We start from the raw sequence: 70,875 nt of genomic DNA, 5'->3' as shown, positions 1-70,875 counted from the left end.
AACGGCTCAGGGTGACGAGAACCTCCTTGGCTGCGTCTAACCTTTGGTGACAAAGCATATGACCTGGGATATCCCTGAAATGGCCAGGAAGGACTTTTCAGTCTAAACCCTGATGTTTTCTTAGGTAAATGTGAGAAAACTGGCTGAGGCCATTCCAGTATAAGGAAAGCCTAACCATATAAAAATCTTATTTTTATCCTTTTTTTTTCCTTTCCTTTTTTTTTTTTTTTTTTTTCCAGAATGATACTCTGATGCACATTGAGGTAAGCTCTGATTCACCCCAGTTCCAGGAACTACTCTCCCTGCACTGTTAATTATTGCAAGGTAGTACTATGAAGTTTAATAGTGACCCTGCGTGAGAGGCTATCAGACCATCAAAGATAAAAGACTGAAGAAAAACGTCACTGTCATTATTATCATTAAGCATTTAACGATGATGAGTTCTGAAAAGGGCACCCTGAAAGTTTCTTCCTATACAACACTCAGTGGCAGTAACACTGTGGGCTTTTAATTGTGTTTTTGTTAGATGCTTCACTATGCATTTCCCATTAACTAAGTCTTTCTTCTCAGTGTTTCTTCTTTCCCAGTTCCTCTCTGAGAAACTATTGCCCATCCCAGGCTGCTTGTGTCATTTCAAGTCTGCGCTTACAGAGAGAAAGGGGCTTTACACAACATTTGGACCTTGGAGAAAAAGAGTCTTTTATATTTCTTTAGTGTCTCAAGACTGAAGCAAGAACCTAGCAGAAAAACAAAAGCAAAATGAAGCAAAAATGATAATGCCAGGAAACAGACCGAGTTCAAGGCAGATTAATTTGCAAGGGGGTTTCTGCTTGTCTTTCCATTGAAGTACAGAGGAAATAAAAAACAATTAACCTACTTAATTTATTCATGACCCGAAACCAGTAATAAATCATTTTGGAAGCGAATTGAAAGTGTTTGCATAACCTCTCCTTAGTTCTCACAACCATGCCTGTCCCTGGAAAACACGCCGGTGGTGTCCCACCTCTGCTCTGGGTGGGACAGACACTCGCAGCGTGGCTGTAGCAATGCAGCACAGTCACTGTGCCGAGTCCTCCCCGAAATCACAGGCGTGCTTTATTCAAGGTATTAATCTATCGCCTACAATGAATCTGGTACGGATTGCAAACGATTTTAAATATATAATGTCCTTATTTCAAGGAATTAGTGACCTCAGTTGGCTCCAGCATTCATAACTCATAACGCTTTTGCTAGTAACAGAGAGAAGGAAATGTGATTTTAAAAGATTTTGGGTCAAGTTCTTCTGTGGCTAATGCACCAGGGAATTATCTGTCCCATTTTGTGCATCTCAATTTGTCTGACTGTTTAAACAGCAACTGTGCCCGTATCTGAGCTAAGAACAAGGCCTACGCAGGCAAACTTATAATTCATGGATTTTACTACACTAATGAAAATGCAGTGCCTTTGTGGCAGTGACACGATGCAAAATGAAGTCTTTACTGTGAATGGCTGCAGGTCACCTCAGGCGTTACAATGAAGGGAGTGAGAGTGGGAATGTCAGCATGGCTGGGACACTGATGAGACTGGATGTTTGTACGCTTCCTCTTGACAGTGCCTTTGTGCGATTTCCTCTTTCCAGCCCCAGACCTTGTCCTTTCACCTCATTGCTCGTCCTCTGCTCTCTTTTGTTTTACCCACTGGCACTCTGCCTTTCCACTCTCCTCCCACTGAGCTTTGCCATGCTCTCCTGCTACATCCTTTAGCTGCAGCACCTTTTCTCTCCCTCTCCAGCCACCCTCCCACTTCCCATCCCATCCTTCTTCAAATCCGGGGTTTTGACACCGATTTCCCTTCTGACCCCTTCCTACCCTCATTTATTTGTTTTGTGTACTTATCACCAAAATGTTGGTCCCACCTTGCTCTTTTCCTGTGTTTGACTGCCTGGAGAAGGGAGCCTGCCTGGGTATGTGCAAGGAGCACAGGTCACATCGTGAGCCAGCGGCATGGGAAAAAGGGCAGGTAAGGTCTCAGCAGCAGCTGAAGGATGAGATTCAGTAAAATGTTTTTGATAAAAGTATAGCACAGCTAACACAACAGTGCAAGCATGTATTTCACACTCAGAACAGACTGAAATCAAGGGGTGAAAGAAAGCCTGGTTAATTTAGTCAGTGTTTGATTCAGCTGGATCCCCAGGCCGATCCACCAGATCTGCTTCATCCCCTTGCAGTCTCTTCAGGCCAATGCTTCATCTACGGATCTTCATAGAAAAAAAAATCAGAGTTAATCTCTATGTGTTTTGTTCTGTGCTGTGTCTTCCTGAAGGACACAGAGCTCCAGGAAAATCTGGTGTGCTGCAGGTTCTGCCTGACCAGCAGGGACCAGGAAGAACAAGGTGCAAATATTCAGGTGAAATCTTCATTACTGTTTGGCAGAATGATTAGCACTTTCCGAAGTCAGAGATATGCTGGTGCTGTGACCACATCACAGATTATGCTAAATATCAGATTGAATCTAATACATATCTGATATATATCAACAAAATATTTTAAGTAGATGCTGTAAAACATAAGTTAAATTTCCTAATTCCCCTCCCATTTTATCCTACAAAGGGATTTTAAGTTTATAAAGATACCACAACGTACCCAAGACCCACTGCATCCCCAGTGACAGCTAACACGGATGAAACACAGAAAGCCTTTAAGAATGCACATAAGAGCAATTGCTCACTTAGGATCTCAGAGCCAGAATAGCATCCATTTGAAACAAGACGACAAATTTAGGTCAGGAGAACATAATTACCCATGCTGGAGTGTGTCCAGGTTACCTGGATTACTACTGCTAAAAAAAGCAGAATGGGACCACCAGTGAGCACAAGTGATTAGGAGCTGTGTTTAGCAAAAGCTTTTAAAGATACTAATACGAATTAAGCATCCCCATTCCAACCAACTTTTGGTATGAGCTGGGCATCTGGTTCATTAAAATCCCTGGGTTATGCTGTAGCATTCAGCTGCTGCTTTCTGGTTAGTCACAGCAGTAAATGTAATTTATTTTTCCCTAAGCTTTAAATGCAAAAAAAAATTACATAACATAGAGGTCTTCCACTTCAAAAAAAAATAATAATAAATGGTACCAAGTGTGAAACAACTGGCAGCTAGACATCTCTTTTCGCCTTTTGGTTTTGGGCCCTCTCTGGTCTCAGTCCTGCAAGGAACTTCCAGATTGAACAGGATTAAGGGCTCTCATTCCTACGAGCCATATATTGGTATCTCCAGCTCTAAACTTATTAGAAAGCCATCAGTTCTCCCAAATCTACTGCAATATGCATCTGTAAACCACGATATATTTCCAAATGTAGGTTAAGAGAGTAAACTGTGTAGCAGTCTTTGCACAACAGGCGTTTTGGTAGAACATCCTTGTGCACGGTTCCTCTCTGCATTCATGCCAACTTGGTCAGGCTGACCTGCTTTTTTATAATCTGTCAAAAACCAACACTTCTCCTTGCCTTCTATGCACTCAGCTTTCAAAGAAATTAAAACTGGCAGACCTGTCATTCCCAGAACAATGGTTAGTGCTAACAGACACAGAAACATGGGCATGGTCAGCGTTGAATAATCCCTGACAATTTTCCTTTCTGTGCTGGCCTGTCCCTTGCAGACCTCTTTACTGTGTTTGCTGACTCACAAATCCTTCCATGCAGCAGACTTAAAAGACTTTATTATAATTACATTAATAACCTGAGCTGTTGCTACTGCTAGCTGCTAAGCTCCTGCTCGGGGCACTGGTAATGAGTTCTTACATTCTTTTATTTTCCATGAGGGAGAGCTTAACTGAATGGATTTTTTTTTTTTTTTAAATCGGACATCTGCCCTGTAGGATTCTACAGCTACTTATTCCCACTTCCACTTTCTTGGGAAGGGACAGATTGCCTCGGTTATTTTGCTTACGGGCAGAAAAAAGCCCCTCCTTTGTCTGTGTGAATTGCGTTATTCAGCAAGAAATGCTGCAGTTACTTATTCTGAAGGGCCGCTGTACTTAACACAAGGGCCCAGGGAACATGGGTCTGGGATTCTGTGGTGTTTCAGAAGCAGAGCAGCCTTCTCTCCGTACCTTTTAACATGAGCAACATGAACAGGACACAGAGCTGCCTTGCATCCTGGCAAGAGACCATGACCAGTTCAGGAAGGAGGCTAGGACTGGAGCTGAGCACAAGCAGGGAGGAGGAAGTCATGTGAAGGCCCTCGCCAGCAGAAGGTCATCATTGCTTCCCCATTCATACTTTCATTCTGCGATGCTAATCGAGAAAGCTAATTATATATAAGCCAGGGCTCACATTGGCAGGAATCACAAAATTAGAACTGCCTCCCACTCCCTCACGCTTCTCTGCTCAGCCCCAGAGTATTATTAATCTCCTAACACCCTTTCAGTTTAATTCAGTCCTTATAGCCATGGCAAACACATATACAAATTAGATTTTTGCTCCCTAATTTGTACATGCTCCTGGGTCTTGAATCTGAGTCTTTACAGATCATTTTAAGAAAATTGGTCAAAATTCAATAACAAATTGCACTGCCACAACAAAAGGCAGTTGCTGCAAAACCTCTGCTCTCCTTGGGAACATGTTGATTTTCACGTGTTAGCATGTGAAAGAGCCCTCAAAACATGAAATTCTTAAAATATTAAATTAAGTATTAAAAATTAAAATATTAAATGGATTCATAATAAATTTACAAGTTTAAATATTCTACTTTGGCTTTATGCACAGGTAATATATATATTTGTACATAAACTTGTGCATTTTAATTCAGAAGTAATAGGATTGATACCCTAATTACTGCTAGACTGCTGTGTCCTGTGCTGTGTTTCATGCCTGACGTGCGGAAGGGGAAATCACTTCTGAACGATTTCCCTGGGAAGATCTGCATGCACTCTCTCATTTTGTATGCACTGCAACTTGTTCGTTATCAGAACTACAATCTGAGAGACTACAGATGCTTAAACCCAGCATGACAAAAAAAAAAGAAAATCTTCCCACAGTAAGCACGAAGGCACTACTGAACCGACCTCCTTATTTAACAAATGTATTCATTGAACACCATTGTGTAAGAGCAGGATTAAATACTGTACACTCTGTTCTTTAAAGCTCAATCAGACAATAACAATATAAGCCCTCATGCCACCATAATTTTCTTTTAGTATCAGCAATTCCTCAGATTGTTCCTATTCGCTTTGGCCTGGCTGCTCTGCTACTTCTGTTTAAAAGTAAAATAAAAAATTGAAATCTCTCTTTCCAATATATCAAACAAGTAAGAGATAATCAAAGCCAGATACGTCTGGAAGCTCACCAAGGAATGAGCTTGCTAGAGAATTGAAAAAATCTTTTTGGCTGAATTTTCCCCATTTCCTGTTGCAGCTGCTGTGATCCAGGAAATCCCCCCACCCATACAGCTGGTTCCCCTTTCAGCCAAAGGATGCAAGTGCCAATGTGTTGTTCCATACGTTGTGCACACCACACCCATTCATGTAAAATCTTAGACAGGCTTAGAGGGAATTAACAAATGGACAAAATCAGTTGAGATAAATCAGGAAATATTTGGGATCATACCTATAAAGAAACCTCCCGTTTCTGCCAATTGATAATCTTGCAATAAATTCTAGGCAGGTAGCAGAAAGGTGAATTGTGTAACCATGGAGCCACTGATAACATCCAGTGTGACTCAGAGCAAATAAAGGAGAAGTTTTTCCTCAGAAGCAGAGAAAATATTAGCTGTGTAGGAATCTGTCGTGTCGACCAGGGACACGGACACAAAGGTCAGTGTGCTGAACAGAATCGCCTTTCATATCCTAGTCTGGATGAGGAAAATGGTTGTGAAGTGCATTCAGCATATGGGAAATAAAACACGATGGAAGATCCCCCAGAGCTATTCTCCCAGACTGTGGGCAAGCAAAGGAATTCCCCAAATCTCCTGCTCATCACAAAGCTCATCTGATGGACAGAGCTTTGTGTAAACATGTTATTTGCATAAGTAGGATATGGATAGAAAAATTAAAGGTCTAATTATGCCACCATAAAAAAAAGATATCCACAATGGGACCAAGCAAAGAGCTAGACAGCCCAAACCATAACAGTCCAAAGAGAAGCCAAATAAATTTCCATCCACAAAAACTCACATCATGCTTCCAGCCTGCGGCTAGAAGTGTGCACGGAGCTAGTGAGTAGCTGCTTCTGCGATCAAGTTAGTAACCTTTGGGAGCAGGGTGTAAGGAGTAGGTGAGCAATAATCTCTTAAATCACTCATGCGAGACTTAACAGAGCTTATTTCCCAGGACTCTAAAAGTTTTGGCACAGAGAAAATGCACCAAAGCTCTCCTTGCTGTAGTGAGCGCCTTTCCAAGCAGAGCAATGCACAACCAGCAGTTACAGGCCTCACCCCACCAAGATATTCTGGAACTAAACTGGGTGATTTCATTGCTGATGTGAGTAACTGGGAAACAACAACCTGATACGGCCCCTGACCCCAAGAGCAGCTGCATTTGCTCAGCCTCGTGAAGCCGAGGAACAAAGGGCTCCCCACACACAAAGGGGCCATGATGAAGCCGCTACAGGCCCATCTGCTCAGACGGCATTTCTGCAATGGAGAAAACAGGAGAGGAAGAGAGAAAACCCTTAAACTGCGAACCTTTTGGGGTTTTAGTCAGAATTCTTCACACTGTGTGATTGGGGTTGCCATAGTAATCCTCAGCCTTTTGAAATAAAGGTAGAACTGGAGCAATGTGGAAGGCGGCAGGCCCGACCCTCTCTGGTGGCAGCACGTGCCCAGGGCAGGCCTCCCACAGCTGCCTGGGCCCTGTGACCACCTGCAGCATCAACAAACAGGCACATACATCACATCAGGATTGCTTGGGGATTAAAAGGATTGCTACAAGTACTTTGTACAACTAAAGAGTACCTTCTAGGCGCAGATTATTATTTTGAAGCCTCTTCTCCCAAGGCCTGCCAAGCCTTACATTGGAGAGGGGCAGGAACAGAGGCTGCTCGCTCAGCACAGGCAGTCAGCAAAGCTGGGCCTTTTGAGCAGTTCTGGGCCTCACAGCAACCATGCTGGGGAGCTTCAGAGTGGAAAATTACAAACCTGGGATCTAGTCCCATACACGGTGAAATCGATGAAGTTTGATGCTACCTTCAGGTAGCAGGGCTGAATCCTGGATGATGGAAAAAAAAAACACCACCACCAGTACTTACAAAACTGCCTTTCCCCCTTCAAAACACCAAGGTTATTTCTGCAAGGCATCCATTTGATTTTCAGGGCACACTTAGCACCTCAGAGGGGTTATTTAACTCCCAGGATATATGGAGGGTGATCCCCTAATCCTGCGGGAGCTTTTTCTGGAGTCATACACAAAAGGAAGGCTGTAGCTCCACTCTGTTACAAAGATGAAAAGATACCACTGCAACTCATATTCTGCAACTTTCTAATCAAAACTTTTAGTGGGGAGAAGGAGGGCATGGGAGGCAGGTATAAAACCCCAGCCGTGACACATCTCTCTCCAGGGTGTTTGTGTTTTGCTCACATTTCTCGGCTCCTGGCTTGTTACTTGCACAGGAGCTGAAGCCAATGCTTCTGCAAGTCTTTGTGATCACTCAAGAAGGCACCAGCATCTCCAGCTCAGCACCAAAGGGAAGCTGTATGTTAAACCAAACAAAGAAAAGGTCAGAGCACTCACCTCCACAGAGGCCCACTGGGAGTAAGACGGCTTGCAAGGGATCTGGAAAAGACCTACTCTTTTCAAGCAGGTTCTTTACTAGTCTGAGACTTGGCATCTGCTGACACAGCCTTGTATGTCCCTGGGGTTAGCCACTGTCAGAGAAGAGCTGAAGGCTGAGACAGGGATGTAGGAGGCAAGCAGGTATGTCCTGCAGGTATGCTAGCCTTTAGGGATCTTTGCAATCCAGGTGCTTCTGGTACGTAAATTACTTTGGGGTAATGGGCCAGGGCAAAGGCATTGACTTGCTTCTTCTCAAGCAAGCTTTTCACATCTGATTCAGTGTGTGTTAAGTGGAAGTTCTCAACTTATTACTATTTAGAGAGGTTTTCCAGAGAATACATTTCTGAGAAACTCCTGGGAGTTTAGTGACATTGGAGTAACAGTAAGATACAATTAACATGGCTGTAGGAATCAACTAGGCACGATCTAGAACAACCTCTTGTTGTGCCAGAAGCAGAAGCCGCCTGGCTGTTTGGTTAACTCAAGCATTGGAGTAAACCAGGCTATTCTGAGAAGAAAAGAAAAAAGAACAGCATTTAAAAAAAATAATAATTTTCACCGTAACCAGTTCCCCAGTTCAGGTCACTGACTGGTCAACCAGAGAGCTGCATAAGCTGGCATTGCTGTTAAGACAAAAACACACACTGGACTTCCTCCCTGGCCTCTGGCTAGTTACCAAACCTTTGATGGGTCAAACAACGACAGGCCTTATGAAAGGTGAAATCCACCGGCTTTGGTACTGAATTTGTATAAAAACAACAGGTTCTACCCCAGGGATATGCGTTAAAGAGGCAAATTATGATTCTTGTAAAAACTTAGTGTAAGTTGGACTGGATTTTGTCTGCTTGGGAAGTAACATTCTCATTAAAAATGGCAGAACTTATAATGATCCCAGGAAGGGGAAAATAGATCATATTTGTTAGCCAAAAATTCTAGATCTACCTCACTTGAGAAATCAGCACAGCATGGCCTTTCAGGAGAAATCTCACAGGAGTGAGGCTGGGTACTCCTCTTAACACTTAAGACAATATCATCCCTTTACACAGCAGATTTTTTTTTTCCTTACTGATTCATGTGCATTTTCATTCTATCACCATTAATTTTATCCAATTTTGACTCCAAAGCCAAATAGCCTGTGTTGCTAAACCTCCAGTGAAAAAAAGCACTGCTCTTTTAGCCAAGCTCCCATTAACCCTGGTACAGTGGCTTTTTAATAACCCCCTGAATTAGGCATGCTTTGTGTTGCTGCATGGCCTGAACGGGCAGTTATTGCACACATTATAGTGGATACTGCATTAAGCATCTGTTCTGCAAAATAAGCAAACTCTCCAGCTGCACAAATTGCTAGGTGTTGTTGGGACTGTTTGGTGCTGTGGTCATTCACTCGTCTTAAAAAAATAAAAATAAAAAAAAATCTACCACTCATACAAGCCTTAACAAGAGACTCCGATGCACGCCAGCTGTCAGGATGGGAAAAGCACCGTAACTGGAGTGATTAAAAGCTCACAGCGGCAGCAGACATAATACTGTCTTTTAATAGTGTCATGGCTGCTCTGTGTAGCCTGCCAAATTACCTCTGTCATCTTTGCCTTGGTGTTTTTAATTCTAAGGAACTAACCCCAGCAACTTGGCATCTCTTCAAATTATTGTATTACAATTATTATTATATAAGCAGGAGCAATAAAGGGATCAGATAAACTCCAAGTTATACTACAGCTCTGTGCCTTAAAACTTACACTTTGACATATTACTAAAGTAGTGGCAATTTTTGTACCTCATCACTAAGGTGACCATGGAGGGCCCTCATTTAACACTACAGATAGTGCAGGAGCAGTGGTCTGGGAAGGAAAGATTTCCACATGCTTGGAAGAACTCAGATCTCAGACTACACCAGTGAACTTTTGCAAACGAATTAACCTCTTTGTCCCTCAAAGAGTTGCCTCAAGCAGTGTGGATGTGCAGGATACCTGAAGTTTCTCTAGGTTTTCTATAAAATACCACTTCAGCTCTCTGCAGCATAAAGGAGACCCTGAGGAAAAACAAACAACGCCGTCCTCCATCTCCGAATGACGTTTCTCTACACACATTTCATGTGGGATAAAAATAGCTTTAAACCCTGGGTTAAGTAAGCTTCTTAGAATCAGAAAACCTGCTTCAAGTGGACAATGGAGGCACAACTGAGACACCACAAGAAGGCCTTAGTTTCAGTGAATATTGAGATCTCCTGGTATCATTTTGTGTGTCCAAGAGGGAACTTACTAACATTGAAATGCTGAGAGCAAAGAGCAGAGTAAGCACGAACAGGGAGCTGTTTGGAAAGAGTGCGTGGGTGTCTACTTCTCCTTTCCACAATTCTCTCTCAAGATCAGACTAAGTTCCTTTTCAAGGCTCAATTCAAGCTTTACAAATAAAAATATACCCACAAGAAAAGATTAAAACCTATTCTGCATGTCAGCAGTACATCAGGAAAGGATAGTAAACCCACAAGGTGGTCAAGATCTTGGCTACAGACAACATTTGGAACATCTGAACAAATACACATAAAATCCCTTAACTCTTTTACATTCCAGCCTGATGTACAAGATGACTTTTAGCTCTGAAAATTGTCAGGTAGGGGTTTCAGAGAGTTCCTTTTTTTTTTTTTTTTTTTTTCTTTAAAAAAAAAAAATATATATATTTGTTATTATTAATTTATTTTAAATTTATTTTATTTTATTTTTATTATTTCTTCTCCTCCACTTTCTCTTAAAGATCTTAATCAGGAAAGATCCTTGTAATCCTGGAAAAAGACAGGTCTCCTGTGCCTGCTCAGCGATGAACCATGAGCCAAGTTTGTCAGTTTGTTGTTACATGGTCAGGGATTGCTGCTGCTGCCATGCAGTCTGAGAGCAGATAAACAATTCTGGCTAATTTAACAACAATAATTACTGCAAACAATTACCGCATAAGCCAGAAGTAGGCAATGCAAAACTGCAGATCTTATTTGAAATTTCTGTAGAATTCTCCATGGAAGATTTTGCTAGGAATCCTTTGAAGAAAAGCAAGAAATTTGTGACTTAAAATTTGTCACTTAAAAATCTCTCCCTTTAGACAAAGAGCTGACTCACCCACTCTAGTGGGCACAGGTATTATGCAGAAAACTCAACCTGTGCTTCTGTTGGTGTCTTTGGAAGGCGATTTACTTCTGGTGGCCAGGAAGCTGTCTGTGCAGTGCTTTACAAGGCCTGAAACCAGAAGTGAGGCAAGTACCACCCTGCAAAAGAGGGAGAATTGAAGGGGAAAAGAAAATTTATAGTCTTCATTTATTTCAGAATAGACAGATATTCAGCAGGATTGTAATCCAGGATTATGGCAACTATATGAAATAGATGGAACATGCCTCTCCCCTACAAGAGTCAGCCACCAAAGCCAGCTGAAGCTTGTTAAGGCTCTCAGCACGATGTCACATCACCAGGACCTTTTATTTGAGCTAGCAGCAGCCCAGATGCTGCATGCTGATAAAGGGATGCTGGCCTGACTGGAACCGATTGAATGATGTATGAACTCTGTACCACACAGCCATGACTACAACCACTAAAACACACCATCTTTTGGGAAGACCAAGAAGTTTAAGAGCACCAGTGTTAAGGGGGAAAAGAGGGAATTCACAATGAGGGAGTGATTTTTAGGTTCAATGCAAGAAGCACTGGGCAAAACCTTGTGGCCTGTCATGTAGAAGGCAGCTTAGAGCATTGTAATCATCTCACTCACTTCAAAAAATCAATGTGCTGTGGCACACACAAGGAAATAGACTTCCTAAGAAAAAGGAACACTAAGCAGAAGCATCAGAACTATGATGTTCAAGGTAAAGCAAATAGATGATGCAGGTTGGTTTTCCACACGTGAGCTACACCGATGGTCTAACAGCAGGACCACGAGTCCTCCGGCTCAGACTAAACAGCACATGGAAACAGATTTGTAGTTGAAAGATTAAGCTGCGTGCACTTTATACCACTTTCAACCCCTCTTCTTATGGCTCATCTAATTTCTTTGGCAGTTTCTTCTCAAGCATATTAACAGATCTTTCACAGAAACTTCTAAGCATTGCTTTCCCTGAAAATTTCACCTCCAAAAGCACACAGGACTGGGTGTTTAAGAACTGTTAGGACAGCGTATGTAAGACAGCACTGAAAAGGCAGCCAAACAAAAAGGGCAGTAAGCAGGAAAATCAGCACGGGAAAATGTAAACTGAACAACAAGAAGTTCACAGAAAAAGTATTTGATATATCACCATTTAATATTTAAATCATCAGCTTCCTTAATGCATATCATAATAGGGCAGATGTTTGTCATTTCCTCCCCCACTAACAGTTGCAGGGAGTGGCTATCAGTATTTTAACATTTTATCCCCAAATTTGTCACATCTGTGCTCTCTTCTATAACCATTCTACACTCAGAGAAAGCTAATTTCAAACCTTATTTCCCCTTTTTGCATTTCAGTGCACGACTAAGAACATGCCCACATATTAGTTAGATCTGGAAACTACCCAATCAAGAAATCTAAAGACCGTGTTATCAAGAAACTGACAGACTGTCACTTTATATGTCTGTTATTTTCTAAGCACCCAGCCTACCAGCAAGCGAGGACTTATTTATTCCAAAAAATTTATGAATAATTTCTAAAAACAAATCCCTCTGAGAATTTTGCAATTTGTCAGCAAACAAAGCAAGTAGCAGAACTTCTCAGATAAATTAGTTTTAATGAATTATTCACCAAAGCTTGCCGTATAATGAAGCAGGGAACAATTCTGCATTGACAGACAGAACTAGGAGAGTGATCTAACAGGTATTTTTCATGTTTTGTTTCTATGAAGTGAAGAGGACTGAAAACATCCATGTGTCTGCCCTTCCTCACTATCTTTAACACTAGGACCTAAAGAAGATTTAACATGCAGCATATGAAAATGTATACACTAACATAATATTACATCACACATTTTTGCTTTTTCTAATACAACAACAAAAGGAATCCTTAAAATTTCTAAGGAAAATTGCACAAAAATATCTAGAAAGCCTTTAAAAGACATTGTCAAGAACCAGTGTGCCTTCAGAGCAGCCCTTCTAGCAGTTTTACCCCCAGGGCCTATTCAAAGCCACTCAATCACTCCACTCACATCTTCATCATTTCCTTTTAAGCAATAGCTGGAAATAGCCCCATCTGCTTTAAAAATCACAGAGCAGCAGCTGGCGATCAGTCCTCTTTATAGAAGTCTGTGAGACTTAGGGATATTGTCCTGAGCAACTCAGTCAAAATTAATTATAATCTAGATGGAATTAATTAGAGGCTATCTTTATTTCATCTCCATTGTTGTGCAGACAATTGTTTAGCTATCCCTCACATGACTCGGTAATTACAGTAAGATGAAACCACTTGAAATGAAACATCCTGAATGGGCTTTGATTTAAATTTACAAGAGTGTGGTTGTGGAGAAAAAATACTGATTGTTAAACGTATGGTGGATCTACACACAGAGAACGAGATTTGTCAGTTCCTGTTATCACTCACTTGTGGCATCCAAACAGAAAAGTTACTTCTCAACAATACACGGCAGGAGGAGTACAAATGGGTGGCTATGCAGTTGGAAGAACACAGACACATAACTTGGGTTAGATAAATGACCAGGACTTTGGTAAGACTTCACGTGGCTGAGGGCTGGGTCTGTTTGTTCTGAAATGAATCCATCTGCACAGCAAAGAAAAAAAGAATGCTCTGTAAATGTCCTCTGTATAAACATATACACATTTAATGGTGTGCACGTGTGTATAGCTGTGTAACGTGTGTATTTATGTATACAGACACTCACATACATCTGCTAACTTGACAGCATATGGTTCTCTTGTTTCTGCCAGTAGGCACTCAGGGGTTGCTTATTAGGTATTCTTGCAGCATGATGATCAGATGTTAAATTACTTTGCAGGTGGACATGAGAAAGGTGCTGCTAATTTGCCATGCTTAGTGAGATGATGTCTTCTGGTTAGAGGAAAATCCCTTCTATTCAGAAGGGGCTTTTTGTAAAGAAAACAAGAAGAAGAAAAAAAAAAAAAAGGAAAGGAAGAAAAAAAAAAAAAAAGAAAAATTAAGGGGGGGATCTTTGCTGAACTCTTGTTATACTACTCAGAAGACTTCAGATTTAGGAAGTCTTCCCCTTGTAGCTGAAGGTCAAAGAAATCTCCTGCAGTCAGTGATGTATGAGGAACCAATATTTTTGTCTTGCACCGTAGGAGTGAGTTCCTCAAGGCACTTGAATAGAGTGCCAGATCAAATGGCTCCAATCAGCATTTCCACACCCTGCTCTGGAGGCAGGCAGGCATGTGTCTACAAGCGATGCCCAGCTTCCCAGGCTGGCTGCAAGGAAAGACTCTCTTCAGGACTGAGAGGAGACTGTTGGAGTTTTCTGTGTGGTCTCTCATTACTAATATCCTTGATTGTATTGTAGGAATCAAATTGTCCAATTTGATAGTATAAAAATAGTTTGAGAACAGAAAAAACAGCCAAACAAAACTCACCCATCTTGTAATCTATTGTAATGACTTCTCCCTATAAACATAGAAGAGCTAAATTCAGCTGAAATAATCATCTCTCTTGCACAAGGGCTTGTGGCAGGCTAAATCCACGATGACTCCACCAACAGACACAAGTGCTCCATGCTTCCAGGGGTAATAAATAACGCAGCCATTCTTGCAACTGGCAAACGTGGGTTTGGCCCTCCTGGGAGTTCAGCTAAGCTGAGCCAGTAGCACACAACTGGAGGTGGAGCTGGATGCTTAATTTATGTGGTGCCTGCTGCTAGGAAGATCCAGAGGCCCTAGGTCATGAAGAGACTATTTTTAGAGAATGAAGCCCTATGAAATTATCATGAGCTTCAGATGTATAATACATGAGGGGGCAGGGAGGCCTGGGCTCAATCTGGCTTTTCTTAGAGCGAGTGGCTTACGACAGAATTTTTGCCTCATCAGTCTGGTGGCAACCTCAAGCAAAGGAAGGGAGCAGCAAAGGAAACTGGTTTCACTGTGAGCCCCCCAGAGCCTTCTGAATTGATCCCAAACTTTTCTGAGAGCAACTCAAGGTAAAATCGTCTCTCTGCACCAGTGCAGCTCCCTTTGGTACTACGCTACTGATTTTGCCATGGATGTATAGAGTTATACCTTATATGATGAATTCATACACGGAAATGTCCCCAATCACACAAGACAAACACAAAATAATAATAAAAAAAATAAGTTTAAAAAATTACGCAACTCTCTTATGGATGTGAATGGTGTGAGAGAACAACTAACTACCTGCAGCAGTAAATAGAAGTAAAATCCTGTGACAGAACTGACGTGGAAGTAAAATTGTGAAGTAAAATCCTACCAATCCTGTGACACCGCTTTTAATATAAGACATAAAGATTTTTAAACACTACAATCAAATATGAAAACTATAGCATGCAGGAAAAGGTCATCAATTATATTTGTTCGGTAGAGCAGGGAAAAACCTCATTAATTCAAAAAATCCCCAAACATACGTGTTTTAAAGAATGACATCTTCCCAATCGGTAACTGGTTTAATGAACAGAAAAATTAGTCTAAATCCAAACTAGCCACAAAAGGCAGTCCATAAGTTAGCAAAAAATCTGTGGTTTATATATGTGTGCAAAATCCTAAATATTTCACACACCGCTGTTCAAAGGTATATTTCTGCAATACAGAAAGACTCATTTTAATCTTAACAGGGCAAGACAGAATATTTACAGTTTCTCTGGTGCTAGAAGAGGATTTAATAACTATGTATCCCAACCAGCCACACTATAAAAATTATTTCCCATGTTTAATTAGAAAATAGATGAGATCAGTTTATTTAAAATGGTACTCAAGGTAAGCATTTAAGTGCTTCACTAAAGAGGGGTACGTGCTGTAAATCTGGCCTTTCATTACACATACAATTCCTAGCACAAAAGGTTTCCAGTACCAGACAGGAGCTTGCAGGCATTGCTTTAATAAAAATATGCTATTTAAGAATATTGTGATGTATTTCCACTGCCTCTGGGGGACTTAGGCTAATACAGCCTATTATCTGGCCTTATTACATAGAACTAAGTGTGCAATTAATTGGCAATCTGTAGTGGATTATGGCAATATTCCAGATGGATGGGGATTTATCACAGTATTTTTCAGCAGCGGCTACTGCAGTTTCCTACATTTGGGACACTGAATTACAAGAACACATTTCTTTCTCAGGTAGGTCTTCTGAGCAAGAATTTCCATTTCCTTTTGACATCAGAGGCAACAGCTCAAGATGTATCACAAAGCACCTGCGAGATAACACAATATTGCTACAGCAGACGTTTCTTTGTGATCAGACGCACAATAGGGTGTGTGGGCTGAATGCTCCCCCAAGAAATGAAAATGCAATCAATTGCCTTAGTTAATATTTTGCTCTGTGGGAAAAACTCCATCAGACAGTCTGGAGCTTCATTAATCCGTGGCACTGCAGGAGCTGCCTCAGCCTAGTTGCAGGAAAGCTGCTTTGTGTTTTATTCTCCCCTGTGCCAGCCCTGCTGAGCAGGCTGAGGGTGTTGTTAACCTTCGCAGCCCTCCCAAACAGCACTGCTGGAGAACAGAAATGGGATGGATGGCACGTTTGGTGCTGTGGCGCGGCCAGCTCTGCTGCTGGGGCTGGTGGCCACCAGGAGGGAAAGCTCTCCGGGGGACCAATTCCAGCCTACATCTAGAGGAGGCCCTGGCAATACACCACCAACCTGGGTGGGGGTTTTGAACCACTCTCTGGGGAACTGTTCTTTAAGATGTTCAGATCTGATGTTGTTGTTGTGCCAATGTAGGCTTTTTCTTTAGGGAAACAGAGAGAAAATGTATAGAGAGCTCCTTCTGGTCTTGCTTATTGCAGCCATTTGGGATCTACCAGCACATGGACTCCTGCTCGGGTGCACAGTGTCTATACAGCAAACAGAGCAGGAGGCACAGGCATGACCCCTCCGACTGCATCACATTTTTGGACAAATTCACATTGTTCCCTTCCTATCGCAGCAGTAAGTGTTGTTGGTCCTCGGACTGCCTAGGCTGGTGTAGAGAAAAGGTCACCTTCAGACAGCACACATCATACAGCTACTCTTATTCTGGGGTCTCAAGACTTCTGTTTTCTCCCCTCATCATAAATACACAAATAGGCTACTAGAGCACACAGAAGAGAGTTATATTCTTCTTGTTTGCCTAGATATGCAGCTCCCCAGCAGCAAATAGCTTACTGCTTTTTCTACACGCTCAGCAAGTATCTGAATTCTCGCAAAGGTTTATAAAGGCATATTTGCACTGGCCCCAGTTCAGCTCAGTAACCTAATACTCATGTGAACTGCACGCCCTGCTCTAAGCATTTTCACTTTAATGTAACTTAAGATACGCGTTAACTGAAAAGTAAAATATCATTTTATTCTTACAGCTATACCAAAGCCTGCTCTACAGATCCCCCTCCTCTTTGGCACTTACCACTCTCAATTATTTTCAGATGAATAATCACGCCCCGCTCCCTCCCCCCTACACTTCCATCAGCAGACCCACATGTATGCAGTGATCTCCAAATTGCTTTTGCCATGTGTTTGCATTAATAATTAATGAAACCAGCTGATTGTTCCCAGTGACCTATTATCATGTCAGGGCAGAGATGAACCAGAGAGAAGGTAGGCTTCATTTCTGAACCTCCAGTTTCAGTATCAAAGTTCAAAATTGAAACACCATCAGCAATGGAAATCTATTCCTCTCAAGAGATCCATTTCTTCTGAGAGGTGGCCAGAACAGCCCCCACAGCCTGAAAAGCAGATATTGCTATGCTCAGGGCTTTTTAAACATAAAATACCATGTTTTCCTTTGGTATGTGACATTTCTCAGGACTTTTTTGACATTTAAGTACCATCCAGGCATTTAATAATAATCAGGAAGAGACAAAGAATGGGAAAGAGAAACACACATTAGAATGAAGGATTAATGGAAATGAATATGTATAGGACATAAAAAAGAATAAAATGCTGGTACACAATGGGAAGCCACAGAGCAGAGTGGGAGGGCTTGTGTTCATTAAGTGTTGATACAATGGATTTAAACAAAATTGAATAAAATCCAATTTAAATGCTAGAATAAAAAGACTTGAATGATCAGCTAGGGAATAGAATGGCTTTCTGCCTCTCAGAGGTCAGATCATTGGGTGACCGACAGCAGCTGCAGATGGTCTGACAGCAGACGCCTGCAAAAATAAAAAATGACGGGGTTAGATCAGATCTGCTGGCTCTTTTTAACCCCATTCTTTCCTTCCATGCCTGTTCTTCTAAATCAGTTACCCTACAGCACACACACACAAAATACCTATCGCAGATGCCACACCAGAGTTGGTATTTTATTAATTTTTATCACATTTCAAATTATGTTAGCTTCTATGTGTGTGAGCTTAAGACAGTACTATACAATTTTACAAGAATAATTAATACTTCAGCAACCAGACAGTAAATACTTCCACTGAGCAAAACCAAATAAACAAATAAATTACAGCTCATACATTTATTCCAAGTCATGAGGAAAGCATTACTGGAGATAACACTGCAGAGCTTATTATCAGCCTCCTGTTAGCACAGGGATCTCTGTTCTTTATTACAAGATTATTTAAGGATGACTAACTCACGGTACATTTATTTCCTCTAAACTTGCCCTGGACAACTTGAAAAGCAGGAATTGGTTAACTATCAGGGGGAAGCTTCATACAGGGCCACAAACAATATTTAGACATTTGACAAAATATTTCTGTGGGGTGCCATATTGAGTGATGTTGTACCACTAGAAATGAAGATGAACCCAAACACATAAAAATCATGTCTTTTCCAGTGCCCTGGAACATGAAAACCATGGAAGTGTTCAATGTGTGAGAGAAAATTAGAGAACGAAAAATTGGTATCTTGAAAAGTAATGCAATATGCAATTGCATATGTTTCACTTTTTTCAATTGAGTCTACTTTTTGTGTCCTCGCTTTAGTCAAAGCAAAAATTTATCACTCCCCACTCTCATAGTCAGCCTTTACAAAATGCAAGAGCTTTCTTACAAGTCATCCTGCTGCCACAGGATCAGTACATTTTCCAGCAAATGACTCACTTTTTAAATCCCCTGCATGTAACAGTAGGGCAGAGAAAACAAGTGCATTTATATTGTTTCTGGTTGGCTGTGCAGCTAGAAATTGTGCTGCTATGACTTCATTCTCACCAAGGGACTTGCTGTTACAGCAGGCTGATCATCGCGTTTTAGGCATGACAAAAGGGAAAACCTGTGCACGGTTATTTAAGGCAATCACTGAGCCACTTTTGATATTGTGTCATGATATCGATTCACTTAACTATGCATGGCGTTCAATAATGCTTATGGCAATCTCACCCCACCATGAGCCACATTAGGCATTGCATGGGCAGGGCCTAAGTGTTCTTAGTTTCAAAGATCAGCCTCTAACGTAGGCTCTTTAGAATAGTATGGATGCAGCATGACTACACGAGATATTCCTGCATTCTGTCTTAATGGAGAATATCTAACCTACACTTGGATTTTCCACTCGAAAATACGGGCTGGAAACTCTAGCATTAAGATTAAATACGTGGAGCAACCCTGCACTGGTTAAAGGAACAGCTAGGTAGTCTACCATGCTGCTCCTGGCTCAAATATAATTGAGATTATCACACCATAATACACTGATTATATATATACCATGATACAAAACTATTTCATCTGCAACCTTAGTGGACCGCATGTTTGGGGTACCTGCTACCTGTTACCCAGAGATGTAGGTATCGGTGTGATTCTTCTCTGCAGGAAAAGAGACCCTCTCCTGGGATTTTCTGAGGGGTTTGTAGAAATAATCTATTGTTTTAGTACTGAAGTCCCAACTACCCATCACTGAAACTAGGAATAACCAAGGGAAGGCATACAGGTAATGAGAGTCCCCTTCAAACAGTAGTGTGCATTCAGTACGAATTCATCTATAAATTTATTACATGAGCGGATGGCTAAATTGGCTTTGCTTGGTTGTCACCCTACGTGGCAACATGGTGATATCTGGGCCTAACGGATCACTTTGTAAGTTTGTAGGCAACAGCATGATATATGACTACATTCCCTATAGTTATACGTGCACTTGGCTTCCAGCAGCCAAAAAATCCAGCTCAAGCTTGTGTCAGGTGAGAAGTGCCACTCTTCTCATACATCCTCACTCATGCTACAAAACTGGCTGAAGCTGCTGGTTTCAGGGCTGTAGATCTGCCTTCAAGACAGTTGTTTTTTTTTGCTTGCCCATCCCACTGTTACTGGAAGGGGAACAACTCTTTCCAACCCAAGATGAAGGGGAAGAAACAGCCTCAAAATTCATACCTGTTGTCATGGAAACCAGAGCAAAGATTTTGGAGCCCAACTGGATGCATTTATAAATCAGAGATGAGGAAAATCCTACCCATTTTTAACAATATCCTTAGTGGAAAATGCTTTTATTATAGGAAGTCTAGTGTCTACTAGCTCAAATACTGCAATGTAAAGAAGTAGGTGGGTTATTATTTTCTATAATACATGATCACATCAGAACCAATGGTACTTGCGTTTGAGAGAGGCAGAGAGGCAGCAGTAGCCATAGAAACAGCCTGCTCTGCCTAAGTGGCAGAAGGCATCATGCAACACAGTTTTGGTGGTGGCCTCGCACTCTTGCCGGCCGGATTTTTGTGTGTGAGGTGGTTTATGGTGCACCTTGAGCTGCTGGGATCAGCACGTTTTATTTTGTGTGATTGCTTGGCTCTGAACTGAAGGGGGAATACATGGGGAATGTATGATACATAGGGAAGGCTTCCCCACCCTCTAGATCAGGACCTTCTTCTTCTTCCGCAGTAGCTCCCAACCATTTGTAGTGCTTCGCTGCCTCACCTTCCTTCCCTCCCCACCTTAAATCTCCATTTGCCCACATTAGATACCAGCACAAAAGCCTGGCAGAGCTTGTTGGTTCGGACTTAGTTCTGTGACGTACATCTTGTTTAGTGTTGGAAATCACCACTTCAAACAACAACTCGAGCCCTGTCGGGGACACGCAGGCTGTGAGTCAGTTCCAGCCTGCAGGAGACTTGCACAGCAGCCTCTCAAAGCTATCGCAGCTTCCTGTTATGATCTTGATCTCTTGATACGGTACCTTACTCCGTATAAAAGCATACTGCCTCCTGCATGTGTGATAACAAGGCCCAAGCTGTAAAAAGCCAGTCTGATCCTCAAGACTGTTCATTATACTGAGGAGAATGGTAGGATTTAAGGTTTAAGTCCATTTATTATTGACAGTTTCACTCTATTAGAGCAGGTCAATACATCTTGGAAACAGAACACAGAAACAGCTGGTATGCTCTGGAAATCATTTGTGAGAGATGGATCTGCCACACTCATCTTGCAAAGGTACTGGACTAACTATCTAGGGGATAAACACAGAAGATGGAAGCAATTTGCTGCCCCCCTTCCCTCTCAGAGCCTATGGCTCCAGTAGCCATGACAGCTGGACCACACAGAGAGCTGCTCCAGAACCAGGCTTTTATAGCCCAATATTTGGAAAAAAAAAACAACAACAACAACAACAAAAAACACAACAAAACTGTAAGTGATTGGAGTAATCTGGCTATGCAGAAACGTGCAGGGACACAGCTGCATACTGTTACTTTTACCAATTACTCCTGGAGCAGAAACCAAAGCACAGAGCAGTCAGCAACAACTGGGTGCTGTCCTAATCTGTGCTGGTTTGGCAACTATTGCTTTGGGAGATGATCATCCCATCACGGGCACTTGTTTATTCAGAGAAAAGTAAGCCAAGGACTTGGAACTCAGATAGCCACATTCCGCTTAATCTGGACAGAAATATGGAAAGCAATAAAAAAGCCCAGCTACATCAGAAAATAAACTGCACTGCACAAAAAGAAAATTAATAGATAAAATCCAACCTGTGCGGTAGGAAAGAAGGTAGAGTTACGGGAAAAGAAGCCACAAGTAACAAATAAAGCAATGCAATACTAACCGCACAAACAACCAAAAATGGCAAGAAATTTATTAGTTTGCTTAATAGCTTTTAAAATCACACAAGCCCTGATCATGTTTCCATCACTTCTTTTCAAAACCTAAGAGTTCACCATACAGCAGATGACAAAACACTGGTTTCTTGTTACATGGTGGGTGTAAATACTGTACAGTGCCAAGAAACACAGCTGTCCTGCTGAAAAAGACTTCCTTCACTAGTAACTACAGATCTAAGATGTTTGTAAGGGTTTTTCTCCCACTGTTTGCAGAAAAAGAGGGAGTCTGTATGTGTTACAGAGGTGAACAAGGGTGAAAATATCTTCAGGAATTTTACAGAAATTTTCCCAGCTCCTACTCTTTTTTTTTTTTTTTTTTTTTTTTTTTTTTTTTTTTTTTTCCCCAGATACAATGTTCTAATTTTTTTTTGATTTCTTCACTGTATTTCCTCCTCATTGTCTCTACTGGTGTTAACACTTCCAGGGTTTTGGTCCTGTAGACCTGTCTGACCATGAGAGCACAACTGTGAGAGCACACTGTGAGACTATCAATATTCACATACACTCCCAAAAATCTGGGCCACAGTGCTGCTACGCGTAGCGTTGTGTGCATTACAATTTAAATAGATGACATGCAGGCTGTGCTCTGAGGAGGTGAGACCTTCTGTTTCCGTCAGGAGCAAGCAGATCGTCTGCTTTTCATCCTCAAGTTCTCTATGCAAAAGCAGTTTAAGTTATGAATTGCCAGTCTCCACAAAAAACTTCCTTGTTAGAACAAACACCCTTGAACAAATTCACAGATTGCATGTTTCTGGTAGAAGGTTCTCTCGTTAAGGATGATTTGCCTTGTTAAATTTACTCTGGTTTATATGAAGATGATAGCAGATGAGTTCTTCAAGTAAAAGGTCTTGTCCTTCAACCTGTGCCACAGGCCTTGCTATGAAATAAGTTGTAAGTGCTATATATCAAACCATGTTAAAAGCATGTTAAAATGGCCAACATTATTATTCCCGAACTAGAAGATGCTGGAGTTCGGGGCAGCTTATCAGCTAGTTTTATCACTGGATGAACCCAGGGAATGTGAAGGCATTTGCCTTCAAAACGCTCAGTAAGAGAGGCACCAAACTAGTCTGTTACTAGACCAGGCCAGGGGAGCCCAGAAGAACTTTATATTCATATTCTCTCCTGACTGTGGCTGTGCATTTCTTCTAGTTGTCAGGATCTGGTCCAGAGTCCCCAGTAATCTTTCTGATCTACATACCTGAAACACATGCTACAATTTAATTTAGTAAAATTAGGCATTGCAGTTTTGCTGTAGACACAGAGGCTGCTTCTTGGTGACATCAGTTAACAAGCTGTAGCAGGAAGCTTTCATCCCACCTGTAAATACATTTTCTAGGATACCACATATTACTATCTTTACTCATAATCAGATTAACCTCTTGACTGCACCCTTTTTTTTTGCCCTTTTATAGAAGGGAGCTGGTTACTAGCAGGCAGAGGTTTTGGTAAAGGGAAGTACAAAGAGTTGCAAAATCCACAACTTCCTTTGTGACTACCTACGGCCACAGCTCTGATTAGTCAGAGTCTTTCTTTTAGCCGTATATGGCAATCTCATAAAAAACAGAAGAGAAATCAGGTAACTAACTGCAAGGCTGGGACTGTCACGGGAGCCAATTAAATGCAGAGACGAATAATACGTATATAAAAGGGCATCAGAGCGTAGGGTTAAGATGATACCTTTTAAAGTCAAAGGAATTTTGTGCTGAGGTCACACTGCAAGATGACCAGTGGCCTAAGCCTACAACAAGTTTAATCAAATATCAACTTTTTTTGCAGGATTTCATTTACTGTTACTGTAGGTGGTCTGCAAAAAAAAAAATCAAGTTTGCAACCAAAATAGAAAACACAGTGTAATGGCATTAAAAATATGTACAATTACTTTTGTGATCAGTAGGCCCTAAGACATGAACAATGTTTTTATTAATCTCACTTCACTGTTTTCAAGAGGTCAAGTTTGACCTTGTTGGCAAAGGCCAGATTTATGCAACGTAAGGTAGCTAAAATGCTGAGTAATAATTGGAAGTTAGAAGTATTGAATGTGTTTAATTCATGTGAATGTGACTAACAATAAGCTCTCTGGAACAAAAGTCATCGATATCTCTCTGCATAGTCTTTGGCACAGTAGGGTCCCATTGTGAGCTGGCCTTTAATAATAATAATAATAAAATGTTACCACAGTGGAAGGTATGTATCATATCAATGACAACCGAGAACAATTCTCTGCATCACTGCCACCAGAGGGTAACGATCTTAACATATGTATACAAGACTGATCAACAGCAAACCTTCTCTCTGTTCTAACTCAAGGTAGGAAAAATATAATTTTAAAGAGGATAATCTAGGTAAGACAAAGGTGCTTGATATAAACAAGGCTACTCAACACACCGTTTACAGTCCAGGTTGTTATCTTGTAGTGGCTTCCTTAAACTGAAGAGCAGTATTGTTAGAATTACTGGGAACGAAGGCCATAGTCTTGGCAAACTAATAAAACACCAAAAAGTAATTTCATAATTTCACATAAGTCTAAAGCATACTTTCTTCTTATTATTTTTTCAATAAAAAGATTTGGGGTTTTGAAGGTGTGCTTTTTGCACTCTGCAAACAAATTCACATCTATCACTAGTTCATAAAAATAGCCACAAACATTTCCAGAATTCAGTTTTTACTTCTTTCCTCCACTTTTTTATATACTAGTATATTCTTGAATGTCCTTAAAAGGCTTCTTAGTGTTTTCTCTCTTTCTTACTGGTGGAAACACAGTGGCTTGAGAAACCTAACTAACTCAACTAGAGCATCTGAAAATACATTTGAGGAAGTGACTAGTCATTTAAAGAGTGTTACAAACTATTACACTTATGAACCTGATTTCTAGCTTGATTTTATACACTCTTGGTGTTAAAAGATTATACAGAAAGGTGTTAGTGTGTGAAATTGTTAGCCTTGGAAATTCCCCCACAGCAGGAGCATAATTCGTGCAATTTAATGTTAGTATCCTGTGGCTTGAGGAGTACATCTGTGCTGTAGATTACAGCTTAGTGCTACAGGCAAGTGGCCAAGTGCCATCCAGTAGCTACAGGAAGCTCAGTTTAGACTGACAGGCAGGGCAAACAAACCAAGAGTCACCTCTGTTACACGTGGGCAAGACTTAAACAAAAAGGGCAAAACATCACACATCTTTGCAAAAGCAGCTGCTTGGAGCTGGGGAAGGCCAGATATTCTTCAGTAGCTTTGACTGGTTCGATGCTCAATAGTTAGACGAGAGAGGTCATGAAATTACCATGTGTTTGTGAAGATGATAGTGATGCTGACAAACAGACTTAAAAGTGTCAAAGAAAAGAAGAAAAAACTAACTTGAATTAAAAAATTTTGCTTTTATTTATTCTGTATGTTTACCCTTTCTCCTTAGGCATCAGCTGGAAATTCATTAATTCTGATAGAAACCAAACAATACCAGCAGACTTTCTAGTAGGTGCTTATGTAGCCCAGGGAAGGAGCTTCACCAGGAATGGAGTTTTGTCCTCGTGGTACATATTATGTTTACAGAGCTCGTGGGAAAGAGATTAAAATAATTTATTATAAGAATTTTTACTCCCACATATATGCCAATAAACCTGAGAATCACATTTTCAACACATCTGAAGCACCCCATGTAAACTACAGTTAACTTTCTTAGCATATTTCGCCACCGTGTGGACAAATAAGCTTCAAGCAGTTTCGATTAACTGCTGAATTTGTGCTCACATTACATGAATTTCCTATTCATTTCCTCAGGTTTGACTTGCTATGTCTTGATCCTGCTGACATAACCCGGTTACCTTATGTGGCTCTAGTGACGACCAAGTCAAACCAGGATCAGTAGGTATTTATTCACCCATGACCATCTTGGAATGCTGCTCAATGTGTTTTTAACTCTGAAGTGGCAGCAAGAATACACTACATGTTTTTATAAAGCTTTGCATACCACAAAAATTTAAGAAAACTGGGTATTTGGGGATGTTAACCTTATCAGATTTTTTCCTTGGTACAAAAGAATAAAACAAGCGGGAGCTCTGCCATGACTTCTATACATTATTTTATTTTATTTTTTTTGTATGTTATAAAGGAACTGTTGAAAAGACACAGATCAGACTGTTATTTAAAATCACAGGCCAGAGCTGCTAACCTGCCCCATAGAATCTGGTTGCAGAAACACAACCAACTCTACATTTGGGGGAACAGGCATGTGCACATCTTCCCCTTGGCTGGAAGGAGGCTTCATGTCGAGGTCTGGCTGCAAACAAACTACAGCTAGAGAAACCGTGGGTGAGGCATCACTGCTGAGAAGGCAAAGCCCTCGATGTTTTGATTATAGGAACCAAACCCACCGACTGCAAGTACAACTGGAGTAACATAACTGAGGTGGAAAGAACCAGTTATCCATCTGGAAAAAAAAAAAAAAAAAAAAAAAAAAAAAAAAAAAAAAAAAGTGAGTTTGGGGACCTGTATTGTGACCATATAGATTTTTTCTTCCCAAGTATTCCTGCCTCATAGTGAAGGGCAGACGATGCTCAGGTGCTGTCCCTGCCACCTCCCTTTGTTCTCAGCCCCTGTACGGCCTTTACTTTCCAGCCTGGTGTGATTTTGGCAGCCATGAGATTTAACCTACTCACTGAGATTTATTTATTTATTTTTATTTTTGGATTTTTCTCCCCAATTCCAAGGCAATTTGCCTGACTGTATACCTTGAAAACGACCTGAGAAGGCACCTTAGCCCTCTCTGAGGGGCACAGCCCCGGGCAGTCGGTCTTCCCCAGTCACAACACACAAACCTCGGAGTTTTCACCACTCCTTCCCCCTCTACTCAGCCCTGGTAAGGCCCCACTTGGAGCACTGCATCCAGGTCTGGAGCCCCCAGCACAAGATTGATGTGGAGCTGTTAGAGTGGGTACAGAGGAGGGCCACGAAATGATCAAGGGGCTGGAGCACCTCTCCTGCAAAGAAAGGCTGAGAGCTGGGCCTGTTCAGCCTGCAGAAGAGAAGGCTCAGGGGTGACCCCATTGCAACCTTTCAGTACTTGGAGACTTATAATAAAGATGGAGAGCAACTCTTTGCTCAATCAGATATTGACAGTACGAGGGTGAATGGTTTTAAAAGAAAAGAGGGGAGATTTAGAGGTTAGAAGTAAATTTTTCACTCAGAGGGTGGTGGAACAGATTGCCCAGAGAGGCTGTGGATGCCCCATCCCTGGAGGTGTTCATGACCAGGTTAGAGGAGGCCCTGAGCAACCTGATCCAGTGGGTTGTGTCCCTGCCTATGGCAGAGGGGTTGAAACTGGGTGATCTTTGAGGTCCCTTCCAACCCAGGCCATTCTATGATTCTTTTTGGGCTGCACTTTAGCTGCCCGTGCGGCTGAGGTGAGCTGAGAGCTCCCGGTCAGTGGGGCCAGCCCTTTAACCGGAGGGAGCCCCTTAACCGGGGAGATCCCCCGGTCAGCGGGGAGAGCCCTTCCCCACACCGGCTCCAGTCTCAAGGTCTCCCACGTAGCCATTCCAGACTCTCCAGAGCTCACTCTGCCACCGCCCCCCTTTTTCCTTCTCGCTCCGGGACGAGCCGCCCCGGTCCCGCCCCGCTGCCGCCTCAGGGGCGGTGCTGCGCGGCGCCATTCCCCTGCCGTGCTTCGCTCCGCCTCGGCAGCCTGCAGGCGCCGAGGGGCGCCGGCTGTGGGGTATCGGTGGGGTGTAAAGGTCCGGGGGCTTCTCCTGGAAGGGGCGGAGAGGGGTCTTGGGGGGCCTCTCGCAGCGAGGCCGCGGCATGGGGCGCCCTGCCGGTAAGGGGAGAGGGGGGCTGGCGGCTCCGGGGTTGGCGGCTGTCGCCTCCCACTCCTTCCAGCTTCGGTCCCCGAGGTGGGGTGGGGGCCATTTCGGGGGGTTTGCAGATCTCGTGGGGAAGGACGGGCTCGACTTTGGGGAAATACTAAAGCTAGAAAATTGCAAATCGTCAAGGCTTGTGCCTGGCTCTCTGCTTGGAACTCCTCGCCTTGGGTCCCCCCCTTCCCAAGAGCCGTACCCTCCCTGCCCGGGGCCCTGCTCCCCAGTTCCCTGCTGATAGTGACCATGTCCTCACGGCTTTTTCTTCCAGGTTACTGCCATTTCCATTAACCTTTTGGCATTAATTCCGCGATCGACATCTTCCTTGCAGGAAGCAAGGCTTTTGGGCCTGTAACACTCAGTTAAGGTAAATAAGCCCAACCCAGACTTGTAGGTACAGCTGCTTATAAGTCAGTGTCATGTTGGATTAGCCTAAACAATGAGCTTCTGATGCTTCTGAAGGGCTGTTTTATGGCCTTGGCTAGAAAATGAGGTTTGTGTGGAAGTCGTAATCCTGAACCCAAAGTGACGTGCCTGAAATTATGTGGAGTTTGTGGAAAGGAAAGCACCAAAGGGCAGATTATACAGTTGTTCCCCGTTTTGGGGTTGTCACCCCAGAAGCGTGTCAGCCCTGGGTAGATGGGAAGGCTGTTGGCAGCAGTGTCTGTCGTAGTGGAACCTGGGATTTCAGGCCCCTGTGGCACTGTTATGTCTGTACCATGCTGCTCCAGGGAGCAATCCATTGCATGTGGCCTTGACAGCACATTAAAAAACACATAAATTAGTAATGCAAATGAATCCTGAGACAGTGGGAGAAACCACAGGTGTACGTTAAAGGTATTAAAAACCAAACAGACAAAAAAAACACAATTCTTTGGATTCCAGCTCCCAGCAATTTATTGAATTAATATAAACCTGTGTGTTAGGTCTTGAGTCTTGCTTCTAAATGTTCTGTTTACTCTGTATTTCTAAGCAGCTTTTTGACTGACTGCTGAATTGAGTCTGTAGAAACACGTGATGTTCAGAGTGATGGTGTTTTAGTGCCATATATTATTGGCAGACCTAGCTTCAGTCCGTTAATGCATTAGAAATGTAGCATAATCTGTCATAAATAATCCATAATTAGGCTATTCCCTTCATGTTACTGATGTATTCCATCTGACAGACTCGTGGTCGCTTTGTACAAGTTGATTTAATCATTAAATCATACTGGTTTTTCCATTTGATAAGACCTGAATGACGTTTGAATTGGTAGACAGGGTGGTCTTAGCAGAGAGATGTACTTTTTAAAGCTCAGTTACTGCTCACACACATTATTCTTCAAGTTTATGTAGTTCTGATATTCACGGAGACTTAAAATTAGTTCTAATAATTTCCTAGCAAGCTAGTAATTTTCCCCTCTTCTAAAACTTGCACTGGCATGTCAGGCTGTTCGGTGTATCTTTTACGACCCTTGTAATAGCCTTCAGTATTTGCATTTTTTTTTTTTCCATTTCCCTTTGCTTCAGGTTGGAAAGATGGGAAATGCAGAAAGCAGCGCCTATCAGAACCACCTTTCCAGATTTCTTCCTGAGGAGCAGTCTGACATTGATGGAGTATTTGATACCATATCGGGATCAAGTGGCTCATCAGCTGCAAAAAATGGAAAAGCTACAAAGAAAACTGTGACTCTGGGAGCACTACAGGCAAGAAAATATGTTATTCTTGATATATCTGAAATGCAATGTGTTGAACATAATTCTAGAAAGGAATTAAAGATGTGGCAATAATTACTTTTAAAGGATTGTTTGCCTTAATTTAATAGTTACAGTTTTGAGGTAGAATTGATATTTAATATTTTCTTACAGTAGCATCAGTAAATACTATTGAGTTTGTATTGCTCTGTTAAATTGAATCATTGGATCAATTTGCAGCTTTCTTGATTTCGAAGTAACTCGGCAGGTATGAAAATACTTTTACAGAATCCAAAAAAGTGGGAAGACTGTTCTTCCCTGTGAGTTGAATGCATGTGATTACTTACGGATTTTCTCAAGATGCTGTCACAAGCTCGATTTGGTTAGATCTTTCTCCCTCAATTACATCACTGGCTCTGATGTTTTCACTTGCATCAAAAAGTGAGAATTCAATTTTACTTGATTAAGCTGCAGCTCCCTATTTTATCTAATTAACATATATTATACTCTCTGATTAACTTTGCATTCATTTTCTAATCAAGAAAGAAAAGGAGTGGTTTGTTGTAATACTTCATAACTTCAGTTAGACTAGAATCAAGTGTCCAAATGAACGTAGTATTGAAGTTCATTTCTACACACGCTAAGCAGTTAATAGAATCAAATTAGAACTCCATGGCAGAGGCAGGATATTTTAGGTAATTAGCAATGTGTCTGCATAAAGACCAGCTTCAGCCTTATTACAGCCAGGTTGTTTATCAGCCACCACCAGTTTGAAAGCAATGTTGCTGCTGCCCAGTCTTTCAATCCTAATACCTCCAAAAACTCCTTGGTGTTTGTTACTTGATTGGGACCTGGAAGAAGTTCTCTGTTTAGCTTTGCCTTTATCTCAACGTGATGTTTGATGAACCTTTGTCTTTTCCTGTCCTTTTTGTTTGCCAACTTAAATTAAAATCTGGGAGGACTGCGTTAGATGTCTACCTAATTCTTTAGCACAGGGACTATTGCAATGGGAAGCCTGCATTTTTGGCACCTGTGCTTATGCTAGATTCCTGTGTGGCAGATTTGATCTAGCAATAATCTGATAACATTCACTGGACACTAACAACAAACTCATGTATTCTGCGTAGCCTTTACTAGAAGGAAGCTGCGTGGCTTCTGGACCAGAGCAGGCTGCGCTGTGTAGCTTGGAAAGCAGACTGCAAGCATCTCTTGATACTTTCTTGAAGCCATTTACAACAAGGATCCTAAACTATCAGAGATCTATATTTGTTTGAGGTTTTCTAAAACTTCTCAGTCCACCCACTTGAATCTACTCACTGGAATAATTATAAGCATAACAAAATAGTGCAGCTAAGTGGTAGGTGAGAAGGGGTACGGAGTAGGTAGGTAATACAGCAGTGTGAAGTAAAAAGCCCTTCAGTGTAGTGCATTTTTAACAATGTTTCCTGCTGTTTGCTTACTTCAGGCTCATGTAGCACTTTCAGAAAGCCCCTTGAAGATAACTGTACCCCCTGTGACAGTCCCTCCCTCAGTACGAACCATGCTAATGTGTCAGACTGCAGCTGTGAATGCTGCTGCTGCTGAAATCAATGGGACTTTTACCACTGACGTCAACAGTAGCAGGGTAGAGCTCAGCACGTTGGATCTCATCCTATATGTGCAGCAACAACCATTAACATCAAACAGGAACGTTCCTGGTGGCTTCGATAGGAGTGGTATTGAGCCAGCAATAGATTGGTAATAGCAGCTCCACTGAATTGATCCGGAGAGCTTTTACGCAGGTGGAGGGCTGTTGATTTCAGTGTAGTCCCCACTGGGCTGTGGCTCAGTGTGTGAGTGTCAAGTTGTGTGTTCAGCATGTTAGGCACAGTACTTCGCACAATGAAGACACCGTGTAATCATATCCTGGTGTATGGATGTATTTTAGATGATTTATTTTTAAACCCTGTAATTAACTTGAACACTGTGAATGTTTCTTGAATGCAGAGTCAGATCTTTCTGCAGTGTTGTGATGTATGATGGTGTACGCAAGTTAGCCTACAGTTCAAAGGGCCAGTCATGCAACTTACATGAACAATCCCTGATTTCAACATCAGGGATGCCTTATAAAACTCAGGTGATCTCAGTTCTGTTTCAGGCTTCTCCTGGATGTTGCTATGCAAGGGAAATTGTCTACAATTGTTCCTACACATGCATTTAGAGTTAAATACTTTGCCTGCATTTTCTCAAGGCCAAAACTGAAGCTATATGAAAAACTTCACTTGCCCTTTGATTTCAAGTGTCTGTGAGTTCCACTGTCAAAAGCAGAATTTTAATTTTAAACATCGCACTAGCAGAGTTGTAAACCTTTACAACAGAGTTGCCACGTACAAATCATTTGCTAGTACCCTGCTGATAACTTACAGTGCAGGTTTTTGTTTGTATGTTTTTAAAGTCCATAGCATTTGTAGAATAACTGTATCAATTTAAATCACTAAATTGTATTGGAAAGGATATGCTATAAAAATTGAGATTTTTATTTCTCTTGGAAAACCAGTACTTTGACAAAAGTTTGTTTCTGTTAGTAGATGCTTGGTACAGAATCCTTCATCCATAGCAGTGTATCTCAGCACATGTTAGCTGAATTATATTAGTTATTCTTCATTTTAAAAATAAGTTTTTTGCTACTTTTTTACTTGCAGGCATATATGCGGGAACCATTACCAGAGCAAATGACTGTTCGGTTGTACAATGGAATGAAAAGTATTGACCTGACTGGGAAATCGTCTGAGCTGAGAGAACAGATTGCTAAGGAGCAGTTTGTAATTTTTATGTCAAACCTCTTGAAAGGGAATGCAGATGAGAAGATTACCATAATAATGAGAATGATCTCCACGACAGAAGGTCCTGTGAAGGGCAAGCAAATCCAAGAGGTACACGGAGAGGTTAAATGTGTGCTTTGGGGGGTAGTAAAAGAGCAGAGACTAGGGTAGGTAATCTGAAGGTAATCCTTAGAGCACAAGATGATTCAGAATAGGGATTCCTGACTTGTTTTTTCTCCTCTCTGCCACTGACTTGCTTATCTTGGACAAACGGTGTAGGTTAGAGCCAGCAAAACCTGTGGTGTGGCTGGTGCTTCTGGGAACTGAGCAAAGTGCTTTCCAGAGCCTTAGCCACAGGATAGGTTTATGGATTAAGTATGTAGGTGGAAGGGTGGCATCTCAGAAAACTGTAACTCACTAGTGGCTCCTACAACTGTAAATTTTCATCCCCTCTTCCCCCTGTCTTCTGTGATGTATTTTACAGAAGTGATCTCTAAGGTAACATTTACTAAATGTCTTGGAAAAGGATCCTTTTCAGGACCTATGACACTGACAAAGTACTTCTGCTATTTCTGACTCTTCATGAGAAGAGATGTTTCTGTCGTTGGAATTACAGCACCAGTACTACTTGCCTTTGTTCTCTGAAAGTCTTTGAAAGTCTTTGGCAGTTTTATTTAAGAAATGACAAAATGGTGATGTTTTAATCTTTCAAGTTCACAGAGGATCTGATCATGTCTGTAGTCCATGTACTGAACTACAGGAAGGAACTGAAAGGTTGGAATTTGGAGAATACGAGGGATTCTGCAGGTGGAGTAAAGGCTCTGGCTTCTCAGCTGCTGTCGGAATTAAAGCTTGCAGGTAAGCAGCACTGACGTATTGTATTCCAGAATGGCACAGGGCTTGCATAATCACTGATCTCAAAAGAACTTTGCTCTTTGGATCATATTTTTTTTGAGTTTAAATAATGAGACCAGTTTCTAGTGCTTGGAGAATAACTCGGTAATTTTGATTATTCTACATTACCATCTTAGTTCAGGAGTGCTTTGTTTTGAAGTCCCAGTTCAAGTGGACATGCAAAACTGTTTATCACAGAACATGTGCTTTTTACAAATACTTGACTTGCAGGTGACAAATGTTTTGATGCATCTGCAGATGTTTATGATTGTATGTCCTTTTGCAAAGCCTAGATTTACCTCTGTACTGTTGTAATTACAGATTTTGCTGTTTAGCAAAAAAAATACCTCATGTTGTAACCATGAGTCCACATTTCTTAAGCATGACAGCCCAATGAATGGGTGTCACAGTCCAATGTTTCTCAGCTCTGTGCATGCATCTCTTTAACGTAGCTGACAATTTACTATCTCCATCTCCTTTTGTTTGTATTTTCATGCCTAAGTAACGGAGCGTTTTTTGCACTTAAATCAACTGATTATTTTCCTGAAAGAAGGTACAGGCTAGGAGGCTTACTACTGTTCCATGTATCTTGTTATTTAGATGGGGCAAAACCTGTGGGCCCTCAGCTAATGGAGATGAATTTTGATCAAAGTGTCATTGAGGATTGGGTGTACCGAGTTCCACACATCTCAACTTTTCTCAGTGTTGTTATCAGGCAAGGCCTCCATGTTCTGCACTCTCTCCCAGACCAAGCCAAAGAAATGGTCAACTTGGTTCCAGGCTGCAAAGGCATCAAAGGAAGAGGACTTGTCAGTCTCTTTGACATCCCATCCATCATATACATCAACTCCCATTTGCCAGCAGAGCTACAGCACAAGTGGCGGCTTTTGTTCTCTTCTAGGCTTCACGGAGAAAGCTTTTCACAGTTATGTGGGCATATAGTGAACAAAGGTCCCTGCATAGTGATCTTAAGGGACTTGGATGGCTATATCTTTGGTGGGTTTGCATCTCACTCCTGGGAAGTGAAACCACAGTTTCAAGGTAAAAGACTTTTCTTTTTCTGTTAATATCTCATGGTTCCAGTAAACATTGCTTATTCTGTACAGGTGCAAGAATCCTGTCTGCTTAATGGATACTGTCATTTTACTTTCACAACACACGGTATTTCCATGGCTTCAGGTGTATTTTCCTCCAGCAAAACTATACTCATTTTGGAAGCATGTATAAAACATACCAAGTTATTCTGCCCTTGTGCCCTGTCAGGCATATTCCTGATGAACGTTTATAGTTTGTCTGTTGTTGGATAAGACTTACAATTGCAGGACTTACTGATCATGGTTTCCTTATCTGTGAAAGCTATCAACTCCTGTAGCTCCATAGGTGAAAGTGAAGTGAAAAATGAATGAAATACATTATAAGCAAGAAAGTACATTTTAAATAACGTGTCCAGCAGATGGCAATGTTTCATCTCAGAACAGCTGAGCAAAAAAAGTCAGCTAAGGCTTCCATTACCATTTGCACACTAGCTCTTTCTGCCTTTGTTACCCTTTAAAAATCCAGCAGCAAAAAGTTCTGCTGTACAGAACAAACATTTTCTTCCCTTGAAAACTCTAGAGAGGGGAGAGGGGCTTTTTGTAACTCTATGGAAGTAACTTTTCTTTCTGGAAATGCAGCTTTCTGGAAAAAAAAAAGAAAAAAAGATGGACTTCGGGTAATCAATCCTTCTGGGAATCCTTGCTTTCGATACATGAAACTCAATTGCTATGCTTAGGTAATATTTGATAATTACCACTCCACTCAGTTAATACAATTATTATGTTGGTTACAAAACATTTTCCTTCTGTTTTCCCTGACAGAATAACACATGCAGTGCTATTCTACACACCACAGGCCTTTCTGAGTACAAAACTGGGCATAATGAAAGCTGTACCCTAAATTCATTGACCCCAAACTGATCTGTGTATCTGTCTACAAAACAACAGTCAGAACTAAGAGTGTCTGCACTACTGCCAGTTTGTACAGGTCCTGCAGTTGGCCAGTTCTAGATGACACGATGCAAGCCTGTGATAGGTGTACCCTTGCTTAGTAATGTAATGTACTAGTCATGCCTCTGACCGCCCTTGGTCACAGCCACATAATCCCATTGATTTCTGTGACCCTGCACAGAGTTAACTGACAGTAAACAATAGGTCTAGGTCTTGATTAGACATAGATATTGGCTTTCTGAGATTGCAGCTGCTGTCTTTCATTTATTCAGCTGCATTTCTTCAATACCTTTTTCCTATCCTATTTGTAAGCAAGTTACTGCCTGGCCACTTGTCTGACCTCACACGCTTTTCTGTTTGCAGGTGACAATAGATGCTTTCTGTTCTCTGTTTTCCCCTCCCTTGCTGTATATACGTACACGGGATATAATGACCACTACATGTATTTGAACCATAGCCAACAAACAATGCCAAATGGACTAGTAAGTACTAAGAAAGGACAATTTGGAAATTGGATTAATGGCTGATGTTTGCAAGTGTTTTTTTTTTTTTTTTTTTCTTTTGTTACATCTTTCAGCAGACTTGTTTCACTTTATTTTTTCTCTGAGGATGTTTTCATCCTTTCCCTATGCTACTTGTCGCACATTTCTACTAGGAGCATTTTTATTTATTGTTTTTTAGCATTAAGTATCAGTGTAAAGTGTGAACTATGGATAATGACAGAGAACTGCTTATAGTACTAATAGAGTTCTTACTTTTCTGTGTAGTTGGTAGGTATTCTGAAGTACCAAATCAACTAAGATAGAATTTATTTATGTCTGGTCCAAGTAGGTGAGCTTTATGCAGGTTAGGGTTATGAAGATGATGGGAACGCATTTTTTTTTGCCAAGTTTATCACACACGCCCTTCTAGGAGTCCTTAATTCCTGTTTTCTGGGAGAATGGGCAGCATGTATCTGCACTGTTGAGGCAGCATATGCTGGCTGATCTAAGTAGTAGAAGAGCCTTCTACTGGCTGTTCTCACTGCCACAGCAACTGCTTTTTAAGTTACTTAAGACTGAGAAAGCCCAACAGAATTAGAGTATGAGAGTTCTAGGTAGGCTGCTGCTGTTGCATGATTCCAGTGGCAGAAGCCCCCTTTACTCAAGCCTATGAAGGAGCTCTCCAGATGCAGATTTTCTACAAAACAACAGCACAGCATCTATTTTGAGCAGTGCTTTACAGATTCGTTGTGCTGTGTGCCTGTAACTTTGGGAATTGTAGCGGTCTGAAGTGAATTTGCTCTGAAGAAAACAACATCGAATTACATTATCCATTTCTGTGGATGCTTTTCTAAACTGAAAACAGGCGGCTAAACCCAATGCTTCTGCCCTATTTAAAATGGAACTGTCAGTCAATAAATGAAAGCCAGGGAGCTAAATTTCTGGCACCACATTCAGTATCTGCAAACAGTTCAGCTGTGACTGTAAAACATACAGGGAGGGCAGTAACATTCAAGTAAATTCTGGTTTGTCTGTGGGAATACCAGATTTGTATACAGTAGCTGAGGTTCACTCAGAATAGCCTTTTTCACCTACCCACAGAAGTATGGCATAGATACTAAAACCGGTGATTTATAATCTAGGTTTTGTAACTTGTCCACTGTATTGTACATGCGTAGCAAGTGTTTAGTATGCTGCTTTGGTTCACAGGGTATGGGTGGACAACACGATTACTTCGGCCTCTGGATAGACAGTGACTACGGGAAGGGACACAGTAAAGCCAAACCTCGATGTACCACCTACAATAGCCCTCAGCTATCAGCTAAAGAGAATTTTACACTGGATGCCCTGGAAGTTTGGGCAGTGGGAGACTTGCCTGAAAGTACAGAGGTTGGTGAACAAAACTGAAACCCGTGAAACTGTTTCCCGATTGGCATGGGAGATGCCAAGGAAAAACTTACAGTTTTGGTTTTCTCATAAGCACTCTCTCTTTACCATAATGAATAATGTTTTCTTTAACTCACTTCGAGGTGCAGTATATTTTGTAGTAAGAAAATTGTAAAACAGTAGTGGAATTTTTGAGAATTCCAACATGAAAAAATATCAGGAGCCATGAGGTGATAGAAGAGCAATACTTTACTTTCAATTTCAAAATGCCTTCCTGACGCTGAGGAATGGTCTCGAGGAAGAACCTCCGTGCAGGGGTTCAGTTAAACCCAGTATTTGTAAAACAGAAACAAAGCACTAGAAGCGTGTAAATAAAGTCTAATCTGTAGCTCAGGAAGAGAACTGAGAGAGACAAAATATTTTTTTTTATCAGTAAATTGTAATTTATTGTTGTTTTACAACAGATTAGCCGTTTATAATCCTTGCAGCTCCAATCCCAGCACTTCCTTATCTGACAGAAGACTAATAAAAACACGGCAAGACCTGCATTTAAACAGCTGATACTCTATATAGAACAGTAATATTTGAAGTGCCTAGGAAACCTGGTTTCAGCAAGGATACAAAGAGCTTTGTGCTTAAATAGTTTGTGAATAGATTATTGTCGGTCTTTCTGCACCTTGTTTATTCCTGGGAATGAGTAGGAGACCTTTCCTGTCTCCTCTATCTCTTCAGTTTAACTTATTAAACTGTCTGCTTTGCACAGTTGCTTTTCTTTGTTTTTAATCTTTATTTCTTTTCATACTGAATTAATGTACTCTGTCTGTTCATTGGACCCACAGCTCTAAGTAGAAACAGAACAGATTGTTTACAGGAACTGTTAGATTGTACTTGAATTTTCTTTTTTTTTTTTTTTTTTTTTTTTTTTTTTTTAAGAAAAGTTGACATCTACACTTGAAATTGTGGTCAGGTTAACTAGTATGTTCTGGCTGACTTGTAACCTGAACATACTTAAAACAATTCACTGTCTTCTTAGGAAAATTCTATGACTGTTCTGTGTATCTGCAGCACTTAAAGTCACTGGATGTATCCCAGTGAACCTTAGATGCCTTACATGGAAAGCATGCGTCTGTCAGTGTGACGAGCTTGCAAAACCACATTACTTGTGGGTTGTTGAGTATGTCTCCTTTTAGCCTAATACCGATTCATTCATAATGACATTGTAAATTGACTTTATTTTCTTTTGCTTTACAGACAAAAGGTAAGAAGACTATCTTGGATGTGGATCCTGAGGCCCAGGCCTTACTAGAAATGATTGGAAAAAGTCGGCAGAGTGAAGGTTTACGAGAACCCATTGAAGATGACGAAGATAACTAAAAGATTCACAGTAACATGAAGTCCCCTTTTTTTTTTTGCTCCTTTCATGTTCTTTGGACAGGATGTTCTTCCTCTTTCTTTTTTTTCCTTACATTTACCTAATTATCTGGGACTAAGCATAAGTCTTGTACTTATGTAACATTTAGGTCCAGTACAATATCCTGCCTGAAGGGTTTAGCCTGAGGAAGACAGAAAAATTAGCTAGGTATTTAAAAGACATCTAATGATTACGTTCTAGCTGAATGTGAACTTACTAGCATTTCTGATAGATCCTGCCTGCGTATAGAGTTTAAAAACAAAAGAATAACTTAATGGCAGTACTGCTTATTGATTTGGAGAATTAATGTGTATTTACATAAAGTCTAGCTGATTCTTTGATTAAGGTTCTTACACCTTGACTACATGTATTTATTTGCATGCAATGAAATGAGTTGGTGAAGCTTGCAAATTGTAATTGTATCTTCCGTTGGTAAACATAGAATAGTCCTCATGATTCCGTATGAAGAATGCTATTAATTTGCATTGCTGCAGTTAAAGCAGTGAATCTCAGTTTTTTCTAAGTCAGATTTTAAGCAAGTGACTCTATGGGCTGTAAGGTGCAGGATGCTAAGTATACGGTGTTGAGTTTTATAGTAATACACTACAGTTTAGTGAAGCTCGCTTAATATGTTTCTGGAGAAATTTGCCTATTGTGTTTTAAACTTAGGAGAACAAAGCCATTGGAGTCATTGAGACACACTTATTCTAAGAGTGGGCCAACCCTGTGCTCCCAGAACAAACATACCTCAAGGGGAGGTGCCTTCTTAGTAGATTTGCTTGAGACCGGAGAAAAAGATGAGGCTGTAGAAAGGATTAAGGAAGAAGCATCCACAGGTAATTGCAGATAGGTTGTAAATAAATAATTTTTTAAAAATCAGGCCTATGCCTTTAACTTCTCCGAAGACGACTGCATATTTTATTTCCACATAATTGTCATTGTATTATGAAAAAAAGTACAAAACATAACTAGCAGGTTGTTGTTTTTTTTTTTTTCTGTTTTGTTGGCTGTTCACCAGCCAAGACCAGTTTTGTGAACTCTCCACTCAGGGCTTTTTCTACTTAAATCTACTCTCATGTTTTTTAGTTTGACCTTGCTAATTCTCTGTGTAATTAACTTGTCAAAAATAACCCTCATTTCTATCAGGGACTGTCATTTCTAGCTCAGCAAATTGTGTTTGGTTATGTGTGACAGTCAGCCTTTCTCTTCCTAAGTAAAAGGACTGCGTCCATTCATCTTTGTATGAGCATGAGTTTGTCATAGAAAAAGTTTGATTTCCATGCATCATAGAGTAAAACAGATGCTGTAAGTCTGCATTATTGCTGCAATTCCTGATCATGTGGCCTTCCTTCATATGCTTTCCATTAACATTTGTAGCAGCAGTTAGGGAAGGAAAAAAAAAAGTAAGCCTTAGAAAAGTTATACTGATCCTTTATGTAATTTTCTTTCTGTATTTTTGTAAGAATCTTCAATGGTATACAGTAGAAAATACTGTATAGACAGCTACTAAGTACATGATGCTCTCTGCAAGTGTGGTGATGCTGGCTTTGTTTTAACATGGTATTGTCGGATTCCCACCATAAGCCTCTGAAGTATTCTTTGTCTTAGGCAATGGCTCAGCTTACTAAATACTGCTGAAGTGGATGGCATGCAGAAATGAGACAGTTGAACTTCCGCAATTACACGATAGGCAAACTGCTAACCTTTCTTTTTGTCCCGTAATGAGGCAGACACTTTTCCTTGAGGACTGAAACTGTTTGCAAGGATATTTAAAAAAAACAGCAAGACATTTTTGCAAGCAGTAACTGGGGAGGGTGAAGTGCATGAAGCCTGCTCTACCCCAAAAGTATTACAGTGGCTGGGTTTTCTTTGATTTAAAGTAAGTGACAGTCTAGCTGGTTCTTTCTAGACTATGAATCAAAAGTATAATCCTGTTTAAATAGAATCTTGTGAAGACTGGCATAGCGTTTTGACCTCTGAAATTGTGTTTTATGACAAGTTTGTATCTGAGACTCTTATCTTCACTTTAAAGTGAAGGTGTTAAGCTGGGGCAAGAAGAAAACTGACACTTTGGTAATTGTAGCAGATGTCAGTGAAGCACTATTTACTAGGAAACTACTGATCCAAGCAGCAGATGGGATTATTCAAGATAGGCTTGGAAGAGAGTCAACTTTTTTTTCTCTCCCCCACCCCCCAGAACCTAATGATTAAGCAATCTCTGCTTCACGTTCCTGCATCAACAAAGGTCCTGAAAGTGGTTGTCAGCAGTGAGTTTAGCTATGATCTAAACATCTCTCACTTTTATGCAGCTGTTGATCCAACTGCAAAGCTTAATATTCCTGTAAGTGTACAAGTCATCTTCATTCTCCTGTGCTTGTGAGAGCGAGTGCCTTCCCCATGAACTCTGTCTGCCACTGTGCATCAGATCAGCCATCCGCTTTTGCCCCTATGGGACCAGTAGGAGTAAAAATGACTGTGGTTTTCAGCGAAGGTTAACAGGAGCGATAGCAATTCAGATCTCTACTGTTCATTTGAAATCTCATGCTAGATTCCTTGAGAGTCTGGTAAAGCAAAGCTAGGTATCACGGACTCTAGAAACGTTGTGGATTGCCCATAGGCAAACAAGTGCTCGTGAAGGCAGTTCTTTTCCATTAATCTAATTTAAAATAAAAGGATGGGTCTAAATCAAGAGTCTTGTTCAGATATGTGAACGTAATGTTTTAAAACAGATTTTTATTAATAAAAATCATTATGATTTAAATAAATAAAAATTCAATTTATGCGCAGTAGATATTTCTGTACAGGTGTGAAGTTTCCTTATTTTGTTTAGGGGCTATCACAGCATTCTTGGCATACAGAGCAATGTTACAAAAATATACCTGATCTTGGTTTAAAACAGGAGCCAGTCCAGAGGTTTCTGTAGACATCTCAAACAGCTTAGGTACAGTGTGCAGAAGGAACGCACTGGAGTAGGAGGAACTGTCGGTACAGATTTACTTGGGTATCTTCAGAAAAGACAGGCATCATCAGAAAATGGTGCATTTGAGTTACCCAGCATCACAGCTCCAGTCCGAGTATATCTTTAGAGAAAGTCTGCATCAGTTACGACACTCCTTTGTGTGCTTTGGTTGGCAGCAGTGTTTTTCACAGAGTTTGACCAACTCAGACACGATGAAAACTGAGGAAGCGAGTCCAGTAAGAAACAGCAGGTCTGCCGAGGGGAAACAGAGCAGAGGTGAACACAGTGGACAAATGGATTTTGGGCTGGGCAGGGATCCCTAATTAAGGGGTCTCCTGCAGCAGGTATTTGTGCTGGTGTAACTACGTAGAGGTAATGTCTGGCTATGCTTGTGGTAGCTGTTGAATTAGAGAAATGACTGCAATAAATAAGTAATATGCAGTCAGTTGGTATAATCCATTTGATGGAGAGACTACATTAATCTGAACTCAGCTTCTAACATGCCTAGTGTAGATATGATACAATATAGGATGGTGGAGTTTGCTTAGACTGATTTAAATGCTAAAATATGCATTGCGTTTTCAACTAGTAAACGTTTACCCTGATATATATTTTTTTAAAATTGAGTGACTGCATAATGATCATAGATCGATGTGTTTAAAGAAAGATTATCATACAGAACTCATGGAAAATCTAAGTCTGTCTGCATTTACATGCATTTATGTGCAGTAAATCAAAATTCAAAACCTACCGAGGGATATCATTAAATACTAGCATGTTTGTATAGCTACGCCTGTGCACATAGGTATATGAACTGTTGATTGATTTCCCCTACCAGCAATCTCATGGGAGCTATCACATAGCAATTTGGCAGTTTCAACTGCTTTTTAAAGTAGCTTATATATATAAAAGTAACTTACCTAGGACTCCTAAATTCTCTGTCTGGAAGATCTTTTGTAATGGAGGGACATATATAACAGCCAGCTGTCCCAAGAACGACCCAAGCACAGAATACAAGAACATGCGGTTTCGAAAAAAGCCAATTTCAAATATCAGCTTTGTCTAGAAAAAGGAAAAAATAAACATAGCATTTCCCAATCTCCTGTTGGTACTTGAATGTCAGGCTGTTTCTTTGCATATAAGTCTATTACTCTTTGGAAACAAGTTACATGTATGCTAACTGGGGCAGAACTAGATAGTTGAAAGCGTAGTTGCAGTTGAACAATGATGAATAACTTTATAAAGATGATAAAAATCACACTGTTTAAATGACTGTAAAACAAACAAAAACTTCTTATGCAAAATGTTTGTATTCTAGTGTTTATATAGTGTTTAGTTACTGTTTTTAGACAAGTAATTGCTGCTGACACAATAATCTCACCTGAGAGCGGCATGTCAGGGCATTGAAGAGGTCAAAAAACACAAAACACGTGAAAGTCATTGTGGTGGTTCGGGGAGTTATGCCACTTTCTGGATTCTGAAAGCACATGAAAAGTTAAGCCTCACAAAGATAATGTCAATGCAACAGCTGGACTAAATATTCCCTTTAATGATCCCTGGCTTCCTAACACTGCCCTTCCTAATCCTTCCCCACTGGATATTTCAGAAAGTTCCCACATAGTTCCTTCAGAAATTGCCCTTCGCTTCGTTCTCCACCCTGATGAAAATAAGATACGATTGAAGATTTTCCTCACCTCCTTCCAGAAGACAAAGAGGGTTCCACTGATGATAATTACAGCTGACATGAAGATTTTCAGGATCAATGACTTGCTGAGTATAGTATCCGTAATACATCGGGGGGGCTGTTTGATAGTATCCCTGTCGACAGGTTCAACTCCCAAGCTACCTCAAATAGAAGAGCACCATGTTTAGTTAACGTGCATTTTCCTGAAATGTTACTGCTGATAGGACAGATCTTGAAAATTAAATTATTTGAAATAAAGCATGAGAGATGTCAGTATTCTGGCAGGGTTACATAAAGCCCCAGATTTGTCTGGGAGACCTATGATAAAGGTCTCTTTTGGAAAATGAGCTGCTACAGTGACCTAGTAGACTACCATAGTGCACCATACCAGTAATCCCATCCTAGAGGGAGAGCTAGGTGTAAAATTATGGCTAACATCACTTCTGTGATGGAGTAGTTGTAATCAGCAGATGGATGAGTTTCTTGCATCCTGTGATTTTGGGCATATACACACCTATATGTATGCAGAATTTCCTTGCCAGTCAGACCTGCAGCGTGACAGCAGCTGATGCACTTTGTATAGAAGATTGTTTCCAGTGTAAATGTGGAACAATTAGCTGGTTCCACCCCAAAATAAGAACATGTAAAACCCTGAGTACAGCTGAAGTAAGTGCTTTGGGAGGGACCAGAAGTGAACAAAAGTACAACTTCTCTTATATAACTATCAAGCGGTTGGCACATTGATAAGAAATCATAGCAGCTTGTGTTCCTAAGGCAAATTCATACATATTAAAAACCAAGAATATTTTGCTCATTTGAGTTTTCTATACCTTTGGGCTGGGGGCCCGTCCATGATGATGTTGATCCATAAGATCTGCATAGCGTTGAGTGGATTTGGTAGATTGAGCACTGTTGACAGAGTAATTAGGCTCAATGCTGAAATGCTCCTGCAAAGCACAGAAGATCGTTTGTTTGCGTGGCCTCGCCCAAGGGGTGCTTCCACTGCAATCGAAGCAAACAAGAACTTACGTGCTCAGCTGGAACCGGACAAAGTTTTTTATATTGTAAAATATTCCTTTTCCCTCTTCTATTGCATTCCTGGAAGGGAGAGGAGAATTTATTAAATAACTACGACTAATACTATTCTACACTGAGCTCCCTGTGACACCCTGAAGACAAGTTATCTTCTCTAGCACTTACCTTGGTATGAAATTCATACCCTGGCTTAGGAAGAGGAGAACAATGCATCTTCTCAGTTAAAATGATTTTATCAGCATTAATCAAGCTGAAAACACTGGTTCATAGGGCCAGGTTTTGATTCATAAAGCAGGCATGTGACCTATTATAGCCTCACTCTACTCTGCCTACCGTTACTGCTATGAACCAACAAAGCATTGCAAATTATACAGCTTTCCTCTGAGCTTCCCGCATGAGGCAGACAGCACAAGTTATGATCTACCCAGACATCCAGGAGCTTTTAAATCTCCAGTCAGCTACAGTAACTGGGGATTCTCTATTACTACAGCAACAAGAAACCAGGGCTTTCAGATGAAAGGTAGCTTTGTCACCACCACCTGAAACAAAAAAAAGCCATTGCAGTGCATACAACTGAAAGTGAGCCAGGCCCACACTGAGGAATCAGTCTCCGCTTACTGCCAGCTGACTTACATATCCTGCATCTCAGATTTTTCTGGGGCTAGTCACATAACAGCCTCATTGCAATGGATAGCCAGAAAGCATCTGAAGTAAGAAAACAGATACTGAAAGTCTCTGAACCTACATTACTGTTGAGAAGTCATCGTCCACAAGGATCATGTTGGCAGCCTCTTTGCTGACATCTGTACCTGCTTGCCCCATTGCAATCCCAATATCGGCAGACTTAAGGGCCACAGCATCGTTAACACCATCTCCTGTCATTGACACAACAGCACCAGCCCTCTGCAAAGCCTGTGGTGGAGGAGAGATGAGGGACTTTGAAGCCAGGAGAATATAAGTCCTGTTGGCAGTCACAGGATTGGCACTTAACGGAACTGCTGCATGGTTTTGAGGGTAGACATCAGCAGGCCACATCAATACGGACTGTATAGAGCACACAACCAAACTCAGACAGACTAAGAATTCAGACACTGGGTTTTCAGGAGTTCCAGTGTCTCACATTTCCAGCAGAATATAAAAGAGGAGACTGAAGTCCTCTTGATACTGTGCTTGTTATCATCAAGCACACTATTACTAACATCTCTCAAGTGACCTAGGCCAGGTCTGCAGGAGAAACACTAACGACTTTGTTGTAAATAGTGCCAATGCTCTAGCTTGGGTTTTACGGTCCTTTAGGTTGAGCTGATTGTGCCTTGGAAGACCAGGTGGCTTACAGAACTCCTGAGGGCCCCCTACACCTTGTTTTCATGAGGCCTGTAATGGATTTGAGAAGCTTTTAGTACCTTTATGATTTTTAGTTTGTGCTTTGGACTTGTTCTGAAGAAAATGGAAACCTGAAAAACAAAAAATACATTATTGTATGAGATAGATGCCACTGGAAGTGTAACCAAGCCTAGTTATTGTATTCAAAACCATTACATTTTTGACAGTGGATGAGAGCTCTGCCTCTGCCAGTTGGTCCAGCTCTTCCCCAGACATGGCTTTCAGCTTCCCATTGCAGAGACCAATATTCTGTCCTGCAAAGAGAAGCCCAAAATAAGATCATCAGCTCTAGAAAAAGCCAAGTGTTTCCTGACTTGAAGAAGAGGCAGCAACTGAAGAATTTACAAGGAAATATTTCTGAATCTGGAGCACCTGGGAGGACACGCAGCTCTGGCTCTGAGCTGGGCCAGTCACCCTGTCCTTACTCAACTGGTGTTATGCAATGCAATACCCAGAAGTGGAGCTGACACTAAATCCAGCCCTCTCCTCTCTGCTGCTTGCACAGTGAATTTCTAAAGGCAAACTGCAGAAGTGCAGAGATGCTCACACTCAGAATATTAGCAGAGTCTATAATCGCAGCAATGCCATTTGTCTCATTTAAGGGTATTACACTTCAGACTCTAAAATAGCAGAATTAAGTAAGGGGAGTTTGGCCCATAGCTGCTTTATTACTGCATTTAATATGAGTTGTTTAAATGGAAAAGTCAGGAACTCTGTGACATTTAAAAACTATATAGCACAAACCAGAAGAACAATAAAGCCGATTATAATTAGGTAGCATAACATAACATTTGATTGATGTGACAGACAGAATACAGACCCACAAGAAAGAAACTAGGTTTGCTACCTATAGCCACAGCAGTTTCCAGGGCATCTCCAGTTATCATCTTTACTGATACACCAGACTCAAAAAGGACTTGAACAGCTTCTCTCACTCCAGCCCTGGGGGGATCGATTATTCCAACCAGGCCTAAGAAAGTTAGCTTGCCAAGTTCTGGCCCCGAAGCCAAAGCGAGTACTAGAAACAGAGGAAGAAAAAAAAAAAAGACAACAGTAAATTATTTATAATTAATTTCCATACATTAAAATGAACATTTAGAAGAAATTTTAACTTTCCTATTTTCCATCTGAAAAAGTCATTAAAGCCAGATAGTCAGATATTCTTGTGTAGACACAAAAGTTTGTTGTTCTCAAATAATACTGGTTTATGAGAATCAGAGAATTTCTGTTTCACAAGTTCCCCTAGGGTTTATTTCTGTCTAATTTAATGTCTACCAAGTCTTGCCTAAATGCAGGTGTATTAAAACGGGACAGTGCAACATCAGAGCAGACACTATTGAACTGCTATGCTAACAACAGTGCTCCTGTGAAAACAATTTTTATTTCTAAATCTAAACTGTAAGAAGGAAATTCAGTTAAACCAGCAAAACTTCCATCGCGTAAACAGCAAGGCTCTGAACATTTTATTTCTGTTCTTGGTGCCTAACTGTATCATTCAATTGGTCTTGAATAACTCAAGGATATTTTGCCAGAGGTTCATGCCAGTGTTGCTTTGATGATTGAATCACAAGCTCGCAGCAGCTGCCTTAGCTAATTGCTTTTCTTTTGAAAGGTGATTTGCCATTCGTAACATCAGATGAGTCAGATATTGTAAAGCAAGCTCTGTACGTGAGTTACTAACTGCAAGACACAGGACTGGAGAATATGTACGTTAATGATACCATCTTCCAGACCTGGTTCCCAAGACTTGTTCTCATCTACTCACATCCTGGGGACACGCACAGGAGATCATGTCTTTGTTATTGAGTGAAAATCTAAGACATTTCTGAAATGATGTTCCTAGTGATGAAGGAAATGGCACATTTATAAAACTTCTGCAGGCTGTGCACTGACATGAAGTCAGGATCAAAAGGAGATTGTTAAATTTGGTCTTAATAAAGAACTGAACCACACTTCAGGTGAAAGTCTCAGTGCTCAAATCCATGCTCTGATTCCCTTTCAAAGTTGCTTTTTGTTGCTTTAAAAGCAAAACTTGGCAGAGCAGTGATTAGATCAGGTTCAGCGTGAAGCTTTTCAATGCAACAATCAGACTGTATCCCAGACAATCACAGCGCTTCAGGAAAGAACATTCACCAGTACCAGTGCTTATTTACAGCTCCTTTCACTTTCACCAATTTAAATCCACAGGAACAAAAAAAGATTTAAAATAATAATAATAATAATAAAAAAGATTAATGGCAAGCAAGCATCCAGCAGACCTAAGACAGGACCCTTGGCAAACTGACATATAAAGAGATCATGCAAGCGATGCTAGGGATTAAGCCTCTGCCTATCCTAACCAGAATTGAGCGAGAAGGTTCTTATGCCCTAATACTTTAAGGGACACAGACAGCAAAGACTGACCCCGTAGACCTGAGGAGCCCATTCGTTTTTCTTCCTGCTGGTAGATGGCTTTCTGCTGGGGTGTAAGTGTTAACGAGATGCCACTGCTGTTATACATAGTGCAATATCGAATAACTTCTTCAAATGCTCCTTTCATAAAGTAAACATCTTCCTGATCCTTTAAAGTAAGGAGATAACATACTTTATCAAAGAAAGAAAAGAGGACATTTTAAAAATACTTATAATGCATGAAGTTTTACATCTTTTATAAAACAGACCTTTTCTTTGCTCTTTTACGTGTTTTGTAAGATTTCCACGTGCATGTGTTATTTATAGGATGTGAGGGTTTTGCTCTAGCCTTTTTTTGTGCTCAGCCATCACAGACACAGGCAGAATGGTAATGAAAAGGTTGGTGAGTTTTAAATCAGAGCACAGCATCAGTCGAGACAAGCTCCTTAACCAGGTAAGGAAAAAAACATTTTCTTCCAAACAAACATCAAATCTTTCTTCCCCTGTCAGTTTTATCCAACAGCTTTTGTTTTCCTGCTCAAACCATTACATGAAAAGAGTTATCTTTTCCCATTCAAGCACAGCGTTAGAAACTAAAATTACACCCAAGTCAGGAATTTTGAGGTTTGTTCAGTTTTTTTTCCAACATAGTTCACTTTTGAGAGCACTATTTGCTAAAGAGATACCATTTCATGCCTATTGTCAGAGAGCACAATTAGGAACACGAAACCAGCCAACAGCACTGTTTGCTTTACCTGATTTTTCAGCGTGCATTTCACGGCCATCCACTTTTGTTCAGAGCTAAACGGAATTTCCTTCTTTCTTACATAAATATCTTTTATGTCAGCTAATTCCATCTAAAGCAGAGTGAAATAAAAAGAGCACTGTAATGCTAAACAACATCAAAGCTTGTCTATATTTTCCACGGTCTTCAAGCACTGACCATGTACTTCCAGGCAGTCATATTTGATAGAGCTCAAAAAAAGCATGTGGAGAATAGAACCTCTGTTTCAGAAACATCTTTTCCTTTTGGTGCCTGACATGGGATGACTTAATCCTCAGCCTGAAGCTTTTGCAAGAACTGCTGGCTTTTGCAAGAGCTCTGCACTGCTGTCCAGGCCCTCGGTGGGGCTTTGGATCAAAGGTGGCTCAAATCCTTTCCCTGAGCTGATAGCAAAGTGCTGGGTTGGGTTCCACAGATTTCTTCCAGCCCAAGCTTGGGCTCCCCCACTTCAGCTATTTCCCAACCACCCTACTTGAAAGAAAAAAGGGAAATCGCAAACAACTCAATAGTCTATTACAGGTGTGGTTTCAAATTCTTCCCTGATGAGTTAAGCTCAAAATAAGTTCACCACAAGAAGACCCTTCAGCTCTGACATGTGACATTCGGAACCAACACGTGCCTGCCCTAGCAGCATGCACTGCACTCTGTGCACAGTTGCAACCATCAGAAGTAGCTTCCAGCCTCTCTCTCTCCTCCTCCACAGAAAAAAAAATAAAAATTAAAAATAGAAGAGACAACTCCCCACGTGTTCTGCTATTGCTTGGCTACTCAATGACAGAGCAGAAGAAAGACTTACATTTAGCATTTAGGGAAATAAAATGTCACTGTTTTCAAAAAATAAAAAAAATCCAAACAACTGGTTTCACTGGTAGAGCTACAAGCATTAAAATTAGGAGGTAAAACCAGGTATCTCCGTGCATCATTTCATCAGCCACCTTCTCTGCTTTACAGCCCACCTGAGGTCTGTGGACCACAGGCTGCATAGCACGGATAAAAGGTGTTTTATGGCTCCCTACCTGTGAATATAAATACAATATTAACAAAAAAAAATATTGTTTTACACAGTTATGACCAGAAAAAAAGGTAAACAGCTATCAGATGATACAAATCCAGAATGACCCTATGCTATGTTTTCTAGCATGGCCAGTTCTTGCTCATTTTTTACACTCTCATCTTTCTCCTGAATTGGCATCCACAGAAAATATATAAATAGACGTTCTGGCTTCTGCTCAAAAGAAATCCATTATGCAGCATAATTGCACAGATTAACCAAGCAAAACAATTACTGTTAGTAGCACAGAAGCTCAGGGAAGGTGTTTGACCATGACAGGAGGGTTACACCGAAGAGGTGTACATCTCCAGCCCCGGGGAGAAGAGACAAGGAAAGACTAAAGCCAGTCTGTGGACTTTGAAGAAGTCTGATCACTGCTGTCAGACTTACTATTCTAGCTTTTATTTTATTATTATTTTTTTAATTTTAATTCTGAAATGTTTTAAATCTCAGCAATCTTACCTTCATTGCAAGGGCAATGAGAGCTCCTTCTGTGGGCTGTCCTATCACACTGTTTTTCCTGATAACAGCATTATTGACCACACAGCCAGCCTAGAGAAAGAAACATATTTACAGGGTTTATTTTTTCCACAACTAAATTCATAGTTTTTTCATCTCTTTAAATCACATAAAGAGAGATAGGAGAATGAAAGCAACTACATCCCAAACCACGTGCTATTAGCAGCACCTCTTGAGTTTAGTTCTTGTGCTTTCTAAACCTGCATAATCCACAGGATATGCCAACGTTTTATCAAAAATATTATATTTTGTATAAATTAACATGAAGCAAAACATGATGTATATCAATCCAGCTTGATAAGTCATGAAAACTCAGTCCCTCCTACTGTTGCTTCTAAAGGGCAGTATGTGTACAGTGACGCCTAACCTCCATTTGAGGTTCCAGCTCAGATCATTTCACTATCCAAACACCCTGCTTTAGTCTACACTCGAATGCACAAGATTTTGTTTAATGCTAACACGAGAGCCAGAGACCGTCGCAGTGCATTTATATATTGATTACACAGCTGGCTAAAGTCTACGGTCTGTCTGCATAAAAACCTGGACGTGGTAATGTTAATTGCTCTTTCCCCTGCCAGAGTTGTATTTTGATCCAAAACAGCAATGACACTTAACTTGATGACTCTGGTCTCTCCCTATATGTCCTATGATTGCTACCTTTCACCAATAAGCTTCAGGTTTCATATCATAATTACTCAGAGCCTTTCTGTGTCACTGCTCTCGCAAGGCAGTTTAATTTAGAAATGCAAAAGTGGTGTTTTCACATTCATTACCCAAAGTGATCTGTGCAAATTAAAATTGAATGTAAAGAGGACAAGCTGTTTCATAATTTATACTTACCTCCACTAGTTTCCCGACTGAGACATTGGAAAATTCTTTAAGAATTTCCTTTGATGGCAGAAGATAAACATTTCCTTCTCCGTTGTAGCCCACACCACTGACCTGAGGAACAGAGACAGAAAGAGCAGATTTCTCACTGTCAGGCAGGACTATACTACGTCTGTATAGAGTGCGGTGCAGTTGAGGAAATTCCTGATTTTGGAGGTATGCTGGGATTTTTCTTTCTAGCTCAAGGCAACGTTTATAGGAATCACTATCAGCATAATGAACGTATATTATTAAGAATATGTAAGAACAAAAAGAATTGGCTTGTCTTCTCAATCATGGCAGACAAGTTCAGCAGCAGTCTCTCAGCTCAGTCAGGAGATCCGGTCCAGATCCAGTCCTTTGGTCGCAGTGGATTCACTGGCGTTGCTCAAGCTTTGTCCCACTGATGCAGGGTAGCCACTGCCTTACATTTTGCAGGCCTGCATTTTTCATCCACTTTGCATGCAGGTAAATGAGCCAAATGAAAATATCGAGTCATTCATAATAAATATTCCTACAGTAGGTGGTTAGCGGCAGGTTTCAGTGTTCGCAATAATTGCAGAGAACAGCAGATGAAGTCAATGAAGAACTTTGTTTATGGCATCTGAGTAGCTTTTGTACATGCAGCCCCACCTCTGCCTGTCTCCAACACTGCGAAAGTCCCTTCTCTTTCACAGAACCAGTGACGTGCAAGAAAGATGTTTTGGGACTGACTCAACGTTCCTCACTTGGGCCTCACTGAACTAAAAGCAAATCGGCCCTGAGCTGGACTAGGAAAGGCTGTATCACCACCTCGTCCGTACCTCTGCCTGGAACCCATCCGAGGTCACAAGCCGAGTCACCGTCATCTCGTTGGCTGTCAGAGTGCCTGTCTTATCTGAGCAGATGACATTGCAGCAACCTGATGCAGGAAAGTTTTAATCAGAACTCATAAGTTACACAAATAATGGGATCCAAGGCCCCAGAAGGAGGAGAGCATGTTCCCCTGATGCTGTTTAAACTGCACTGATAAGGAAAGGAGAAAATACCAACAGATGGATGAGTTCTGAGGAAAGGATGAAGGGAAAAGAATTTGATTGCCCTTCAGGGTATCATGCACAGAATTTGTGAGATGTGCTAGGAGACATCTGAAGATGTCTTTACATTGTCTTGAGAATCAGCCTGTGAGCAGTTGGAGAAGGCCCTTATTTCCAGGGAGGCGACTAGTGTACCCGAGCTGCAGTATTACACCTGGACAGAACAGCTCTTACACTTAGAAAATAATTATCAAATTCTCACTCTGCCACATGCTTCCTCAAACAGGCCATTTAACCCTTACTTCCCTCTCTCTAAGTCAGGAACAACAGCACTCCCTGCTTCCCCAAGGGGTTGTGAGGCTGCAAAACCACCAAACCAGTTACCAAAAAATACTTTAAAATCCACACCAAAGAGTGGAAGCTGCCCCACTCATGCTCTGCTTTGTGGCCATAAAGCACATTTGTTCCAGAGCCCATTTACACCAGAACACAACAAAAGAAGTAATTAGCAGTCACCTCAGGCTAGTTTTTACTCCTTAAAAGGTAAAACAAACAAACAAACAAACAAAAAAAAACACGACTTTAATGCAAAAGAGAATCAGACTTCTAAGTCTGATCATCTTCCATGGCTCTGGAAGTGACCACATGGCTTAGCACATCCCTGTGAACGTGGTGACCACCAGGTAAGAGCCCAGAAAGAATAAATGAGATTGGGCTGTGAGCAAATTAATTGTGGTTTTGATGGATTAGCATGGAGAAAAGCTATCACTTCCAATATTTCATTTTTAATTATTTACAATCAAAGAATCAGCTAAAGCAGAAGGATTGTCTTTCTCCCTTTGAGAAATGTGACAGAAGTGGTGCAATTAATGTGCAGGAGAGTACAACTTTTTCCACACTTTGGCTGTCTTGCAGAGTACCTGGACATCTGGCAGTTATGCCTGTTTGGGCACAGCCCTTCCAGAACAAAATTCTTACTGAGATAAGGCAGTCTCAGATGCCCTGGGTCAGGGCAGGTACAATAAAGTGAAGGTGATAAGATCCCTTAACTGCAGAACAAACAAGGGCAGTTCAAACAATAGCATCATTTCTAAGTCAGACAAATCTTAGCTGAAGATCTGGCTGTGCAGCAGACATTTGAAATTACTCGGTCTGGGCTTGGCGTTTGTTGCACATTTTAATTAGTGGTACTAAATGCACAACATGTCTTCTCCTTCATCTAATTGCCATACTGACCAAAGTCAGAGTAGCAAAGCCTGGAATATGGTGACTTGGGGATGAAGGTCAATTTGAAGGTAAAGGGAGGTGAAATAATATTTTCATTATGGTTTATTTTGCCCTGCACTTGTGAGGATTGCTGGATGCCTTCTCATCGTGCTCTCTATCCCTATTTTCCATCACTCTTTGGACATCAGGGAGATGGCTGCACAGAAGGGCAGATGGTTTTGTCTATGCTGCCAGGCATGACTTGAGGGGCTGCAAGGTTTTTTAGCCAGACAGCAAAGAAGCGGTCAGGAGGGACCTGCAGGATGATCCCACAGAAGAAGGAGGAATGAGAAACCAAGACAAACTCAAAGCAGGCATGTCTGCAGAAAAGCACAAATTTTAAAGGAGGTGAACAAACCACATGGCTCCTTTGCAGCCTTACCTAGGGTTTCTACTATGGGCAGCTTCTTCACAATCACTCTTTTCTTGGCCATTCGGAGAACACCCAGCACCAGCGTTACGGTGACCACGATGGGAAGGCCCTCTGGGATGGCAGCTACCGCCAGGCTGGGGACAGCAGAGAGACAACGGCTTCAACACATGAGTCAGACTGCAAAGACTGACCAACATGTGCCAAAGGGACATCTCCATGGGGGTGTTTTCCTGCTTATATGCAAGCATCTGAGTGGAAGCACGCAGAGCTTACCGTTGGGACTACTGGCACACCGTAAGTACAAAAGCAGGATATTTATATAACCCTTCAACCTTTTGGGGGGGCAATTGTGATGGAGCAATGACTTTTTCTCATTGCTGAAGAGCAATATTTTCTGGCTAAGTAGGAATTTAAGGGCTGGATTTCATTCATTTAATGAGGATGAAAGTTGAATATTCCCTGGCATCACAGCTCATACGTTAGCTACTGGCCACATGCAGCTCCACATCTCCTACATGTAGCTTTTTTTTTTTTAAAGGACTGATTTTGGAGCCATGGCAACGCCAAACAACAGGTTTTATGGGCACTACTAAAAACACATGGTTTATTATGTTTGATTAGGAGGTTGAGCATGCATTTCATGTCACATAAAATGCAAATTCCTGTCTTTATAAGTAAACGTAGTAAGAACTGCAAAGGCTAATATTTGCTGTTGTTACACTCCCACTAAATTCATAGTACAGATAGGAGAGGACATTCATGGCAGGATGAGGTGGAAATGTCAGTGATGATTTTCAAAATACTTTGTCCAGAGGAAATAAGGAAAAAAATATTTGAATTTGATTAATTTCTAAAATTACGCAAAACCCTCATACTTCTTTTTCTATTAAAATCTATTGTAAAGCAAACATTAATTGCACCAGTGCAAGATCAATGTGTACTTATGAAGAGCCTTATCCAAGTTCTCTTTTGTGGACTGTCTATTGTTTTGAGCAGTAAACTTGCTGGGACATATTTCATTATAATCAAAGAGAAAGGTGCTCTCCAGTCCTCACCTAACTCCAATTGTGAACATGCTGAGAAGATGCTTCCCTTGTAACCAGCCAATGAGCATTATTAAACCTGGTGGGGGGAAAACATCCGATTAAAAAACATTTATACATCTATAATCTGCTTTAGTTGCTGTTGGGGAATGGAATATGCAGTGAGGTCCCCAGCTCTCTCCCTCCCAGGCATCTGTGCTTGGATACCTCCATCCAGGTAAGCCATATCAACAAGTACCTTTGAAAAAAGTGGTCCTGGAGCACCGAGAGCTCTCACAGCTGACTGTGCAAATGCAGGCATTGTGTTCAACTCACCGATTATCCCAAAGGAGAAAAGAGTGAGTTGCTTCCCTAGTCTGTCCATGCTTTTCTGAAGAGGTGTTTTGGGAGTCTGCAAACAGAGAACAGCTGTTTTGATTTTCTTATTATGTAGTATTAGAATGGGATAGTAGGGCAGAATGACCGCCCCATACAGCCCTCGTTATGATTACTGTGGTCCTTACTGCTGCCCCATGTACCCTACTGCTTACACATCCCAAAACCAAAATCAAGAGTTAATTAGTTTTATAAAACCTTATCTGTGTTGGTTGGTTCAGAGATCTAGCCTGTGAAAGCTTGGCATGTGTAGAAGTAAAATTTTATATACTTAGAAGAAATTGAGGAGGGAAAAACAAAAGAACAAGGACAAGAAGCTATGTGGTTTAGGTGCCCCTTGGTCACACGCAGGCATTCTGTAGCAGAAACAGAGACAGAGTGCATTAACTCTCAGGACTGCTCCTCCTCACCAACTTTCATACAGCACACCCACCATTTCCAGAGTGACACAGAGGTTCCTTTACCTCTTCAGCTTGCATCATTTTGAACACCTCTCCAAACTGTGAGTTTTCACCTGTCCCAATAACTATGCCCTGAAAAGAAGGGGGAAAAAAAAAAAGAGAGGCAAATGAAAAAAAAATCCTATTTGAAAGATTCTGTGACTAATATCAAGTAAAAGGTTGCAAGTTACAGGACTCACTTTTCCCTTCCCGTACCGCACCAGGGTCCCCATGAAAACAACATTGCTCAGCGTGGTTATGTCTCCGGCTTCTAGCAATACACCGTCAGTCTTGTTGCAAGGCTCAGCTTCTCCCGTAAAACTGGATTCATCCACCAGCAGATCTGTAACCTAATTAACACCACACATTTCTGGCACCGTTAAGACAGATTTCCAAAGCAGGCTCTTGTCCATATAGCTATATTTACCTCTATTAGCCTGAGGTCTGCAGGGACCCTATCGCCAACAGAAAGATATATGATATCTCCAGGCACAAGCTCTCGTGCTAGAAGATGCTGCAGTTTTCCTTCCCTTAGGCTATATTAGACAAATGGACAAAGAAGGAGGGGAGAAAAAAAAAAAAAAAAAAAAAAAAAAAAAAAACAGGCTTTATTCCTTGTGCAGACTTGGGAATGTGATTGGCAAGGAAAAATGAGCCCTACTCCAAAAAGCTTCCAGCGTACATAACATACAACCTGCATAACCATGACTGAGCGTGTTCCCCATTGGGCTCAGTTTTAATTCTTAAACAGATGGGCAACTTACAGAAGATTTACATTTCAGCAGTAAGTGACCTGAACGGCACTTAATAGGTAGGAGTGACAAGAAGGTGTGCTTTCCCATTGCTCACACTTTAAGTAGTGACTTGCTGATACCTTAAGTGAAAAAGCTTGAAAAACTTTTTAATGACTGGCGTTTTTTTATTGTATTAAAAGTATCACCCTTCAAGTGGACAGGTGCTTATGGTGCCATTATATTGTAAACATAAATAAATAATGTAACAGCGGTGTCTGTAAGATCCAAACCCAGGTGAACTTTGGACCAGAATAAAGCCCTACAGAGCTTTTGAGACGGAATGTTTCTCTGAGCCTCGCGGCTTATTTGTGTTGGCTGTGACAGGACCAATTTGCAAAGACACGAGCAGGAAAGCACAATCTAAAGCACCGATACTGAACATCAAAGCAGCTGGGTGCAGGCACCTGCCATGCCCCACAGCTGCTGCATGAGCAGTGGCATGGCCGCATTCACACGTGGCCAGCTGTAGGCCTCTGTGCCCATGTGTATGGACAGCAAGGACTTTTTTTTTTTTCTTTTTTAAGTTTAAAACTCTTACCCCTTGTCCTATCACTATACTCCTTGACAGAATCCATCCCCAGCTTGCCTGCAGCCCCCTTTAGGCCCTAGCAGGCTGCTGTAAGGTCTCCCAGGAGCCTTCTCTTCTCCAGGCTGAACAACCCCAGCTCCCTCAGCCTGTCTTCACCTCCCAGACACTGCTTTCTCATCAGGCACACGATGACCCAAAAACATTTTCTCCACAGCTCGGTTCTGCCCTCATAACCCAAAGGATGCTGAACCACTGAGCCTGGCAGCCAGCCACGCCTCACCAGTTGCACTCAGGGGGTACCAGCTTGTTCAGCTCTTCCAGAGACTTTTCCGAGCGATACTCCTTTTGAACAAGAAAGGAGAAGAAAGCCAAGTTACATGAGTGACCTGCTCATGGCACAGCTCCGGTTGTGGAGCAGAATCCTAGCCGACGTACCTGGATGAAGGCCACGGTGACCACGATGAGCACCGCCTGCGGACAGAGAGGCATTAGAAGTGCAGGCACGCCAGCTCCGGGAAGCAAAGGGTTGGGTTACAGATGTGCCACCTACCACGGTGATGCTCGCTGCGTCCTCGTATTCTTTAGTGATGACGCTTACTAAAGCAGAAGCCAGCAGCAAGAGAATGAGGGGATTTTTAAACTAGGAAAAAGAGACAAAACAAATTGCGGTATAAAGTTAAACATGGTCTGAGCTGGTCTCAGAAAGGATTCACAGGTACTGTTTTTCTGTAGGGACTTTGCTGCCAAGACGTAGCAGGTGCAGTGCCTGTGGCCAGACCACATGGGACAGCCAGCATCAGGGACTGCAGGACAAGGAAGGGGCTCTCACCAACCCCCCCAAATTTTCTCTCTTTCCCCCCAGCTGCACAGGCAAGCTTGTCTTTGCAGCCATATAGTGCAGGTCTGACTCTAAAATCTCCTTAGAGTCACGACAGGTACAGACAAAACCTTTTATTGTCATTTAGAATTTGAAACCAGAAATCCTCTCTTATCCTCCTGGGGGGGGCGGGGGGGGGGGCGGGTGAGTGAGCTGCTAAGCTCTGCCCTGGTCGCAGGGGCCAGCACTGTACCAGTCAGGTTCTGCAGTCCCAAAACCATGGGAAACATCACCAAAATCAGCAGCGGCTTGGGAAAATCATGTGCTTTGGGACAGTTCCTTACTCCGGGGGCCGCCCGCCCCCACACACTTTTAAACATGGATTTTATGGACCTTGCTCATACTTGAGAAAATCTTAGTTCTATTTAGCTAATATAGGAATTGGTGGAAGTGAATCACATTGAAATTTTTGTTTGGTGTCCTCATAGGAGAAATAACTTTTTAAAGTAGTCAGGGAAGAGTAAAAAAACCTTCCTAACACTTCACTGTTTTTGAAAATTAAAAAATCCTTGAAGAGATTTAGCGATGCTTACATCAAAGTGCTAGAAGAGTATTATTTGAGTATTATTTACATTAAAAAAAAAAGATAATCCATGCAATAAAAATAAAGTATTTCAAAGAAAGGAAAATCTTCATTACCCAGGTAAAATAAAACCAAAGCAAGAAATAATAATAAAAAAATCAAAATTGCTGTCTGAAAACACACACAAAAAAATTAAAATCACCCTTCCTGTTTGGTTAAGAGCTCTAAAAGAGAGGTGAAAGATATATTAAATACTGATGAGAGTTGTTAATAAAAGCAAGACTCAAAAATAATTCAGTTGGGGAAAAACAGGACAGCACGTCCCACCTTCTTCCAGGCTTCTTGGGTGCAGTTGGCTTGAAGGGCACCAGTGACCGCCAGCATAACCGAAATCACAGCTATGGATGGTTTTCCCAAACCTTTCATGATTTTATCACTTGCCTTAAAGGGAATAAATGTGCTCCAGAAACCAGGTCACCGAGCTATAGCTTTTGATTTGCAGGCTGCATGGAGATAAAAAGGTTTATTTTTATTTTAAGATGTTATCTCCACTTTAAATGAACCCACATCTGCATCTCACAATGGCTTTCCTGTGGGAACAGACAGTTTCAGTATCCGGGGCACATCCTGTCCCAAGGCTGAATCCAGGGAAGTCGAAACCCTGAATATTTCAATGTACAGACACTCTTGAGGCACCTCAGCCAGGTAAAATGAGAGTCTGTGCAGAAAACCCTTACCTGGTCTAAGTATTTCTTCCATATGGGCTCTGTGTTATCTACTGAAAATTCATTCCAGCCATGTTTCAACCGGCGCTGTAGCACGGAAGTCTCCGAGAGTCCAGTGTGTAAATCAACCTAGCAGGAAATCAAAGCAAAACAGCATTACACATTGTAGGATAGTCATAGAAAACTGCATAAGGCCTATCTCATAACGTTAAGAAACTGTCAGTAGACTGGGCACAATACTCATGGTTCAGTGTCACAAAGTCCTGTTTGAGCTATGTCCAGCTCCATAGCCAGCACAGTGTCCTCCAAAATAAAGCTATCTGATTTTCTGCTTAGGTACTTGGTTTTGTTAAATTATAAGACTTGACCATCAACTCTCACGGGAGCTCATAAAACAAGAACAAGTTCATTAAAAAAAAAATATTTCCACGGGTGAGAAGTTATATAATAGATGACAAATTGGAAAACCACACTGCAGCAGCGGTGCCCGTGGTTTGCTCCAGGCAGGGTTTGACAGCTGGGCAGGACAGGACACAGAGCCAGGTTGCGAGGGAGCTGCAGAGAAGTCATCCAGGATGCTAAAGCCATGTGAGGAGTTTTGCCTCTGAAATGAAACTTGCCACAAAAAGCAGGGGAAAAGGGCTGCATGCATTTGCACAACATTTCCGAAGGTGCTGAGGATTGGGTCAACAGGTGTGCAGCCTGCAGACTGTGATGTTATTTTCACAAGTGCAGCTAAAACACTTACATTTAAGGCTTTTGCCAAGTCTTCTTTATGGCATTTACATGCATCTTTTGGGGGTAGAACTGTCACCTCCTTCTCCTGCTCAATGACTTTCAGCTCACATTCCTCGTGGCTCTGCAGAAGGGAGATAAAGCTCTCGTTAGGCAAGAACCCCATTAACAGAAGCCGTTCAGCATCTCTTCACCTCTTCCCCCTAACCCCATTCCCTTATCTCATCAGCCCTATGGCTCCACAGTTAGCTAAAACACTTCCCACATCACAGCACTCTATAATACTCACTAATTAATCCTCAAAGCCAGGCACACCTCCTTATGCCCAGCAGTGAGGGTAGGCACCCACCCGTGACCCTTTCAAGGATGGCCGGTGGCTGGGAGAAGCCGGTCCTGCGTGGGCAGGAGGTGGTGCCACAATCCTCCAAGCAGGAACCCCTTCATTTGGGTGATGGCAGAGCAGGAATTTTGCTGTGCTCTACCCGCAAAGCACCTGATGGTGTTATTGTGTTCAATACCGTTCAATAATTAGGGTAAATACTGGGACTTTTGCTCACCCCTGCATACATCCAAACAGTCAGTGACAATCGAAGGAGCTCAGTGTAACCCCCCCACCCCTGCAGCATTCCAAGCAGCCTCCATGCCCCCTCCCACACCAACACCTCTGGTCGTCTTACATACACATTTCCCAGCAGAACAGACCAGGCCTGTGCTCTGGCCCTTCACTGGCATGTGCAGCTCCACACAGCAAGCTGACAGGGATGTCGGCAGCACACTTCACCCCCCTACAACCTCCCTTCCCCACCACTGTCCCCAGCTCATCTCCCTTGAGATCTCCCCCAGCTGCTCAGCAGTGGAGGGAAGGTAAAAATTGGGCTCAGCTGAGTGCTTTTTCTGAGCCTTTACAATGATTTGGATGCTGCCTTGGTTGAAAGGCTGAGCCCGAACCTTTTTTGTTGTTATCAGCTAGTGGAAAGCAATGTGATTAGGAGCTGGATTACCCAAAAGACAAACACACAGCTGCACCATGGGCAGGAAAGCATGCAAGGCTCTGCTGTTTGCAGGGATCCTGCCCAAGATTAGCATTTTTCCATGCCAACGTCTTCCAACCCACTGCACGCTTGATGCTCAGAGCAAGAAAAAAAACATAAACTTGTCAGAGGGGAAAATCAATGGTAAACATGAAGTAGAAAAACTCTCTGCTCCAAGGGGAGGAAGCAAATCCCCTGTTGAGGCTGAGCAGGGGATGCTCACTCAAACGAGGCTCATTTCCCACCTCTGCACCCATTTTCCACCTCCATGCAGGAGAAACCCTCTTAAATCTCATCCTAATTTCTCCCTTTGATGATAAAAAAGACATAAACTGGGGCATTTACTGCGCTCCTCTTGTTGCTCTTCCCTCAAATTCAGCAATCTTGGATGCTGTGGGTGCAGGAGGCTGGGTGCTGCAAGGGTGGGCACGGTGCTGAGGACCCTGGCAGGGGATGCTCAGCCCATGGGAGATATTCAGCACCCAGGGGGTTTTGGGAAACGCTCAGGTGCAGGGGCTCAGCAGAACTTCAGCAAGGGCTTAGAGGATGCTGGAGATGCGTGAATCACTATTTGGGGAATTAGCCCTTACATGAATACTCAGGAGGTTTCCAGGAACATCCAGCATTCTGCAGTCCCAAGCCTGAGGTAGATACAGAAAATCTCTCTTCCCTACATTGCAGCCCTCCTGTTATCACTGTTTAAGCAGTTTCTACAGGCTCTTCCATGCTGCTGATGGCATGAACAGGTACCACTGCCTCCAAGGAAGTTGTATTTTAATGAAAGGAGACAGAGGTGGGAAGAGACACGGGCAGAGGCGTAACATGCCTGCAGTCCCACGGAGCTGCTAGGAGAAGGCAGACCTGCCAGCTCCCCACTCTATCGCTGCTATTTACCCTTGGAAAGGCGTGGAGGAAACGAATGACAAGAGCACACAGTGCACGGCCGTGAATCAATAGCCAGGCCAGCAGTGCCGTGCTCCTTGCATTTGGGACTGCTCTGCAAGGAACACTTTTCCTGTGAGCTGATTTCTATTGATCAGCTTGTGCCTGACAGTGATTTGCCTGGGACGAGCGTGGCACGGCTTCTTCTCCCAGAACAGCCCCAGTGATGCCCAGCTTGGGAACATTTCAAGCATCACTTTCTTTGCTGTCTAACTTTTAAACTAGATGTGGGCTGTCAACATTACCAATGCACACTTTTAACCTTTATCCCTTATACATAATTCAAGCACAAAAGCCATAGAGCAGGTTAGCAAGAAAGAGAAATTACAATATATCCCCTGCTCAGTGGGCTTGGGAGATGCTGGGGACCTGGAGAGGCCCCAGCCATGCAGCAGCCCACCCTGTGCTGCTGCTGCCCACACCATGCATCCCTGGCCCCAAAACGATCCAGCCATTGTCACACCGAGCAGCCGTGCCGACAGGGAGAAAGTGCAGGGAGCACGAAACCCTCGTTGTGTGCTCTGGCAAGCAGCCCAGAAGAGCAGTTCTTGGGATTTCCACTCCCCCCAGCTCTGCTTTTCCTGAGCTTTTGGGTTTTTCTCCCCCCCCCCCCCCCCCCAGCCCACCCTGTTTTAGGTTACTTTGGACTAGCTAGTGTATCGCAATCTTGTCAAAAGTGGGCTGGGTTATGTAGTCTAACAAGGAGCCCTTTAAAACCTTAAACAGAAACATTCTTCTTGTCTATTCTTCATGCCTGCTGAAAAAAAATAAACCAGCCTAATCCCTCATAAGCCCTTCAGGCTGCTTTTTGGGCACATGTGGCCTGGGGAGCTGTGTTTCAGGGGCACAGGAACCCCCCTGCAGCAAACCCCAGTCCCCCGAGCAAGGGACTGCTTTGCTGGGCTTCCTTATCAGAGCCACTGGGTCCCAAAAGGAACAAAAAGCCACATTTAAGGCAGCTTTGGTCCATAAGGTGTCCTGGGAGGGAGCTGCTGCAGCCCCAAAACCCCCGGGGGAGTGGGAGGGAGGGAGTTAACTCCTTGCTTGCTGGATGTTTTCCAGAATACAAAAATTGGGCTTGACACCTCTAAGGGTTTGAAAATGTGTGCATAAGGAAAGACCATACCACTGCTTTGCAGAAGCAGTCCCATGGGCTCTCTTTCTTTATCGGGAAGGTGAGCTGCACTATTTAGTTTTATTTTGAGGGCATATATTAAATTATGTACCTGCGTGGTAGGGAAGATATTCTGGTGAGGATGCTCTGCAACTCTGGAAAGATATAGGAACAGAGCCTGTGATACCAGTGCTCCCTGCCATGGCTACTGAGTCTCAAGTGGATTAAGTGCTATGGGAGAAAGGACAAAAAAGGTTTTGGTGATGCAATGTGTTTGGGGCAGTAGCCAGCTCTTTCTAAACCTAAGAGAAGAGCCCCTAGACCAAAGCAAGTACCCTGAGCTGGCAGGAGATCCTGGTGGGGAGCTCCTCCCCTTTCCTGGTGCCCTCCAAGACCGTAAGGATGTTCCCACCTTGCCCTGACTTCAGCTCTTTGGGGATGAAGGAACCAGTGACCAGATCTGGGCTTGGATGTTCTTCTGGTTTCTGCAGGAAAAACAGGGTTCTCTTAAACCAAAAACCAGCACTGCAAACTCTGTGTGATTCTGAAGAATTCAACAAAGAATTCTTTGTTGACTTTATATAGAATAAATTGGGAACTCCTTTCAGGAGTGCAATAACTCACCCGTAATGGGGTCTCCCAGGACTTGCCTGGAAGTCGCTTCCCCACTGCACTTGCACGTTGCTGCCTACTTCCTATGCCTGCAGCCAAAATGCCAACCGTTTCCCCGTCACGTTACACAAGTATGACGCTGCACGGACTACAGCTCAAATTCAGGTAGGGTGTACGTTTGTCAGTAAATATGTATCATTATTTATTTTGGCACGATGGAAAAGTTACTGCCAAAAAACAAGGCAGCCTAATTGCCGGCGGCATCCTGACTGTGTAGGATTGGAAACCTCAGCTTCCTATCGAAGCGAGATTGCAGAAATTTGTAATCTCAGCGGCACCTTCCTCTCCTTGGGGTTTTGAGCTGTATTTAAGTGGCACAGAGCAGCATCACACAATGCACTGCGTGGGGTAAGAGCTCAGTGTCTTCCTTTCTTCTCTCTGTCACCCTGACCAAGTCCCTGCTGGAAAGACAAGACTCAGAAATGATCAGAGGATTAGCTGAAATAACATCTGACAAAGGCTTCAGTCAGAAAGGAACACAAGAATCTTGAAATGTATGGATGGTGTTGTGGGGACAGGACTAAAGGCCAACCCTAGGTGCTGAAAGAATTAGATCAGGTTCACGTGGGAGAGCACCCGATCTGTTTGTTGTGTGGGAGAAAAATGGGTCTTGAGCAATGGTAATCCCTGGGCCGAGCAAACACGTGATGATAAAATAATCCCAGCCTGTGAGTTTCAGTGGAGAGAACGCAACGAGAGTAACAAATGTGACTCCCAAACCACCACGGGCCACTCTTTGACCCATCTGTGACGGTACCAAGGAGAGGTAGTAAAGGGAAAAATCAATGTTTATAAATCAGCATTTTTCAGGAGAAGAAAGCATTATGTCAGAAGTATTAGCAGAGCTGCCCAGCTCATCTTGGCCGCTCATTAGCGGTAATGAATGCAGGCAGAGCACACTGACAGCCCGAGGGGTCAGCCCGGCTGTCCCAGCCCATCTGCTGTGGCCTGAGCTGCGTGCCCTGCCCGTAGCACGCAGCACGAGTATCCTCATCTCATCCCACTGCCTGGTAAACATCGGCAACCTCATCCCGCTTACAGGAACGATTCAGCTTGCAGGACACAGGACATGTTCACAGCAACACCACATTAGCGGCTGGACAAAGCAGACCAGCAGGCAAATGTGACAGATTCAACCCCAATCCCACAGATTATTTTTGGCAGGTCCAGGCAAGGGACATAAGAAATCCTCACCTCCTCTTCCGGCTCGGCGCTTCCCAAGGGCTGGTATTTCTGCGTGAAGCGGACGAGAGACCTTTTCTGGAAGAGTTTGGCGAAGCCTCCCTCGATCATCTTTGCCGGGGCGGTGGGAAGCGCCCCGGGGGCCACGGTGCCGCTGCCACCCGCTGCGGCAGGGCTCGAATTCCCCTGCAGGCGCGGGGCTATGGTTACGGGCGGGGAGAGGCCGGGTTACCTGCCGCCAAGTCACGCCTTCGGCTGCAGGTGCCAGAAGGAGCCTGCGCAACTTTCGCCCATAAAAATCTGCCAGGGGAAACCTGTGAGCGTTTAAGACCCATACGGGAGTGCAGAATGTGTAGGTACAGCACCCAAAGAGCACCTCGAGGGCTGTGGTTTCCTCTGCCCACTCAAAATGTGCAGCAGGAGGAGCATCGCCAGGTGCTGCGTACTGGGCAGGCAGGGAGCTTGCTTCACCAAGGCCACCGTGCATCACACGTGGCACCGAGCCTGCCTGTAAACTTCTAGGCTGGGGAAATCCTGTCTGAGAAGTGCTCCTGTCAGCATAACGCTGGCACTTATAGCTGAATGCACCAGGAGAGGGCATAAATGCATAACGTGTGTGTAATGGGAACCCCCACCCCTCTCAGGGGTGAACCCATTGTGAGTTTGTTGTGTTTTTTTTTATTAAAAAGCAACAAGCTGTCGTTTGCCAGAGGGGAATGTTTTCACAGTGGAGCTTGACATGTGGGTAAAGTTAATTGCTTGTGTCCTTTTTGAAGATTTATAGCCGTCTGTCAGGGAGCATCGTGCTCTGGTCTGCACCAGGAAACCTACAGGCTCCCTGAGGCAGCATGGCCACAGGATTCACTTAGGCTTAAATTGTCCCTGTGGTGTAAACTGCATTCAGGGAATAAGTGTCATTCCCAGACAAAGAAAAAAATTGTGCAGTTTCCTGTAGAAGAATAGTTTTCTCCCAGGACCTTCAGGTGCCACCTTCCTGGCTCTGGGGCAGCAGAGGTGGTGACACCCAGACTATGATGGGGCCAAGACCCCAAACTCTCACCAGTGTGACAGCTTGTGGTGCCCCACACCTGGCTTAATTCACCAAACTGATGCCTTCCCATAGAGCATTTCAGTTTTCTTATTTGCACCTCCCACGTCCCGGTTCTAGCAAAAAGTGAGGAGCCCCAGGGGACACCCCACCAGCACGATGGGGTGTCAGCCACAGATCATGCACGTCCCCCCCACACCGTGCCCCACTGAGGCAATCCGGAGGGAGGATTTATTCCCAAAGGCTGAGGGGAAGACAAAGCGATTGGGAAACACCCTGTGAGCAGCTGACCTCTTGTAAAACACGGCTGGGACTTCCTACCTCCCTCGGCTCCTGATTGAGAAATGGTTTCTTAATGACCCAGAGCAGATGCGTCAGGCAGATGAAGGAAGTTCCTGAATCAGCGCAACAAGGCTCCTTCCCATGGGAAAACATCCAGGATCATGCTTCGTGCTGATTTTCAGGCTGCTCACATCCAGGCCTTGCTCAGGGTTTCAGCTTACCCAGGGCTTGAAGGCAGCCCGGGCTCCCAAAGGCACCAGCGGTTCGAACCTTCCTGAAATCAATGGGAATTGTGTGGCAAAATCTCCTAGAGCTCAGTGTGCTTTGATCTGTTCCCTCCTCCTGTGGCTTTTGTAAGGAGCAGGAGGACCGGCAGCTGCTGCCGTAGTCCCGATGGAGCACACGCTTCTGGTTAACTCGGTGCACTTGGACTGGTCACAGCCTGGGGACCTTACTGAATCTGCTCGTGGCTCTGATAGCAAAGCAGCAAAACCATTTTCCCCCTCTCAAGGCTGGCAGGAAGATTTGCCAGGGTTTGTCCTTGCCTTTCTCATCCCAAGGCCTCACCATCGCCCATGCAAGCAGCATACAAGAAGAGTTCACAGTGCTACTGGGGCTGTATGATCCTGAGTGTAGTGCTCATTAGCCCAGCACTAGTGACAGCATGGCTAATTGAGCAACAGGCCTGTGCTGTCGGTTTCCATATTTAACCTCCCCCTCTTGGCCAAAAGCTGCTGCTGGTGGCAGCCCAGGGAGCTGGGCATTGCATAAACAACCCAGGGGAGAGCAGAACCCAGGGTATACATGAGGAGAATGGAGGCCAATGTGCCGTGGTTGCTGTGGAGGCACCCGCTGGGTGCTGGGCCTGCAGCCCCGCGCCCCTCAGGGACCTGCCGAGACACACAGGGCATGGAAAGGTGCAGGACATGGTGACAGTAATGCACCACAGTCATCGTGGGTTATGGGCTGCTGTCCAGCAGGCCTGTGGATCATGAGAGAGTTGTTTGGGCTCAGGACTATGCCCACGTCTGTCACCTTTATGTTCATTCAGTCCTGAAACATGAGGTTGCGTTTTAACACCAACGACAGTGAATAAATGCAGAAAGAAAATGTCGTTATCGCTGAATATTAACCATGCATTCTGCCAAATTGCTGAATGAAGCTTCATTTTCTTGCTGCTTTTGAGTAATAGGAAATCTAATGGAAAATCCACATGTTGTGCTATCTGATGGCTCAGAAAATGCTGGGAATAAACTAAATCAGGACCATAATGTAAAGAAAACAACACTAATACAAGTTGTATTTCTTCATTCTGGTCACATATAATTTTCACACTATGAAATAACACATAATTTTCATACACATAATTTTCATTCATAAAATAATAATACTTAAAAAAACCACACAGCAATTATACTACCTTTAAAGTGTTTCCTATTTAATTGAGTAATAAAGCTGGTCAGACTCCAGTTCTAAGCAGGCTATTCAGACAACATTTATTTATTTTAAAATAGATAGTATCTGTTATGGATTGGTTTTCATATCCTGATATGCAGGACCACTTCCCTCTCCTGGGCCTGGCACCTCGGAGGCTTGATTTAGAGGAAGATGTGTGAGCAGAGCAGCTGAAGCTAAAGCTGGGAAATAGTGTCACAGAGGGCTGCTTAATTCCCAGAGGCTTCATGGTGCACCATCCCTGAGGCACACAGGTGGCTCAGTTTCCTTCTCCTGCTTCCCTCGCCATAAGCAGGGCTGGACACACTTCTGCTCCTCTTGTGCCACCTTGAGGGAAGAAACCTCTGGTGCATGGGTTGGATTTACTGTGTTTGCTGCTGCCCAGATGTCCAAATGTTCTGCTTTCAGGTCAGGTTTTTCCCATGCCCCTGGGTAGAATAACCACTTCTCCTGGTGGGAACGCAGACCTGCCTAAAAGGGGACTTCTTGGCACAGCCTTCAAATGAAAAATCTCTTTTGCTGAGAAAAAGGCAGTATTGTGTTGTGCTGTGCTGCACAGTCTGTGCAGCAAGGGGTGGTAGAGAATAGGGAGATTTCTGACTTGAAAACTCACAGCCTGTTATAAAAGCAAAAAAACCTGAGCCACAGACCCTTTCCTTTTTTCAATGCTACTGATAAAAGCCAGATAAAATCCTTGCTTCATTATTACTTTAGTCTGTCCCTAGGCCTGTCACCAGGAAGAGAGGGGGGAATTTAGTTCAATCTCTTGGTTCCTGTTTGCACAGCCTCTGCTGCTTAGGCTGGGAGAATCACGTGGTGGGGTGGCTCAGGCTGGGTGCAACAAAACCCATAATTCCTGTCCTCATCATGGAAACTGTCAAAAAGCCTTGTTTGCATTGCACAGATTCTCCCCTGGTTCTTGCTACTTTGTCTACAAGGCTAACTAGAAGAAGATCATGGGAACAAATAGGACCTAATCAGCAAAAGGTGTCTTTTAAACTTGAATATAAATGATGCTAACAGTCTTTTCAGTTTTCCTCATGGTATACTGTCAGCCTAGCAAAAATATCTCTTCTGTGGTTAGAAAAACTCGAATCATTTTTAAAATGAGAAGTGCTTCACTAGCACATCTTCAAGATGGTCTCTACCTTTAGGGAAACGAAAGGCAGGGAGTATTTGACCTGCTGCACCTCTTTTGTTCCTGCAGTTTGCCATGATGCCAGATGCTCACCTGACACCACTGCCAGAGAAAAGTCCAGCCTGAGTACACAGCGTGAGGTGGGAGAGTGCAAAAAAAACCCTACATGAACCCATCCCTGCTGTGTGCCACATCTCCAAAGACTTCCGTGGATTGTCTCAACCTTGTAGACTTCTTCACTTTACATGAAACTATGGGACAGCTTCTTGCACCATAAAGTTTAATTCAACTCTGAATTAGGTATGTGAAAATATTAGCATTTTTTAAAAAATATTTTTTATTCTTTCTCATATTTACAGATGCTGCAGATTGCTGACCTAGTGATGCATGTTGCAGTTTTAATGCAGACCCCTGACTTTGTAAAGATCTATTGTAATGTTTGTCCTGCTGATTCCAGCTGCTGGGCTCTTGGATGCACTGCTAGCACTTTGGTGTGATGTGCAGATGATGCCTTAAATCACATTATATTTTCCACAAAGCCTATTAGCCAGCTGCATCATCAAAATATATTTGCTAGCATTAACACGGGTAAAATTAAAATATAATTTTGTGACGCAGCTCCATCTCTTGAAAGTTTGGGACTCTCCTGAAATCCCAAGAGAGGGAAATCTCTTGAGATACACGCTGTGACTAAGAGTTCACAGCAGGAAACAGGAGGCCTGTACACCCATCTCGTAATCTCTCCCTCCAAAAGACCAGATGACCATTACCACAAGAAATTCAAGTGATCCCAAGGATCGCTGCCAGACTGAAGAGTTGACATCTAGTTCTAGCTGGCCTCTTCTCAAAAGCCACAGAAAACATTTTTTAAGTGATGAAACCTGCTGTTCTTCCCTCTTTGGCAAAATTAAAGGCAGTTTCTCTCCCTGTGGCTTCTCAGCTATGGTTTCGGGGCAGAAGGGACATGACGCAGAGGCACTCCTGCCTACTCCAGCCCAGCAGGTAGAGCAAGAAGGGCACATGGGTGGAGCTGGTGGAATGGTGAAGTCCTGCCAGTTCCTAGAAATGCAGCACTCAGCAGCACAGCCATCCAGCACCAGGCTGCTCTTATAGCACTGGTATTCTGCAGTGGGCACCAGCCCAGCACTGGACTTTGACTTGGTTTGTTTTTCCACCCTTTAAGGAAGCCTTAGCTGCCCACAGAGCTGCCTGAACAGCTGCTCGTGCAGTGCAAACCGCCTGAGTTGACAGCCCAAGGCCATCTGGCAGCGAGCAACATCTCTGAATCAACACAGATGTAGCTGGGCTAAAGCCCAGTCAAATAAAAAGGTCACCTTTTATCTGGGTCATCATCCCTGCCCTCCTCACAGCACTCTCAGCTCCTCTTTGAGCAGAAATGAAGGCTCCAAGAACTGAGTGAGCTTCTGATCCACAAAGGTGGTCCCTCTGGAAGGGGGCACTGGTGGTGGTGGATGTGTTTTGGGGTCTGTCACCTTCCTTCCAATGGCCAACTGACTTTTGTCTTCTCATGCCTGTGTTTTCTCAGCTTACCTAACACCTAAAATATACAATATTTGTCTTTTTTTTTTTTTTCCTCTTCTCTCCCCAGAATTTAAAACCAAGCATCTGTCAAGAACACACAACTGAAACTAGGCAGGGTTGAAAAATATACAGGTCACTTTTTTTATTGAGCACCGAAGTGGCAGAACCCGCACACATACAGCAGCAGATGCACAAACCAGGAAAGGTTTGCCTGGGTCTGGCATGGATCCTCAGATGCCACAAGGCAGAGTAGCTCCACCAACAGCGCTTAAGGATTCGGCAGGCCATCAGCATTGCTAGCACACAGTGATACTTGTAAAGTTGATTATAGCACCAAACATAAAGTGTACATGGGGACATGAAAAACAAGCTACATTAGCGATTTCCTATTGTGCTTCACGAAAGTGTTGTAAAGCCATTTGTCTTTGGATAGAAGATAAGGTGAGGACAACTCATTTGGTCTGTTTTCTTTTCAACGTGTGATGGATTATGGTGTTGAAAACACAGCATTTATACAAGCTGCTTCTGTGGCTTTTGTTTCCGAGTTTGACAACTGATAACTTGAAAAGAATTAACTTGAAAAAGCAAACGTAATAGCACCATGAGGAAGGGTGATGTCTTTGATAACACCCCGTAAACAGAAATCCATTAACAAATTATTAAATTTGTAGTTTTCCTTTTAAAAAATGCCTTTTGCAATTAGAAATATCTTTACCAACCCATCAGGC

At 42.5% G+C, this 70,875-nt stretch overlaps 3 protein-coding genes across 9 annotated transcripts in view; 1 reads left to right on the top strand and 2 right to left on the bottom strand.

Annotated features, from left to right (window-relative positions):
- Positions 1 to 27,538: 27,538 nt before the first annotated feature.
- Positions 27,539 to 41,161, top strand: MEAK7 (MTOR associated protein, eak-7 homolog). Of its 4 annotated transcripts, none has more exons than XM_035336623.1 (9): positions 27,539 to 27,598; positions 28,012 to 28,107; positions 29,249 to 29,425; positions 32,095 to 32,325; positions 32,928 to 33,072; positions 33,709 to 34,149; positions 35,457 to 35,575; positions 36,785 to 36,964; positions 38,213 to 41,161. In XM_035336623.1, the coding sequence occupies exons 3-9, from the start codon at positions 29,258 to 29,260 to the stop codon at positions 38,333 to 38,335; spliced, it is 1,407 nt and encodes a 468-aa protein (XP_035192514.1). In that variant the 5' UTR covers positions 27,539 to 27,598; positions 28,012 to 28,107; positions 29,249 to 29,257; the 3' UTR covers positions 38,336 to 41,161. The 4 variants fall into 4 exon arrangements, with proteins under 4 accessions (XP_035192514.1, XP_035192515.1, XP_035192516.1 ...); XM_035336624.1 differs by having other exon boundaries at positions 27,568 to 27,609; XM_035336625.1 differs by having other exon boundaries at positions 27,596 to 27,617.
- ATP2C2 (ATPase secretory pathway Ca2+ transporting 2) lies at positions 41,085 to 65,125 on the bottom strand. 3 transcript variants are annotated; one of them, XM_035336618.1, is made up of 27 exons: positions 64,695 to 65,118; positions 59,755 to 59,865; positions 59,019 to 59,135; positions 57,432 to 57,521; positions 57,317 to 57,352; positions 57,162 to 57,223; positions 55,986 to 56,094; positions 55,759 to 55,908; positions 55,583 to 55,651; positions 55,059 to 55,134; positions 54,756 to 54,822; positions 53,710 to 53,834; positions 51,849 to 51,946; positions 51,019 to 51,120; positions 50,122 to 50,211; positions 48,580 to 48,681; positions 47,837 to 47,993; positions 46,281 to 46,451; positions 45,590 to 45,687; positions 45,454 to 45,504; positions 44,796 to 44,962; positions 44,045 to 44,113; positions 43,846 to 43,962; positions 43,026 to 43,173; positions 42,713 to 42,808; positions 42,252 to 42,393; positions 41,085 to 41,583 (listed from the first exon to the last, which is right to left on the bottom strand). In XM_035336618.1, the coding sequence occupies exons 1-27, from the start codon at positions 64,791 to 64,793 to the stop codon at positions 41,471 to 41,473; spliced, it is 2,832 nt and encodes a 943-aa protein (XP_035192509.1). In that variant the 5' UTR covers positions 64,794 to 65,118; the 3' UTR covers positions 41,085 to 41,470. The 3 variants fall into 3 exon arrangements, with proteins under 3 accessions (XP_035192509.1, XP_035192510.1, XP_035192511.1); XM_035336619.1 differs by lacking the exon at positions 64,695 to 65,118 and adding an exon at positions 60,444 to 60,555; XM_035336620.1 differs by lacking the exons at positions 41,085 to 41,583; positions 42,252 to 42,393; positions 42,713 to 42,808; positions 43,026 to 43,173 and adding an exon at positions 43,603 to 43,742 and having other exon boundaries at positions 43,819 to 43,962; positions 64,695 to 65,125.
- A 5,134-nt stretch (positions 65,126 to 70,259) lies between these two features.
- The window catches only part of WFDC1 (WAP four-disulfide core domain 1), a 17,021-nt gene continuing 16,405 nt past the window's right edge, over positions 70,260 to 70,875 (bottom strand). For both annotated transcript variants that reach the window (XM_035336627.1, XM_035336628.1), the window contains exon 8: positions 70,260 to 70,875. This exon is cut by the window's right edge and continues 1,654 nt beyond it. The gene's annotated coding sequence lies outside the window, so the exon portion shown is untranslated.

The sequence above is a fragment of the Oxyura jamaicensis genome, chromosome 11 (genome assembly GCF_011077185.1).
Source record: "Oxyura jamaicensis isolate SHBP4307 breed ruddy duck chromosome 11, BPBGC_Ojam_1.0, whole genome shotgun sequence".
Taxonomy (NCBI): Eukaryota; Metazoa; Chordata; class Aves; order Anseriformes; family Anatidae; genus Oxyura; species Oxyura jamaicensis.
This window is presented reverse-complemented; position numbering and strand designations above follow the sequence as displayed.

What these genes read in the sequence shown, in the direction of transcription:
- MEAK7 (XM_035336623.1), top strand. Translation starts at nt 29,258, where the DNA reads ATGGGAAATGCAGAAAGCAGCGCCTATCAGAACCACCTTTCCAGATTT. An exon ending in TGACTCTGGGAGCACTACAG is followed by an intron (nt 29,426 to 32,094) that starts GCAAGAAAATAT and finishes TTTTACTTGCAG; the next exon opens with GCATATATGCGGGAACCATT. An exon ending in AGGGCAAGCAAATCCAAGAG is followed by an intron (nt 32,326 to 32,927) that starts GTACACGGAGAG and finishes TAATCTTTCAAG; the next exon opens with TTCACAGAGGATCTGATCAT.
- ATP2C2 (XM_035336618.1), bottom strand. Translation starts at nt 64,793, where the DNA reads ATGATCGAGGGAGGCTTCGCCAAACTCTTCCAGAAAAGGTCTCTCGTC. An exon ending in AATGCACGCTGAAAAATCAG is followed by an intron (nt 47,994 to 48,579) that starts GTAAAGCAAACA and finishes CTTACTTTAAAG; the next exon opens with GATCAGGAAGATGTTTACTT. An exon ending in GGGCTCCTCAGGTCTACGGG is followed by an intron (nt 46,452 to 47,836) that starts GTCAGTCTTTGC and finishes CTCTGTTTCTAG; the next exon opens with TACTCGCTTTGGCTTCGGGG.